At 34.9% G+C, this 71606-nt stretch overlaps 5 protein-coding genes across 14 annotated transcripts in view; 3 read left to right on the top strand and 2 right to left on the bottom strand.

Annotated features, from left to right (window-relative positions):
* The window catches only part of LOC122304899, a gene marked incomplete at both ends in the record, with an annotated part of 4678 nt that extends 192 nt beyond the window's left edge, over positions 1–4486 (top strand). The window contains 3 exons of the mRNA XM_043117163.1: positions 1–408; positions 1502–2746; positions 3287–4486. The exon at positions 1–408 is cut by the window's left edge and continues 192 nt beyond it. Coding sequence (XP_042973097.1) covers positions 1–408; positions 1502–2746; positions 3287–4486 — 2853 coding nt within the window. The remainder of the gene's footprint in view (positions 409–1501; positions 2747–3286) is intronic.
* Positions 4487–10083: 5597 nt separating this feature from the next.
* Positions 10084–16626, top strand: LOC122305070 (sodium/pyruvate cotransporter BASS2, chloroplastic). 6 transcript variants are annotated; one of them, XR_006241024.1, is made up of 14 exons: positions 10084–10431; positions 10675–10783; positions 11124–11247; positions 11387–11428; positions 11513–11626; positions 11709–11771; positions 12084–12211; positions 12686–12767; positions 13845–13896; positions 14061–14158; positions 14384–14542; positions 15405–15494; positions 15625–16036; positions 16316–16626. XR_006241024.1 is itself a non-coding variant. In XM_043117373.1 (13 exons), the coding sequence occupies exons 2-13, from the start codon at positions 10736–10738 to the stop codon at positions 15700–15702; spliced, it is 1056 nt and encodes a 351-aa protein (XP_042973307.1). In that variant the 5' UTR covers positions 10084–10431; positions 10675–10735; the 3' UTR covers positions 15703–16561. The 6 variants fall into 6 exon arrangements, 2 of the variants coding, with proteins under 2 accessions (XP_042973307.1, XP_042973306.1); XR_006241022.1 differs by having other exon boundaries at positions 16289–16626; XR_006241023.1 differs by having other exon boundaries at positions 16223–16626.
* Positions 16627–18719: 2093 nt separating this feature from the next.
* Positions 18720–33315, top strand: LOC122305067 (transcriptional corepressor LEUNIG-like). Of its 5 annotated transcripts, XM_043117367.1 has the most exons (19): positions 18720–18874; positions 19638–19735; positions 19843–19952; positions 20973–21263; positions 21342–21430; positions 21536–21620; positions 21743–21818; positions 23185–23237; positions 24448–24741; positions 24893–25072; positions 25553–25795; positions 26170–26266; positions 26390–26499; positions 26653–26802; positions 27535–27690; positions 27768–27884; positions 32032–32238; positions 32524–32694; positions 33140–33315. In XM_043117367.1, exons 1-18 carry the CDS (start codon positions 18843–18845, stop codon positions 32665–32667), a joined length of 2532 nt encoding a protein of 843 aa, XP_042973301.1. In that variant the 5' UTR covers positions 18720–18842; the 3' UTR covers positions 32668–32694; positions 33140–33315. The 5 variants fall into 5 exon arrangements, with proteins under 5 accessions (XP_042973301.1, XP_042973302.1, XP_042973304.1 ...); XM_043117368.1 differs by lacking the exon at positions 33140–33315 and having other exon boundaries at positions 24451–24741; positions 32524–33061; XM_043117370.1 differs by lacking the exon at positions 33140–33315 and having other exon boundaries at positions 24902–25072; positions 32524–33061.
* Positions 33316–33461: 146 nt separating this feature from the next.
* On the bottom strand, positions 33462–35479 carry LOC122305068 (gibberellin 3-beta-dioxygenase 3). The gene is made up of 2 exons (XM_043117371.1): positions 34932–35479; positions 33462–34073 (listed from the first exon to the last, which is right to left on the bottom strand). The coding sequence occupies exons 1-2, from the start codon at positions 35462–35464 to the stop codon at positions 33476–33478; spliced, it is 1131 nt and encodes a 376-aa protein (XP_042973305.1). The 5' UTR covers positions 35465–35479; the 3' UTR covers positions 33462–33475.
* A 900-nt stretch (positions 35480–36379) lies between these two features.
* LOC122305066 (ABC transporter G family member 32) lies at positions 36380–48815 on the bottom strand. Its single transcript, XM_043117365.1, has 24 exons — positions 48287–48815; positions 47419–47539; positions 47212–47300; positions 47045–47129; positions 46550–46709; positions 46400–46476; positions 46240–46293; positions 44816–44906; positions 44429–44730; positions 44075–44356; positions 43528–43844; positions 43283–43443; positions 43096–43199; positions 41895–42054; positions 41619–41741; positions 41014–41105; positions 40601–40933; positions 40235–40525; positions 39793–39876; positions 39306–39439; positions 38932–39159; positions 37910–38081; positions 37571–37825; positions 36380–36991 (listed from the first exon to the last, which is right to left on the bottom strand). Exons 1-24 carry the CDS (start codon positions 48559–48561, stop codon positions 36719–36721), a joined length of 4263 nt encoding a protein of 1420 aa, XP_042973299.1. The 5' UTR covers positions 48562–48815; the 3' UTR covers positions 36380–36718.
* Between the last annotated feature and the right edge of the window lie 22791 nt (positions 48816–71606).

Raw genomic sequence — 71606 nt, 5'->3', positions numbered from 1 at the left:
AGACTTTATACTTTAAATTTAACTGCTATGAATTTATTATATAATGCTCTTAATGGAAATGAGTTTAATAGAATAATGAATTGCGCTACGGCAAAGGAAATTTGGGATAACTTGGAAGTAACTTATGAAGGAACTTCGCAAGTCAAGGAATCAAAAATTTATATTCTTACTCATGAATATGAAATGTTTAAGATGAATGATGATGAATCTATTTCTAGTATGCACACTCGTTTTACTAACATCATAAACAGCTTGACAGCTCTTGGCAAAGTTTATTCCAAGGTGGAGATAGTAAGAAAAATTCTCAACTCTTTACCAAAACGTTGGGAATCAAAAGTTACAGCGATTCTTGAAGCTAGAGACCTCAAGAAGCTCGAAGTCAATGAACTCATCGGGTCACTTATCACCCATGAGTACACATTGAAAAGAGGAGAAGAAGAAGGAAAGCCAAAGAAGAGCTTAGCACTTAAAGCTGTTCCTCATGAAAGTGAAAGTGATGAAGATGAGGAAAATGACGATAAAGATGAAGAAGTTGCGATGATAACAAGAAGAATTCAGAGGTTCTTGAAGAAAAATAGAACTCCTCCGAGGAAATCTTTCAAAAAGTTTTCCAAGAAAGATTCAGGTAAAAACGACACTTTAATTTGTTATAAATGCAATAAACCTGGTCATATCAAGCCAGATTGTCCTCTGCTAAAGAAAGATCGAAACAAGGGCAAGAAAGCAATGAAAGCTACATGGGATGATGATTCAAGTAGCTCAGATAGTGAAGCAAGCAATGACGAATCAGCAAATCTTTGTCTTATGGCTAAAGATGACATTGAGGTAACAAATCTTGATAATATTGAAAATCCTTCATATGAAGAATTGCAAAATGTTTTAGAAGAGATTTATGAGGAATTTGAAAAATTGGGTATCAAGTATACTGCTTTGAAAAAGAAAAATTCTTCTTTAACAAACGAAATTGAAATTTTAAGAAAAGAAAGTATCATTTTGAAAGATGAAAATCTTGAATTGAATAAGAAGAAAACCAATTTAGAAAATATTGTTGAAAACTTTACGAATGGAAAAAGAAATTTTGAAAAACTTCTTGGTAGTCAAAGATGTGTTTTTGACAAGGCAGGTTTGGGATATATGCCAAAACAAAAATACAAACCTTATAAAAATTTCTTTGATAATCATTCTACCTCAAAGACTAATATTCAAAATTCTTTTCATAAAAATAATTTTGTCAAAAAAGGATATTATTATAATCATTCAAGTTTTTCATATATGTCACATGCTATTTGTAATTTTTGTAATAGAAATGGTCATAATTATCATACTTGTCCTATTAGAAGAAATCATACAATGACTATTAGGGCCATATGGGTACCTAAAAATCTTGTTTCTTCTAATACTAATAAATAAAGGACCCAAAGAACTTGGGTACCAAGAAAAATCATTTTAATTGTTTTTATAGGTATGCATGAAGTCATCCACAAGCAAAAATAAGTGGTTTTTAGATAGTGGATGTTCAAGACACATGACGGGAGACAAGACTAAGTTCTTTGATCTTAGATCTAAAGAAGAAGGACACGTGACATTTGGAGACAACTCGAAAGGGAAGATCGTGGGAATAGGTAAAATTGGTAATGAATCTTCTCTCATAATTGAAGATGTTCTACTTGTTGAATGTTTAAAACATAATCTTTTGAGCATAAGTCAATTATGTGATAAAGGATTTACAGTTACTTTTAAAATGGATAAATGCATTATTTTGAATGATCATGATTGTAATATTTGTTTTATTGCTTTTAGAAACAATAATATTTATACAATTGATTTTGAAGAAATTACCTCACAAGATGCTATTTGCTTGTCAGCTCAAAATGAAACTAGTTGGTTATGGCATAGAAGATTAGGTCATGCCAACATGGAACTTATTTCCAAACTTTCAAAAAATGATCTTGTGAGAGGTTTACCAAAAACATATTTTCTTAAAGACAAAATTTGTGATGCATGTCAATTTGGTAAACAAACAAAAACTTCTTTTAAAACTAAGAAACATATTTCCACTACTAGACCATTGCAACTGATACACATGGATCTTTTTGGACCAAATAGAGTTGCAAGTCTAGGAGGAAAATATTATGCATTTGTTATTGTTGATGATTTCTCTAGATATACTTGGGTCATCTTTCTTGCTCATAAAGATGAGGCACATAATGCCTTTACCAAGTTATGCAAGAGAATTCAAAATGAAAAGGGCTATACTATTTCAAGTATCCGAAGTGATAGGGGAAAAGAGTTTGTTAATAAAAATATTGAAACATTTTGTGATGAAAACGGTTTTATTCATAATTTTTCTGCTCCTCGAACTCCTCAACAAAATGGGGTAGTAGAGAGGAAAAATAGATCTCTTCAAGAGATGGCAAGAACAATGCTCAATGAGAACAACTTGCCTAGTTATTTTTGGGCCGAAGCGGTAAGTACTGCATGTTATGTTATAAATAAAGTTATGTTAAGGTCTAAATTAGATAAAACCCCCTATGAGCTTTGGAATGAGAAAAAGCCCAACATTGGTTACTTTCATGTATTTGGATGCAAATGTTTTATTTTGAATGACAGAGATAATTTAGGCAAGTTTGATGCAAAATCTGATGAAGGTATTTTTCTCGGGTATTCTACTAATAGTAAAGCTTATAGAGTATTCAACAAAAAGACTTTAACTGTACAAGAATCTATGCATGTAGTATTTGATGAATCTAATTCTCCACTCTCCAAGAAATCTATTGATGAAGAAACAGAAGGTATAAATAACACAGAAAGTCTCAATCTCAACAAAGAGAAAGCAATAGAGGAAGTTCAACATGGAGCCATCAGGAAAGATCATCAAAATTTAATACAAGATGCAACCAAACAGTGGAAATTTGTGAAAGATCATCCAGTGGAACAAATTTTGGGAGAACCTTCACAAGGTGTAAGTACTCGATCATCTCTTAGAAATATTTGTAATCATACTGCTTTTCTATCTCAAATTGAACCCAAAAATATTGATGACGCACTTCTTGATGAATCTTGGATTCTAGCTATGCAAGAAGAGTTGAATCAATTTGAAAGAAATGATGTTTGGACACTTGTTCCTAGACCCAAAAATTATACTATTATTGGAACAAAATGGGTTTTTAGAAACAAGAAAGATGAGTCTGGAGTCATTACTAGAAATAAGGCTCGACTTGTAGCCCAAGGTTTTAATCAAGAAGAAGGAATCGATTATGATGAGACATATGCACCTGTCGCAAGATTAGAAGCTATTCGAATGCTACTTGCATATGCTTGTTATAAAGATTTCAAACTTTTTCAAATGGATGTTAAAAGTGCTTTCTTAAATGGTTTTATAAATGAAGAGGTATATGTTGAGCAACCTCCAGGTTTTGAAAATCATAATTCCCCAAATCATGTTTTCAAACTCACAAAAGCACTATATGGACTTAAACAAGCTCCTAGAGCTTGGTACGAGAGACTCAGTGGTTTCTTGATTGAAAAAGGTTTTTCAAGAGGAAAAATCGACACAACTCTTTTCATTAAATATGAAAATGATGATATTCTTTTGATTCAGATTTATGTTGATGATATAATATTCGGTGCTACTAATGAAAATATGTGTCAAGTTTTTGCTAAGACTATGCAGGAAGAATTTGAGATGAGCATGATGGGTGAACTTACATTCTTTCTCGGATTGCAAATTAAGCAAGCAAAAAGTGGGACATTCATCAATCAATCAAAATATATTAAGGAATTACTGAAGAAGTTTGGGATGGAAAATGCTAAGGAAATTGGAACACCAATGAGCCCATCAACTAAACTTGATAAAGATGAATCCGGTAAACCAGTTGACTCGAAGATATATCGAGGTATGATTGGTAGCTTATTATATTTAACAGCCAGTAGACCAGATATTATGTTTAGTGTGTGCTTATGTGCACGTTTTCAATCATCTCCAAAAGAATCACATTTAATTGCAGTTAAGCGCATTCTTAGATATCTTAGTGGTACAATTAACCTAGGGTTATGGTACCCTAAGCACACATCTTTCGATCTAATCAGCTACACAGATGCAGATTATGCTGGCTGTAAAATAGATCGAAAAAGTACTAGTGGAGCATGCCATTTCTTAGGTCATGCATTAGTTTCCTGGTTTAGTAAAAAACAAAATTCTGTTGCACTATCTACTGCTGAGGCAGAATATGTTGCTGCGGGTAGTTGTTGTGCTCAAGTTCTCTACATGAAGCAACAACTTGAAGATTTTAAACTCATGTATAATCACATTCCAATCAAATGTGATAATACAAGTGCTATAAATCTTTCAAAGAACCCAATACAACATTCTAGAACTAAGCATATTGAAATAAGGTATCATTTTCTTCGAGATCATGTGCAAAAAGGTGATATAATGTTAGAGTTCACAAACACACACGATCAGTTAGCAGATATTTTCACAAAACCTTTACCAGAAGACAGATTATATATGATCAGAAGAGAAATAGGTATGATGCATGCTATGAATATCTCTTAAAAGATAGACCAGAGTCAATAAAAATAGAGATAGATTTTTTTTTAATACTTTTACATAAATTTGAGATTCTTAGCCTCATGTTTGAGACGCTCATTCTCTTCATACAATATCATGTCATTCTTATTCATGGGAACCGGCAAGCGGAATGAAGAATCTAATAAAGATTTCAACTGTTTATTCTTCTGCCGAATGATTCCTTCCCTTGTGTGAGACTCTTGAACAATTTGTTGAAGTACAACAATTTGTTCTTTGAGCTTTTCAACTTCGTGATTTTTGGCTTGTAGCCGCTGAGAAAAAGCCACAATAGAGGAAGAGTAGCGAGTCCCAAGACTCACCAAGTCATAAATAGCATCAGAATCTGACTTATTAGTCAGATTATTATTTTCTTGCTGCAACATGGCACCAATGGTAGCTGCAGAAAGAACAGGAGGTTGAGATGCAGAATGCCTCATGGATGGATCTAGAGAAATGTTAGAAGAATGAGCCATTGAGAAAAGAATAGAAGGCTTAAAACGAGAATGCTGAAGGAATGCAGATGAGTTATAGAGATGAGATGAAAACTTGATGCGGATTAGATGAACTTCAGGACTAATTTTATAGAGATAGCATAAAGAATAAGACAAACTATTTTCTCTTCAAATCTTATTTAGTCAAAAGAAATACAAGATATGCTGGACACACATTGTCAAAAGTTTTCTTACTAAGCCAGCGAGATTAACAGTAGATTGTCCCTATTTTTCTAGTAAACGATGAACCTCTGCTGTTATCTGCCGATGTTGACCTTGTATCTGAACCCTTTCTCGTTCCAGCTCTTCTATTCGTGGTTGCAGATCATGAGCATACCAATCTGTAAATTTTTTCAACTCTTGGTTTTCTTGCTTTAGCCTTTTATTCTCACTATCCTTATTAGCAAGCTTCTGTCGTAACTCAGATATTTGCATGTTAAGATGATCAATCTCACTCACCCTCGCCATTAACCTTCGAGACATGATCGTAACAGAGGCAGCATATTGATTACTGAGCATTCTTGATTCTGCAATAATCTCAGAATCAGCCTTACTAGAAAAACGGTTCACTGCTCCTATCATGGTATTGACGGCCTCAGGAGAGAAGATTGATGATTGATGCGTCAAGGGTTCCTGATTCAAGTCTGGAACATTAGTGGAAGAGAATTGCTCAGCCATTCTATCGTTGTGGAAAAACAGAACTCAGGTCAAGAAGTGATTATTTTTTTTGGCATCCGATAGATGAAAATGATCATTTTTTTATAGAAACTCGGAGCCTTCAATCCCGTTTGTCAACAACATCAGGCGATTGTTTAAATCTTTAGCCGTATTAAATTCATAGAGTTAGGCCTCGAGGCTTTGCAGCACTTGTCGGGTCACGGACGGCTCCATTTTTCAACTATCTACAGTGACTATTAAACGCATCGTTTTCTTCAGTCCATTTACTTGTTGCGGATCCTTTTTAATGATGCCAAAAGGGGGAGAAGTGTTAGACTAGAACATTAACATTGTTTAAATTGCTAAACTTGTTATATATGCTTGGAATTATATTTATACTTTTGCTTGAAAAACTAACGCATATTTTCAGGGGGAGCTTAAGTATTAATATAGGTTTCAAGTTCTATCAAATATTTGTCATCATCAAAAAGGGGGAGATTGTTGAACTCAAGGTTTCAAGTTTCATGTGATTATAAATCTACACATGGATTTTGATGATAACAAATGAATTCAAAGAATAAAGAAGTCTCAAGCTCAAGTTGTCTACACAATGGAGTCAAGCACATCAAGGAAACAAGCATGAGCAAGAAGGGAACAAGTTCACATTAAAATTATAGAGTAATGTTGTAAATCTCTTCAAAATTCGAAATTAGGATTAATGCTCAAAATTAATATTTTATCATAAAGCATTAAAATACATTTTCCACATGTGCATGAATATTTTTGAAAATTAAATTTGAAAATTTTGAAAGATGATTGATTGTCATCTTTTGCATGTGCATGCCTTGATTAAAGGATTGAACTTTGAAAATATTAAAGATGATTGATTGTCATCTTTCACATGTGCATGTTTTATTTGAATATTTTCAAAAGTGATTGATGCTTTTTTAGACTTATACAAAAAGTAAAAGATTAGGTTTGGATTTTTTGAAAATGAAAGTGTGCTCATTTTGTCATATGCCAAAAGTAAAAGATTAGGTTTGATTTTTTTTGAAAAAGTGAATGATGTTGTCTTTGACAATTGAGAAAGAAGAACCTTTTATTTGAATTCTTTGAAAAAGTGAATGATGTTATCTTTGACAATTGAAAAAGAAGAACCTTTTATTTGAATTTTTTGAAAAAGTGAATGATGTTGTCTTTGACATGTGAATCTTTTTAAATTTGAATATGAAGTCTCATATGCCTATAAATAGATCATTTGAGAGCTTCACATTCACAACACCAAGAGCATACAACATTCATTCAAAGCTTTCATTCTCTCTTCTCTAAACATTGAGCCTTAATCCTTGTTCATTTTGAGAGATATAGCTTGCGCTGTATTGTTCTTATTTCACTCGTTGAGGAGTGTTTTCTGATAACCTACCCACTATCAGCTTTTGTATCAGAAAAAGGGTGTGTATAACCCTTGTGTGTGTAGAAAGTATTCTACACGGGGAATAGTTGAATCACCACGTGTAAGGTGATTGCAAGTGTAGAGGGTGTTCTACACGGATCCTTTGTAGCGGTGTTGTTCAAAGGTGTAATAGGTTTCTATTTCCACCTGAAGGAGGTTGAATAGTGAATTTGGGAATCCTCAAGGGGTAGCTTGAGGCGAGGACGTAGGCAGTGGGGCCGAACCTCGTTAACATACTGAGTTTGCTTCTCTCTTACCCTTACTCTTTATATTTATTGTTATTTCATACTTTGTTTATATTTTATATTATATATTTGATTTATAATTGTTATTTTTTTTAATACAACTCAATTCACCCCCCCTCTTGTGTTAGTCATCTGGGCAACACTTTCTTTCACTCCTCCCTCACTACTCTGTATATTCCCACTCTCCCCTTTACCATCCTCTGATTCCCCCCTTCCCTTACTACCCTCTCTACCCTCTTCCTCAGTTTCACCTCCACTTTCCTTCTCCTTTCTCCACCAACTCCCCTCCTCCTCTCTTCTGTGCATAGTACTGAAACTTCTCAGTCTTTGTGCCTGCACAGCCCTTAACCATTGCCCATATTGGTTTTCTGTTCCTCCAACCTCCCCTCCTCCTTTGCACCCTTCCTTCTCGTGTTCAATACAACCACAGGTGAAACAGATTCTAGGCATTTTCTCATAGCTGAATGGAATCCAAATTTTCTGCCCTCTTACTATCAAAGTTCTGCCCCTAGCCATCGGTTGGGTGATATCCATATGTATTTGGACACGCAGATAACATCCCCATCCTCTTGCACATCCACCTTCTCCACCTTACCCACTGAGCTCCCTATTTGTTCTCCCCGCTTTTCTGTCATACACGATAGGGGCATGTTGTGGAATCTCACCCAGAAACTTTCTGAGTTGAAATCCACCTGCTTCAAAGGTGTATCTCCAACATACTCCTTCAAAACTAGGAGTTGGTTATCAAATAACCAGGGTCTACCCGCCCACACCCTCATCTTATCATCAACATTGTCAAAAACTAAGGTGAAGATATTCGGACTAACCTCTGTAAATTGTGCTCTCTTGCTAATCCTCCACACCTTTGCAAGAGTAGTTTCCAGAACTTCCTTGCTTATCAGTCTAGGCGAGCAAAACTTCCCCAGTAGAGTTCTTTGTTCCTTGAGTAACAGCTCCCTCGGCATTTCATCATCAATCTCGATGGCAGCTTTCTCCTCATCTAACAATCGCATCTCCTTCCATTTTTCAGCTAGGTCCTCCATCACTTTCCACACGAGAGAATGCTTCTTCCACTGTCGATACAAAGCGTCCCCCTCTCCGCCGTGAACAGCCTTGTTCGTACTGTCCCCTAACCGCTGTACCCCTCCAGAGCCTACTCAGCAAACGCCTGACACCACCTCCTGATTCCCCTGCAGCCGTTATAACCGTCTCACGTACCTCACTCACTCACTCCCTCCACTTCTTTTCCCGAGAGAAAACAAAGGAGACTAGGACTACTCCCAGTTATGTTCGTATCTCTATCTTTATTTTAAACCTTCCTTAAGTGTTTTTTAATATATAGGATAGTATGATTTATAATATATTTAACCCTATAATAAAATAACGTCTTTTCGAACGTACCTAAAATGATGTCATTTCATTATAAACATAATTATATATAATGGGTCGGGCTAGGTTGGGCCTAGCCTAGGCCCTATCCCCCAACTCTTTATAATGTGAGAGCAAATGCCCCTGTATGCCAGTGGCGAGGGCAGAGGGTGGCGGGCTAGATGCGGGGCCTATGTATTAGACCTCATAAATATTTACTACACAACATATTTAAAAAGAGTAATACTAAATACATGATGTACAAGTTCATGCACTTATTTTAGAAAAAAATGAAATTCACCATAAAAAGTATATTTTTTATGTGAATTCTATATTTAATTATTTTCTAATAAGAATATCTGGGACTTGAATATTTTAATATTGTACAAATTATTTTCCATTTGAAGAAAAAATAACTAACCTTTTAACAAATCTTTTAAATGGTATTAAATATAATTTTAAGTGTGCAAGCCCCACACACTCCATTTGAAAAAAAGTGAGATTTATTACTAAAAAAATAATTTTCATATAGTTTTCAAATTTACTCACATTTTTCAACGAAAATGCTCGAGACTTGTGTACCTTAAAATTGCCAATATAATTTCATTTTCAATGTGTTAAATGTTAATGACATATTTTAAGTGTTGGATTCTAATTTATCTTCTTATTACAACAAGTTTTATTAAACTTTAAGAGACTGTTTGGATAGTTAGATGAAATAAGATGATTTTAGATTAAAATTAAAAATTAAAAATTAAATAAAATATTTATTATCATATTATTTTTTAATATTATTATTATTTTAAAATTTAAAAAAATTGAATTGAGATTTAAAAAGTTGAATTATTTATTATATTTTATGTGAAAATTTAAGAAAATTATAATTGTGAGATGAGATTACATGATATCTCTAAACTTCCTCTAAATCGACAACAGTCATTGCTCATGTCCTTTAACGTGACAAACTTATTTGAATTTTGCTACCATACATATCATTTTCTGCTAGAATTAGAAAGCTACGTTTCATGAGATAATGGGAACTTCATTTATAGGCCACGAACACTGGAAAGTTAACAAAAACGACAACTATGGGCCTACAGGCTATGGCCATGAAATCTGCAATAATGCAATTTTGTTTGGGAAAATGTTACGCATCATTTTAAATTATATATTTTAATATTATTTTTTTATTTTATTCTTATTAACTAGTTGAGTTGTTTATTTATTATTTAGATATTACATATTTGTTATTAAAAAATTAAGATAAATATGATATATACAGTGTGAGAGTAATAAGTAGAATTAATGTTTCGTTTTTGCAGAACATCTGGATAACCCGAACCTTCGCGTGTGTGTTTTGGTCCGTCGGTTTCCACGACCGCCACAGATATCCCCTTGCCATTCTTGGACTAAACCCCGATGTCCATTGTGAAAAGTGCAACACTGAAACCTTCACTCGTCCCTTCTCACATCAAAGCCCTGTACCCATTTGATCCCTCTTTTTAATTGAGCCAGGTGTTTTCTTGCTTGCTTCAATGGCGTCCATGTCTAGATTGGTTCTCAAGGACTGTAAGTTTCGGACACACGACGTTTTGTACAAACCAAGCTCTTCTCTTCCTGCTAGGAAGCTTCAATCGTATCTGGGTATGTTTCATTTTTGCTTGTTTAGGATTGTTTGCTTCTGGGGTACTGTTTATTTGATTGTATGGCACGTGTTCTAATGTGTTGAATTTTTTTGTTTCGAAATTTGGTATTTTGGGGAGTACGCAAATAACCTACCTTGGTCTTTTCCTTTATTGTTTATTGTGACATTTAGTTGCTATGAGCAACGAATTCCGAATTCTTCTTCGGGGTTTCTTTCTTTCCCCTACTGATTTGAGATTTTAGATGTAAGAGGGGAGTTTCCTGAAGCTAAGAATGGAAGAAGTTTGTCAGTTCTTAACAAGCCATGGAGTCCAGTAGTTACAATCCCTTCTTCAGTCATTCAAACTTCAAGGTATCTATTAAGATCAATTGAGTGCCTTTGTGTGTTTTGCGCTTAAGTTATATTGCTGTTTACTTAAAGAAAGTGATCATAATGTCATAATTTAAATTTATGACCAATATGAAAATGCCAGAGAAGAACCAATAATTAGTCGATTTGGGAATCAAATTCTTATAATCGTATTCATCCAAAACAAATTAAGCATACGTTTGTATATTGATATATGTTAGTCTTCCTGGAGGAAATGATCATAGGAGGGCATCTTCCGTTCTCTACAAGCTTGCTGGTGCATATACCCATCTGTACACTTGTAGTATATTGTTAAGAATAATTTGTTGGCTCATTTATTTAGGAACTCTCAATTTTTATGCAAGGCTGCAACAAATTTATCTGGAGATGGCCCCAGTAAAACACCCGATGGAATGAGTCAGTATGAGAGAATAATTGAAACTTTGACGACTCTTTTTCCGGTTTGGGTATGTGTTACATTCTGTAAGGACAACCTGGCCAATCTCCGTTTCAATGTTTTTAAGTGGCATACTTATCTTATTGTAATTGCGTTTAAGATTCTTTCTTGAGGAGTACATTCAAAATCTAAACCTATTTATATGACAGGTCATATTGGGCACCGTTGTTGGCATCTACAAGCCGGCTGCTGTAATATTGTGCCCTTTTTCTTTTGCGTTGTTGGATGTCAAGTTAGCTGTTGATTAACCAATTGAATTTTGGATCTTCTTACAGGTAACATGGTTGGAGACCGACCTTTTCACTCTTGGCCTAGGTTTCCTCATGCTTTCAATGGGATTGACACTAACATTCGAGGATTTCAGACGCTGTTTGCAGAATCCATGGACTGTTGAGAATTAAATAATTACTTTGTTAATTTGATATATATTTTTTCTTACCTGGTTTAAATAATCAAGTTTTATTGATGCAGGTTGGTGTAGGATTTCTTGCTCAATACTTGATTAAACCCATGTTGGGCTTCGTCATTGCATTGGTACTTCTTCAAAATTATCAGAACTTGACATCTATATGCTTGTTAAGTTCTATTTGTTTTTAACCTCTCTCATGAGCAGAATCGATATTGAGTTCCTTTTTTGCTAAATAAGAACCTAATAGAGAAAAAGAGAAAAAAAAGAAGGGGGGGGGGGGGGGGGGGTTGGAGGGGTGTGGGATCACCTAATTTATCTTTCAGAGTGGAACTGATTTTGAATTTTGTAATCCGGAAAAGAAAACTCTATTGTATAATGTGTGACAATAACTGTGGGAGAAATTATCACTGTTAACATTTAAACTCTATGATTTCCAGACTCTGAAACTGTCTGCACCTCTTGCAACTGGTCTTATTTTGGTCTCATGCTGCCCTGGAGGTCAGGCATCAAATGTTGCAACTTACATATCAAAAGGAAATGTGGCACTTTCTGTTCTAATGACAACGTAAGCTGAACTTCTTCAAATAATTTTCTCCCCCTGAGAGGGTTGACAAGTTTTTGCTGCTCTTGAATTCTTTTTTTGGTTATGGATGTGCACATTCAGAACACTGGCCACAATATTGAACTGATAAATATATGCACTGTAAAGTTTCCAACATAGTTCTCTAGTTCTCAATAATTTGGTTGTTATATGAGTATTATAATGTTAAATAATTAACTGTTAAGATATAAATTAAACTATAAATTTGATAATTAAACTCACCTCTTCCCATCAACTTAAGCTTTTGGGACAATTTGTAATGTAACACTAACAGCAGTTACTTGGATGAATGGGTTTAAGTTCTTGTGTCATCTAGGAAAAGTAATTATGACTTCTTCCATAATTCTTACATAAAGGAGCATGTTTTTCCAATTCATTTTGTTTCATATTAGTTGAGTATGAGTACTTTAACTTCATAATCATTCTGGACTTCTGTAGATGTTCAACTATTGGAGCTATTGTTATGACACCACTCCTCACTAAGCTTCTTGCTGGTCAGCTTGTTCCAGTTGATGCTGTGGTAAGTTTTTATGTAACTGGTAAACAACTCAATATCTAATCCTTGGATTTGCTGATGTATAAGTGAGGTTGTTGAAAATAAATAAAAAACTGAGGATCTTGAAGAAATAAATATGCTTTATTTCGCCAGTTAGGGCACCTGTTCAGATTGCAAACTGCTGCTAGCACTGTGAGAAACCACCTTTTGGTCTACAATTCCAATATCCTCAGTGCATAACGGTTTGTTGGACCCTTTAGGAGTCCATACATATTCCAGGCTGATTAAAGGGCCATTCATCACATTTGGTAAATGATCTTGAAATTATAAGAGAGAGCTACAATTTGCCCACATGTGGTGCGAGGTAAATTACAATGTTGCCCTTTGTCAACCTGAGCTCCATGCATTCGACTGTTGAAGTTTTTTGTCAACTATGCTAGTGGAAATCATGTGCTTTGAGAAAATATGATGGCACTTTACAGATTTATGGCTTAGGAAAGTAATCCCCCCAAAATCATTTTTATTATTTGATTGGCACCAGGTGTCCAAGAAAACAGTCCTGACTAATCCCGTGGGTGCACAGGCCCTAGGCAAAGAGTTTCCTGCAAGTGCACCTTGGGTAATTCGAGGGGAAATTCTCCCAATCCGATAGCTCATAGAAATTGTTTGCATCCAAAGCTCTTACCACTCGAGCCAACCCCTAGGGGTTTTCCCCAAAATCATATGTTTATAATTGTTGGTTCATAGTAGTGTGCAATAACAAAGTATAACAGACAAAAAGGGCATAAACCTTAGTGGGTAAACTGCCACCTTGAAACCAAAGGTCGACCGAATGAATATATATACATATTTATATATATTGGAACTCTTGAAAAATATATGTTAGATAAGAATACAGACTGAATTGATCCCATTCTACAAAAGGGTAATGTGTAATATTTTGTATAAAAAATATAGCATGTGTCATCCTATTCAGTTTAAGCTGAATTTTAGAAAGATATTCAGGCCATGTTTAATACTTGTGAGAAGGTCTAAGTTTTCTCCATATAACTCACATGCAGAAATTTACCTGTGATTTTGGTGTTCCTACCATCTTTGCAGGGTCTGGCGATCAGCACTTTTCAGGTTGTTTTAGTGCCAACAATTGTTGGAGGTAACTGAAAGGGGTTTAAATTTATGTCCATTGTACTTATTGAAGATTTCTGTCCAGTGGATTTAGTTGCATAGAAAATTAATTTCTCTGCTACAATTCAAAGTTTATCTCAAGGGTCAATGCACCATGGACATACATGATTTAGTTTTTGCTTTCTGTGGCAGTGCTGGCAAATGAATTATTCCCCAAATTCACTTCGAAAATAGTGACTGTGACACCTTTGATTGGAGTTATTCTCACCACACTTCTCTGTGCAAGCCCAGTAAGTTCATGTGCGAGGGTAGTGCTAGGATGGGTGAACTCCTAGGAAGTCCTCATGTTGCACCCCTCCTTTTTTATTTTATTTTATTTTAAAAGCCCAGTAAGTTCTGAAAAAATAAAGCTGTATTTAATTGATCATTTTTACAGCTTCAGTATTTCATTTCAGTATTCTGGTGATAGTTGTTTCATGGATGGAACTTACTTTGATTTTTTTATGATTTTTAAGATTGGACTAGTTTCAGATGTATTGAAAACTCAAGGAGCGCAACTAATACTTCCAGTGGCTGTCCTACATGGTGCTGCATTTGCACTTGGTTATTGGCTTTCAAGAGTATCATTTGGTGAATCCACTTCTCGTACTATTTCTATAGAATGCGGGATGCAGGTATTATACGTATTCTTCATGATTATTTCTTTACCAACAATGCTTATGACCTTTAAAATATTTACAATGATAATCTGTATGAATCCACCCTTGACCATGCATACTCTTCCACCATCGGCCCCACTCCCCAAAAAAATCCTCTCAGTGTCTAGATAAAATAAGTTACACAATTTTGGATATAAAAAGGGTAACTAATTAGAAGGAATCTTTTGATTGATGATGTTTGGCATGTTTTGGCTGGCTGGAATCTGGGACCTGCTACTAAAATGATTTTGAACTATAGATATACATATGCTGAATCTGAAGGTTCTCTCTGTGCCCAATGCAGGTTAAATTGATCAGTTATACATTATATATAAATACTAAATTGTTTCTTCTTGAATAACCTTAGACGATAAAGACCAAGACAATAATTATTGAAGAGCCTTAGATTTAGAGCCCCATTTTTTTGGCAATAATCAAAAGCCCCATTTTTGGGCAATAATCGTGCACCATTATGCTGTCAGTGGGCGATCCTTCTATATATTTTTGTGTGGAGAGAGAGAGAGAGAGAGAGAGAGAGAGAGAGAGAGAGAGAGAGAGAGAGAGAGAGAGAGAGAGAGAGAGCATGTAGGGGGTGGCGGTGGCAAAAACCTTCAATTAAAAGACTAACATGGCTTTACCCTGAAGTTGCTAAAGTATTTCTTCTTGCAGCTGAAGATAGTAGTTTAATGGTGAAATTGATAGATTAAAGTGAGTAGAAAAATATTTCCACATCGCCACTACAATCATATCACACCATTTTACAACTCTTGTGTTGTATAACTGACCATCTAATTTATGTGCTTGGTACTTTTATTTATTCTTTCAAGTTTATCTGCAGAGCTCTGCACTGGGGTTTTTGCTCGCGCAGAAGCATTTTACAAATCCCCTTGTTGCTGTCCCTTCTGCTGTCAGCGTTGTTTGCATGGCTGTAGGAGTCTTTCTTGCACTTGCTCAAACTTACTGTTTTCATTTTCTCCAAGCACGCGTATTCCGTTTTCTTTTTCTTCTTGGAAATTTACTAGTCCCAATCTTATTGATGCACGCTAACTCCCCTGCAGCTTGGTGGGAGTGCTCTTGCAGTCTTTTGGAGGAACAAGCCGATACCTGTTGACGACAAGGATGACTTCAAGGAATGAAAATTCTGTCTCGGGCTTTGTTCTTGAAAAAATCTATTTGCAAGCCTCTCTTTTTTTTTCACACATCTAACACAACACTGAAGTGGATCCCACAATGATAAAAAGTATTGGTATTTTAACTTTTTTATAACTATAGTGGATCCCACAAGTGATGTGCTGATACATCGGGCTTGCAAATAACATAACCTTTTGTTCTTTATGGGTATTGTTTCTCGCTAAATTAAGCCAGTTCGAAGGATTTATTTTTGTGGTCCTCTTAGTTCTTCTCAGGTTCTTTGGAATTCTGTGAAGACATCAATGGAAAATTAAGGGGATGCGAATGTTTGGGTTTCAGGTATTTGTTTCTGCAGAGCATTAAAACAGGAATTTAGAAACTGAACTTTTTGTTTCATTTTGAAAATAACAGATATTTTTAATTCTCTGAGAGACCCATTACTCTTCAAAACTTCCTGTCTTGTTTGTAATTTCATTTGCCAGCTTTACAATTGGTTCCATCTTCATTTTCGTTTGAAAGATGCAGATCGGCAGAGGCCGAATGCTCTTCCCCTCTTGTATGATAGCAAATTTGAATGGAATATTTTTGCAGCAATCATGTTTCCTCAGCAATTTTCAGGTTTTCAGCAATGTTGTGCCTACCTTTGTCCAACAGTGTAGAAGGTGTTTGAGTTACAAAATTGCAGGGAATCATGGTCCAATCTGATGTGTTACTTACTCAAAAAGTTCTGATGTATGTCAGAATTGGATCTCCTCCCGTTCCTGGGAATAACATGACTGACTTGGGCAGCAATCCAATGATTCCAATCCCATGTTTACAACTTTACCATCCCAATTTATGATTTGCATAGTCTTTTTGTCCATATGAGATAGAATGATTTGATTCCAGGTACAGAAGAAAAATATTAAACCATGAACTTTAATATCCAATCTTTTCCTATTTTAAGGCCTTAAATAATTAAATATATATATTTTTATCTTTTGATGAGGATAATCTTGTCATTTCATATCTTAAAAATTTGCATTATTTATCTATTTACTGAACAGTCATTTATTCATAATTCGGTGTAGAGAGTTAGGGAACACACCATCTACCTCATTGATGTGTCATGTTTGATTTGCAAAATTCAAGTCTCTGAATTTTTCTTATAAATTTATCTTGCCACATCAGCAGTGTATTTCTCTTTCTTTATTTGAAAATGCAATGAGCAAAATGCCAAAAACCTTTTTATAAAATACCATCCTATATTTTTAAGTTTTGAGTGTCCGACACATCGTAAAAAACCCCAATACATGTTATTGATGGGAGTTTAAAATTCATAGAAGTAATCAAACGTCGACACTGAATTGCTATGTGAATTGTGATGCTCAATATTCCCTTTAAAAATAGAAAATTATCTTATTAACCTTTTTGGTATAAAAGAAATAATTATAATTTCATTTTTTAAAAATTAATATATGTTTTTGTCAATTTTTTTTTACCTTCTAAAAGTTATTTTCTAAATCACAATAAAGTTGGCATATTTCATCTCATATGATTATTATAATTTTTTGAAAATTTCAAACAAAATATAAAAATAATTTCATTTTTTTAAATTTTAAAATAAGAATAATATTAAAAAATAATACTCTAATAATATTTTATTTGATTTTCATCTTTTCTCATATATGTAACCAAACGTGACCTAATTCTTTAATGTGACTATTTTGAGAGATGGAAAGTAACATTTTAAGGAAGGAAGAAAGGGAGTTACAACTATAACGCTTCTATCACACGCTATCAAAATCACTTTATTTGTAATTTTTTTCTATATATATCTTTCTAATATGTAATTTATTTATTTTCACATGTATCTTAAATTTCTGTTATGTCTTTTGTTTTAGAAAAATAAAATATAGTCTCTTGAACTTTTGTCCATAAAGTATGACCCTCTAATCTGTCTTAGACAAAGTATGGAATTTGTTAACTTTGTTTTGGACAGAGTTGTGCTGTCTTTCAGACGGTAGTCTGTAGAGGTTTGGAGTATGGATCAAACCATATTAGTCATAATTGTGTACTGATGAGTTATTAATATTGTAGTTGGTTTGTAATATATATTTTAGGTCAAAGTTTTAAGGTCCATTATTAATAAATGCTGTATGTTTTATCAAAAAATAAAAAAAGAATATATTAATAATTGGTGTATTAGTTTTTAAGACTTAACATTTTGTTACTTTTTTTTTTTTTTCCCACAAAATCCATTAAGTTGGAGATAGTCTTTGTGATAGTAATTGCTATACAAGTTACCATTTTTTTAATTTAATGATTCAGAAAATAATTTTAAGTGTATAGGTATATTTTTTTAAAAATATTTAAATATATTAAAAAAATATAAAATAAAATAAAAAAAAAAAAAGAAAAAAATGTCCTGAGCATGACTAGCTGTAAAAATTGGAAGGCATAGTATCCCAACCATCGTATGAAATATGTTAGAATTATATTTCTAAATTCTCGTTTTATGGTGGGATTAGTGTATAATATAATTTTACGTAATCAATGCACATTGATTGATTAAATAAAAAGTAATTTTTTTTTTTTTTAATGTCTCACGTCCAAAAATACGTCACTCGCTACAAAAAGTGCTGCTGCAACTGCAAGCCTGAATGTCCCTTTTGTTGAACGAAGTTTCGGCACCAAAACCGGGCAAGAAGTCAAAATGAGTTATAAAAGCAAAGGCTTGAAATTGGTAGCATTAATGTAGCATTGAATTTACGATACGATACATCTCAAAAAAAAAAAAAAAAAAAAAAATTTATGATACGATACGATACAATGCGACAAAATCTTAATCATAGAGGATGGCTGTCGTTTTTTTTTTTTTTTTTTTTTTTTTTAAATAATATTAATAAAAGACATTGAAATATATTATAAATTAAATACAATGTTAATAATTCTTTAATACAATATTGAAATATATTATGTTCTAATCATGCGGCAAACCTCAACATAGCTACAGTCAGTCACGTGTCAAAAAGTTCCAAAACACTATTATAAGCTTCTTCCGAAAGTCCACAACGCATGTTCTTTTGGGAATATAACGCAGAAGAACTCCACTGAAGATTTCTTACTTGCAGTTCCTAATTTTCTCGAGTGAACTATCATAATCATGTCTCAGTCTAAGTGGGAAGCTGATAAAATGTAAGTCTTCTCCTTTTTCCCTTTTCGCCAAGCAATGTAAATTTATGTTCCTGGTAATCGATTTTGTTTTGTTGTATTTGTCTTTAAGTTTCTTGGTTTTGTTTGAATGTTTGTGGCTGTGTTTTTGGTCCTAGAATTTTGATTTTCGGTTTCTGTCTTTCTTTCTTTCTTTCATTTGTACTTTTTGTTTTTCCCTTTCCCTCCCTTTTTTTGCATACAGTTGTCCTAGTTTTTGGCGGTTTAGTGTTCTGTCTTATTTTTCGCATTCGGGTTTGATTTTTTTTTATAAGTAAATAAATAAATTTATGATGAAGTTTGAGTTTTTAATTATGTGTCTATTTATTTAATTTAAGCTTTGGTTTATATTTCAGGTTTTAGACTTCTTTCATTATGGAGAAATTTTCTTTTTAGCTCTTCTTTTGGTAGGATTCTGATTTTGTCGCCTTCCATTAATTTGGTTTCTTTTTTGGTTTTGGTTTCTGGAGGTATTTCTGAATTTTTCCGCTTTTCTTTTCACATTGTCAAGGCCAGTGGTCTTCTTAGGCTTGGTTGAGTGGAAGTTTTTCATCCCTGAATGGATATTTTATTTATTTTTTGGTGTTCTTGGTATGTGCGCAGTTAGTTTCCAAACTTTTCTGAAGTTTTTAATTCTCCGATGGTGGGATTTTTTATTTATTTGTCATTCACAGTCCGTGCCACTGTTATCTTCAAACTATTCTCAAAGGATTTAAATTTTCCGGCGGCATGTTTCCGTGTATGATAGGTTGGATGTGTACATATATGATTATCTTATGAAAAGGAAATTGCATGCTTCCGCAAAAGCATTCCAAGCTGAAGGGAAAGTCTCTGCGGATCCTGTTGGTAAGAATATTTGGAGATTTTCTGGGGAAAGTAAATTTAAATATTAAGGATTCACATAGTAACGTGGTTCCTAGTTAATGTAGGTTTTGTGTTTTAATGTACTTCAGCAATTGATGCACCTGGTGGCTTTCTTTTTGAATGGTGGTCTGTCTTTTGGGACATATTTATCGCTAGGACAGACGAGAAGCACTCAGAAGCAGCTGCATCATACAATGAGGTAGGCTTACTTGGGTAAAATATGTGCTTCATTATATCATCTGCAGTTTTTTGTTGGTAATACTTGTTTATTTCTCTCTCTCCCTTTTTGCTATAAAATACTAGGTGGTTTGCATTCATTGTTTTGTTTATAATATTTAACACCAAATGAACAAACCCTCACTGGCTTTTCTGTGGACATGGGAAGTTTTTATTCTGAGACTTTAATTGACTATCTTGCCTTGGCAGTTACTGCTTTTCTTCTTCTTCTTTAATTTATTTTTTAATTTATAATTTTTTTTTTATATTGGCAGTGGGTATCTGAGAACAAAGTCCCTACTAATCCCGGGGATGCATAGACTCTCGACAAGGAGTTTCCCGTAAGTGCAACTTGGGTAATTCAAGGGGAAGTTCCCCTAGTCTGATGACCCCTAGTCTGATGACCCCTAGTAGCGCTGAGCAAAAATGCAAAAATCCAACTCCGAATTCGGCTCCACTCCGACTCTTAACAAAACGAGTCGGAGTCGGATTTCTTTTTTGATTTTTCAGTTGGAGTCAAAGGTGTTGGTGGACCCATAACTGTCAGACAAGTGGGAGTTGGAGTCGGAGTTCAGATTTGAACTCCGACAAAGTTGGAGTCGGAGTTGGATTTAAGGGAATTTGACTCCGACTAAGTCGGTGCTCACCCCTAGCCCCTAGAAATTGTTTGCACCCAAGAGGATTTGAACCTTAAACTTGGAGGGAGCATACAACCAAGACCAAGGTCTTTACCACTACTTAAAAGCTGAAAATGTTGTGTCCTTGGAGTGTTGTCTCAGAGTAGACTTTTTAAATGAATCTGCTGTGTGGTTTAGAGGATATGTTGTTTGACTAACATATCAAACATTATTTGCTCTTTTTTCATTTTGAATTCATCAAATAAATGTTATATTGCTACATCTTTTTTGGATTCTGCGGGATTTCTATCTGTTCTGTGTATTTTGGGGAGATACTTGGCGAGTTTGATGTTTATCTTGCTTGTTAAACGACTCAATGGGCAAAGACTCGAGAGCTGCAGCAGCAACAGCAACAGCATCAGAAACCTCAGCAGCATCAGCAGATGCAAATGCAACAGCTATTTTTGCAAAGGCATGCTCATCAGCAGCAACAACAGCAGCAGCAGCAACCAAGAGATGGGAACCAGCTTCCAAATGGCAATGCCAACGGTCTTGTAAGCAGTGACACTCTTATGAGGTGGAACCCTGCAACTGCAAATGCCGTGGCAACAAAAATGTATGAGCAAAGACTAAAGCTTCCACTCCAGAGGGATGCCTTGGATGATGGAGCTGTGAAGGTATCAATTTCTGTGAAGGATTCAAAAAAGTTATTCTGATTTTATCATCCCCACGTTTGATAAAACATTATTATGCAGCAAAGGTTGGGTGACAATGTGGGACGGCTTCTGGATCCAAATCATGCCTCAATGCTGAAGGCAGCTGCAGCAGGTGGCCAACATCCTGGGTAATTTTTTAATGTTTTAATTTCTTCCACTATGATTTAGTGCTTTTGTGTACAATGTTTGTGATTAAATCAAATTTGAAAGCAAGTAAACTCTTGCTTTTGCAGGCAAACACTGCATGGTACCCCTGGTAATTCTGGGAATCTTCAGCAAGTTCAAAATCGGAGTCAGCAGCTTCCAGGGCATATGCAGGCAATCATCCTCACGGTCATCATTGTTCTTATGATTATTTTATTTTTAATATTTTGCTTTTCTATGTTACCTTCAGAGCTATTATCTTCTTTTATTTTTATAGTCTTGCATGCTTGAAGCAGGACATAAAAAGTGAGATGAATTCAATGATGAATCCCATAACTGCCGGACCAGATGGAACATTGATTGGAGTTCAGGGTATTGATTGAAGTTTTCCTTTGATTGAACTGAGGAGTCTGTTTCTATTTTCTCATTTTGTTATGCTCATGTATGAGATCTATGCTTTTACAACTGTAAGTTTTTTCCCTTTTAATAAGTGATTAGATGATTGAACCCCCCTGTAAAGATTCTCAAAGGAATACCATTCTCAATTGAGTCTTCAAATCTCGATAGTTGGGAATCACTGATTGGGGAATGCATCTTCTGATATTCGCAGTATTGTTAAAAACGCGGAGCAGTTTAAGTGCATGAAGTGCAAACTTTGGAAGTGAAGCACTTCTGGTACTTGAAGTGAAGTGAATTTACTGAAGTGCACTTTCCTTTGCGCTTTTCGGAAAAGCCTAATTGGCTTTTTCCTTAAATCCCAAAGCACTAGAAAGCGTCTTTATAACTATCTGTTGGTCCTTTTTTCGAAGTAGAAGTAAAATTTGGGACTCTTTTAATAAGAAGAATCTTTGCAAATCCTCAGTCCTCGCCTCTCTCCCCCTCCCCTTCCCTTCCCTTATATCTTCCTCTCTCTCTCTCTCCTGTTTTTCCCCCATTGCTTCTTTAACACTAAAAAACATAACATGATTTTTGTTTGTCTTTTGGATTTTGTTTTTTCAATTATATACTACTTGAAGAATTAGTAACTTTTGTATGCTGTATGTTGATATGACAATTTTCAAATGGCATTTAGTTGTCCAACCATTCAAGTTAATAGGCTAGATATATAACTAAATCTATTATTGACTTTTTGAATTATAATTGATGAATCTTTCAACCTAAATAATATCAGTCAGATGAGTGCATAAATGTTATGATGAGGCTCCAGGTGGGCCTTTAAACTTAAGTGTGCCCAAAACTTTTTTACAACAGTATTAAGCTCAACAAGGGTATAAATATTCAAATTATTTTTACTTCTTTTGATAGGTAAATATTCAAGTTATTTTTACTAAACCTAGTATCATTCTATGGTTATTACACGAACTGGGAGATTGGCAATTATTCTACTATAGGTGATGATTTGGAAGATCAAATTTAAAAAGAAAAAAAAAATAGGGGATTTCTCTTCTACGTATGGCAATTTTAAATTTTAAATGAATATTGATGGTTGCATTCTAATATTTGTCATTTATGTCATTAGTTACAAAGAAACCATTCCTCTTGAATGTAGAAACACATATAAATGGTGAAATCCCCTAAGATTTTCATAAATTCCTTCCATGCTATAATATGTGTTTATTGTTCAGGCAAAAGTGGCACATAAATCCTTTTATTTAATTACTTGTATTTTTTATGATTTAAATGGTGAAATTTTATTCAGTTATTGCCTGCTTTAATAAGTACTCTCATGTTCTTTTAGGAGGATTGAATCAAGGCAGTAACAATTTGACACTAAAAGGATGGCCTTTGACGGTAAGACTTTAACACCCATGCTTTTTTGTACATCCATGTATTTGTTCCTAAGTTGGTTCCTCCACCATTCATCAGCCAAATAATTGTTGCAGTAAGTAGTGCCATAACTTGATTGGTAACTTTGTGACCGTTGCTAGTTTGGCAGTTTTTCTTGGTTGCAGGATTTTACCTTGCCCATGACTTATCTTGGTCTTGTTTCTTTAGAGCTCTTTTTTCAAAGCCAAATCTATTCAAGATAGAATTATTGGGAAGATGGAGCATTGATTTGCTGGCTGGTTGAAAGCCACTGTACTTGTTGAAGGGTGGCTGAAGTAAATTGAAAGAGCACACTATTCAGCTAGCCTAGTTATTATATTCTCTTTTTCCAATACCCATGGGAGGAGTCAACCAACTTGAGAAGTTACAATGATATTTTTGGTGGAAAGGTATAAGGGTGGAGTGTAAGTTCCATCTTGTGAAGTGGTCCAAGGCTTGTTTATCAGTTGTAAAAGGTGCCAGGTGGGTTAGGTGTGAGAAACTTAATTCTATTTAACCGATCTATTTAGGGGAAATGACTCGGGTGTTATGCCTATGAAGGAGAGAGCCTTTGGAGGGTTCTAGTTGGCAGAGATAATGAGAACTTGGGAGGAGGTTGATATTCCCATGAGGTAAATGAGCCCTTGGGGTTTTAGTTTTTGGGAGAACATTAGAAGGGGTTCAGGGGATTTCTCCCGCTTTACTTGATTTGTGATGGGTGACTAGTACATTACACATTTTTGGCATGATGTGTAGTGTGGTGAATCCTCGAAAGGCGTCTTCTCTGAATTATTCAGAATCACCCATGTTAAGGATCCTTTTAGGAGGGAGCTAGGCAGAATGAAGGCAATTTCCCCCCTTTTATTTGATGTCTGACAAGTATTGTCCATGTGTGTTGCCTGAAATGAAACTTCCATTTGTATTTTTTTTGGCGGTACAAAGATTTTATATAATCCTCGAAAGGTGTCTTCTCTGAATTATTCAGAATCACCCGTGTTAAGGATTCTTTTAGGAGGGAGCTAGGCAGAATGAAGGCAATTTCCCCCCTTTTATTTGATGTCTGACAAGTCTTGTCCATGTGTGTTGCCTGAAATGAAACTTCCATTTGTATTTTTTTTGGCGGTACAAAGATTTTATATAAAGGACAGAATAGATTTTCTTTTCTGAACATTTTCACATTTTCTACTGGCTGAAGCAGCTCAGGTCTGGACTTCTTCAGCAGCAGAAATCTTTGATGCAGTCTCCTCATTCTTTGAATCAGCTTCAGCTGCAGCAGCAACTAATGTGTCAGGCACAGCAAAACTTGGCATCTCCATCTGCTAATGATTTGGAATGCAGAAGACTGAGAATGCTTCTTAACAATCGAAATGTGGGCCTTGTAAAGGATGGCCAGTTAGATTCTGTAGGTGATATGGTTCCCAATACTGGATCGTCGGTGCAAGTTGGTTGCCCTGTGTTACCATGGACAGACAAGGAACTGCTACTTAAGGTATCATTTTGTTCCTGTACGCCAAAATTGGTCAATCCTATCATATTTAGCCCTCTTCAAAAGATTTATGGCCTTTAAGCCTCTGGAGTACTATACTTACATTAAAAAAAAGCTTCAGAAGTATTTTCTTATCTAAATTCTAATACTTCAGTTACAGCAGCAACAACTACAAAACAACAATCAACATAAGCAACACTATCTGCAGCATCCACTGTCTAGTCAACAATCTCAGAGTTCAAACCACCACCTCCAGCAGCAAGATAAAATGAATGGTGCTATCAGCATAACAACAGATGGTGTCATTCCAAACAACTTTCAAGGAAATGATCAGGTCTGTGATTTATTGGGTTCAGCATTTGTAGATCATATTAGCTACACATTTCTCTGTTGTCTCTCTCTCTCTCTCTCTCTCTCTCCCCCCCCCCCCCCCCCAATATATATATATCAAAGTGTTTTACAAGTTTATTTCTCGATAGAATCTGCCATGTATTTTATGTAGATCTTAATCACTGAAAATCCTTTTAGAATTTCTTTTCTAATGTGGACTACCACTATCAAATATATGATCCTATTACCAATTATAGCTTATGTGTCATCTTTCACGTGCTTTACTTCTCATCATCTAAGTTCTGTTTGCTTTTAATCCCCCCCCCCCCCAAAAAAAAAAAAAAAAAAAAAAAAATAGTTAGGATCTCTATATTTGATTTGTCAAATGCTTTTCATGACTTGAATCCAAACAGTTAACTTGATCATAGTTGAAAGTTGGTATAACCTGGTTTGGTTTCTGAGTGTCTTTTTTCCCCCATTAAAGGCTCCAAAAAGTGAAATTGGGCGAAAGAGAAAGCAGCCGGCATCATCTTCAGGTCCTGCCAATAGCTCTGGAACCGCAAACACCACAGGACCATCCCCAAGTTCACCTTCATCCCCTTCTACTCACACACCAGGAGATATGATTTCAATGCCAAGTTTGCCCCATAATGGTGGTTCCTCCAAGTCTCTGCTTATGTTTGGTTCTGATGGCATGGGCTCACTTATGTCAGCATCAAATCAGTTGGTGAGTAACCTTCTCATCTTCATTTTCTTTTTCGTGCTAATTCCATTTTGGATGGTTTTCCTGATCTTCTAGTCGACCAGTTGCAAACTTACATGTAGAAATAATGTCTGGTCAATGCCCAAATGCTAGAACGTTATCTGATGTGCCCTCTGTATGAAAGTTACAAAGTGTCTACTTGCAAGGAATTGTCAAAAATCACCCCAGGGATCTCATATGCTCATACTGGATTAGACTTCAAGTTCTTTGATTCTTATTTTCTTAGTGCAACAGTAAGATCTTATGCATAAATATAAGAAACAGAAGTAAAGGAAGGTCGTGGCGCCCCACCCCCACTGCCATTAGCATTAAATTTCACAGTTTATTATCTGTTACAGGCTGATATTGATCATTTTATGGATGATGGATCTTTGGAAGATAATGTTGATTCATTCTTATCTCGTGACGATGGTCAGTGTTCTGATGTCAGCAAAGGTATGACAAACTCTAGTTTTCGTATTGGTGTATACTTCTTTTTGTTTGATTATCTAATGGTAGTTTATATAATTTTTACAAATGGAACCCAAGAATTTACTCTTCTTTTTTGTCTTAATGTAGGCCTCACAATTACGAAAATACGGCTTATCCCTGCAAGCACGAGTAAGGTAGAATGTTGTCACTTCTCATCAGATGGAAAATTGCTTGCTACTGGTGGGCACGATAGAAAGGTAAGCTGTTGCTTTGATTTGATTGCTTTATTTAACATTATCCAAATACTGCAAATAGTTGCACAGGGACACTTCCCTGCTGCATTGGCTGGGTTCTTTTTTATTATGAGAAAACCAACAGAAACCTCTCCACCCAATGATTATGTGGTGCAGGCTGTATTGTGGTGCACAGAATCCTTTGCAATGAAGTCTACACTTGAAGAACATTCTCAATGGATTACTGATGTCCGTTTCAGTCCAAGCATGTCACGGCTTGCTACATGTTCAGCTGACAAAACTGTCAGGGTGTGGAACACCGATAATGTTAGTTTACATATTTCTTGTCTTTTGTTCTTTTCTTAATCTGATATTGTCTTTGAGAGTATGTATATGCCAAAGCCTCGCATGGATTCTTGACCTTGACTAATCTCTTAGGCTCGCTTTCATCTGCACATTTGTTATATTCACACTTTTTTTCGTTTGTTGGGGAGGAGGAGGAGGAAGGGGGGGGGGGGGGGGGGGGGGGGGGGAGAGAGGGGGGTTGGAGTTACATATGCAATGTTTTTGCTTCCTTTTTTTCTGTTTGTAAATATCAAAAACCATATAAAGGGGAGCAGTTTTGCTTCAATTTTATACTCATTGCTGATCAAGTTAATCATAGATGCAAATATATAGGGAAGGAGTACTTTTATTTTGAATGGATTAAGTAGATTGAACTTTGATGTTTATTGAAACACTTCAAATTTGGACTTCTATTTGCTGGTATAGTTGCATCAATGACCAAATTGTTGAGATTGATATTTCTCTATAAATCACCTTTTTGTCTCTTTAATACTCTAAGACAAGCCAACCTCTTCTAGAATAAGTTATTTGGATGGAGTCATAAAAACCAACTTGCTATAGTAAATTTAGTTGAAGCTCATTAAGGTCCTTGATTGATTTGTTACAGTATGCCTTTTCTTTTGAGGTCAGTGATAGAAATAATTTTATTTATGTTATCTAATCCTTTGATATTCCCTCCTTCTCTCTCTCTAATGGTGTATTGAAGCTTTGCAGCCTGGTTATTCACTTCGCACTTTTACGGGGCATTCCACAGCCGTTTTGTCATTGGACTTCCATCCTTCTAAGGAGGACCTTCTCTGCTCTTGTGATAATAATAGTGAGATAAGATATTGGAGTATCAAGAACGGAAGTTGTGCTGGTGTTTTCAAGGTATGCATCTTCAAGTGATATTCTATAAAGAGTTCAATGTTTTTTGCATTTGCTAGTCATATTCTCCATTTTGTCAGGGTGGTGCAACCCAGATGAGATTTCAACCTCGTCTTGGAAGGCTTCTTGCTGCAGCCTCTGGAGATCTTGTAACTGTGCTTGATGTAGAGACTCAAGTTTGCATGCTTAAATTACAGGTTGGTTGTCATCCTTCCCTGATGATATTTTTTACTCATTATAGTTCCAAAACCAAAAGTTCCAAAACCTCTTTTTTGTTGTCAGATTGTTCTCATTTTTTTTTTTTTTGATAAGTAAGAGATAAATATTATTGAATTGAAGGTAATATGCATAGCCTGTGTACACAGAAAGTATACAAAAGAACACCTAAATACATTCTAAGAGCAATTAATTAAAGACAAGAAATCAAGAACATTGTCCCCGTTCAGTACAATAGCGAAAAACCAAAGCAGTAAAGTGTGGAGAAAAAAATTCTTCAGCTCCGCCATTGTGCGTTTTTTATCTTCAAAACAATGTGCATTCCTTTCCAACCAAATACTGTTGACTTTATGCTTTGTTTTAGTCCCACATCGGTGAGATTAAATAAATATGCATAGGTTATGAGTTATAAATAAGGGGCTTAGCCTCTTAGTTTAAGTGCACCAGTTGAAAGCTTATCTAGTAACTTTTGACTTTAGTTAAATTCCTCTATTAACCTTTTGTAAAAGGGGAAGAGGTGTAGAGTTAAAGATTTACTAGTGGGGTAGCTTTGTGGTTGTGGTGAGGAGAAAAATTGTGTGATTGTAACAATTTTTCACATAGTGAATTTTCTTCTCTGGGTCTGGTGGTTTTTCTCCTGTTTTGGAGTTTCCACGTAAATTTCTTGTGTTGTTATTATTTCTTTATTTTTCTTGTTATTCCTGCAAAGGGTAGATCCTAGGGGGGTGAATTTGGGAGGTCCAAATTCCCAACAATTGGTATCAGAGCCACTAGGCTCTTTTTGTGGGGTGGAGCTTTGGTGTGGTAGTGTGGATACGTACAGTCTAAGGAGGTTCTGTCTAGGAGATTGGAAATTTTAAGTGTGTCCATTGTGACCCTCCAATCTTTCCTGAGAACTGACTTAGTGAGGTGCTATTTATTTCTACAGTAAATTCATCAAAACAATGTCAGGAAGTAGGCCTTCAAATCTTGTCAAATTTGAGGTGGAGAAATTTGATGGGAGAATCAATTTTGGCTTGTGGCAAGTACAAGTCAAGGATGTCTTGATTCAATCAGGATTACACAAGGCATTGAAGGGCAGACCAACACCTGAAGTCAGCACTGGTACTAGTGTGACTGGTGAAAGAAGCAGATCTAAAATGAGCGATGAAGATTGGGAAGATCTGGATTTGAGAACAGTAAGTGCAATACGTCTGTGCCTAGCCAAAAATGTTCTTGCAAATGTGCATGGAATATCTACGGCAAAGGAACTCTGGGAAAAACTCGAAGAGTTGTATCAGACGAAGGGCGTCTCAAATCGCGTGTACCTGAAGGAGCAGTTTCATACACTGCGGATGAATGAAGGTACAACTATTTCAGATCATTTAAGTGTTCTCAATGGCATTGTCGCTGAGCTAGAAGCTATTGGAGTTAAAATTGATGATGAGGATCAAGCCTTGAGACTCATCTGGTCTCTTCCACCTTCCTATGAGCACATGAAACCTATTTTGATACATGGGAAGGAGAAAATAATTTTTTCAGAGGTTACCAGTAAAATCTTTTCTGAAGAGAGAAGACTAAGTAGTGGAAGTAATGTTCCACTTGAGAACTTAGCGATGTTAGCAGCTGGAAATGGGAAGATGAAGAACTCCATGAAGAAGAAAGTAGTCTGCTGGGAGTGTGGACAATCTGGGCACGTCAAGAAAAATTGTCCAAGAGCTGGAGCAGGTTCGGCAAGTGGCTCCAAGTCAGTAAATGGAGATACTGGAAATGATGCTAATATTGTGTCTCTCTCCATGGAAGATTTTGCTCTTTAAAAAGAGACATGTACATCCTCATGGCATGCCGCTAATTCCCAAAGTTGCCATGATAGAGGATGTGTTAATGTTAGCGGGTCCACAAGTTTGCACACAGGCATTGGTTTGACATTGATGCAGAGTGTGTGGTGGAAATTCATGTCGATGGCTGATGAACTTCCAGGAGAGCCAAATGTGGAAGTTACACCATAATTTTCAGCAAGGTTGTTTTCGACATGGGCCGAAGTGAAATGCTTGGAATTGGTTTATTCTGAGTGAGTATGCTTTTATGGTGAAGCATGATAGTGGAAGCTATGAAGATCTTCATTGAGGTGAAGCTTGGCTGTGGGACCAGTCAAAGTCGCAAGGTGGAGATTGTTGACTTTATGCTTTGTTTTAGTCCCACATCGGTGAGATTAAATAAATATGCATAGGTTATGAGTTATAAATAAGGGGCTTAGCCTCTTAGTTTAAGTGCACCAGTTGAAAGCTTATCTAATAACTTTTGACTTTAGTTAAATTCCTCTATTAACCTTTTGTAAAAGGGGAAGAGGTGTAGAGTTAAAGATTTACTAGTGGGGTAGCTTTGTGGGTATGGTGAGGAGAAAAATTGTGTGATTGTAACAATTTTTCACATAGTGAATTTTCTTCTCTAGGTCTGGTGGTTTTTCTCCTGTTTTGGAGTTTCCACGTAAATTTCTTATGTTGTTATTATTTCTTTATTTTTCTTGTTATTCCTGCAAAGGGTAGATCCTAGGGGGGTGAATTTGAGAGGTCCAAATTCCCAACAAATACACCACATGATACACAACAGGATCATCTTCCACACTGCGGCCACTTGCTGACAGCCTTGCATCTTCCTCCAGCAACTCGACAAATCCACCACCCTCAGAGGCATAACCCAAGTCACATCAACCTTTTGAAAGATCTCATCCCACAACTCCCTTGTTGCCTCACAATGTAGTATGAGGTAATCCACAGATTCTCCATTTTTTTAACACATATAACACCAATACAAAACTATACATCCCCTCTTCCTTAGATTGTCTATGGTCAAGATCTTCGAGTGGCATTCCATACAAAAAAAAGCTACTTTAGAAGGCACACGAGACCTCCAAATGCTCTTCCAGGGGAACAAAGGATAATCTTGTGTTAACAAAATTTTATAGTACGCCTTAACAGTACATTTCTTGTGATCATTAGACCTCCACTTCAGTCTATCACACTGAGCCATAGGAATCCCCATGGAGTATAGAAGGCTGAAAAAATCTGATACAATTGATAATTCCCAATCATGAAAATCCCTATTAAAAAGAATATTCCACTGATAAGAACCATGAGAAAATATCCTCAATTCTCACGTCTCTGCTGTATATGAATTCCTCTCTCAAGAGTTTTAATTTGGCATTTCTTTGGCAACTGGCTTGCTTGACCTAATTTACATTTTTCCATCGAATCATTAGACTTTCTATGAGTATTAAATTCTTTTCCTAGAGATCTTTTTAACCAGGCTTTGTAGATCCATGCTCCAAATTTTGGAGGTCAAATTTTTGTTCCAGAGGGTTCTGTTCTGTCTCTGTAGTCTGCAGTGTATTAGTTTCTACATTTAATTGGGTGGTTCTTTATTTTTTTTCAAGTGGCTTTGTTGATTTACTTTGTTTCAATTTCTATAAGGTATTATATTTTTGCCAGAAACGGGAAAAATATCTTTTCCAATAAGGGTAATCTTAATAATTTAGGGCTTTTCTTCTGGACCCTCCTATTGATGAAAAGGCCAAAATGATGGATAGAATGTTGTTTGCTTGGTGTTTACTAATGTTCCTTTATGGCACCTTGGTTTTCGGTAGTTTAACCCAGTATATAGTTATTGTTGCACGGTATGCTCCTGGTTCCTTGTTGCATTGGTAACTATACCTGTAAATAGATTGCGTTTGATATTTTGAAATTTGATGATAGATGACGAGATCTTCATGTAGGGTGTGAAGTTATTGAATTTTCTCTTACAAAGAATTTCGAGGCATTCTACTTACAAAAAAAAAAAAAAAAGAATTTCGAGGCATTCTTGTAAGCAAATTGAAAGTGCTGTTTTCTTTTTATTTTTTTCTTTACTGCCTGCTGATGACTTTGGAACAATGATATGGCTAATGCTGCAAATGAATGTTTCTTGAATTATTTCAGGATATGATGTGGAAGACACAAATGAATATCTGTTACTACTTTGTTACTTTTCTTCCTCAATTTATTGCTTCTTTCCATGGAGTTGATGTCCTACATCATTATCTATATAAATACATATGTATATATGACATTTGATGAGTAATATTTTCTTTTATCTTATGTTAACTGATTTTAGGGCCACAAAAACCTTGTCCATTCCGTATGCTGGGATCCTTCTGGTGAGTGCCTGGCATCTGTGAGTGATGACCTGGTTAGAGTTTGGACGGTTGGCTCTGGTAACAAAGGGGAATGCATTCATGAGTTGAGGTCTACTGGCAACAAATTTAATACCTGTGTTTTCCATCCTACTTATCATTCTCTGTTGGTCATCGGATGTTATGAGGTAAGTCATAGTTCACCATTTCATGTACTAATTTAACTATATGAAACATTGTGGATATTCCAATTTGATTGCATAGGATGCGAGTCTCCGATTAGCACCACTTAAAATCTTTGTAACTACTAATGTTTAGATCAGATTGTTACAGCTTAGAAACGACAGTGCTTCATAAAAAGTGTTGGATTATGGTATTTAAGTTAACATGAGAGTTGAAATGAATGGCATGCTTTTGTACAAGCTACTGACACGAAGTTTTTGTTTTCGATATGGAATGCCCTGGATTTCCAGACTCTGGAACTTTGGAACACAAGCGAAAACAAGACGACTTCTGTACATGCGCACGACAAACTAATCTCTGCCTTAGCAGTATCAAGTGTGACAGGTCTGGTAGCTTCAGCTAGTCATGACAAGTGTGTCAAGCTCTGGAAGTGACAGTTGCTTTTCCCCCAGACAAAATTGGTATACCTTCTCGGTTATGTTTATCCTGAGATTCTTTATCCAGAAATACCTTCTCCTCTATGTATGCCTTCTTTAGATGCTTTTGTGGCTTATATTTTGGCACAGTCTACTTAGCTAGGAAAGAAGAATTTAGATCTTTGATCCAACTCCAAGATAGCCGAAGGAAGTAATCTTCTTGTATCAAAACTGACTTTGTTAATGTTACACACAAAATCTGGTTGACAATGTCCGACATAAGTTTTGGTTGACACAGAAAATGTAAATGCTGTTTACAGAATACTCGGCGTTTGTTGACAACTTCAGCAATGTATAGAATGTCCACTTTAAAGTTTACCCTTTTGAAAAGCATTACACATGATTGAGTTCCTGATCTTCTTTCTATGTTTTCATGATTCCGGTTCAAAGTAGCAAAATGGTTTTTGATTATGAGCAATGAAATCTGCAGGATCCCTTCAAGTTTCAACAGTTTTGTTGTTGACAAGAGGTCACTGGGATTGTTCTGTGTCTTCTTGTGCTCATGAACCTTTTGCATTCATAAAATTGCTCGGAGTTATGAATGTAGTATTATACTAATGTAACCCACATCCCATTAATACACAGAATAAACAGAATTCCTGTTTCTTTGCCGTGTTATAAAACTAAAGATTGCTCCATCAGTATGATATAATTGTAAGTGCCCATTTGAAGACGTGAGTTCCCATTCTTGACATGTCACTTTATGGCATTGCAATCATGATCTCTTTGCTGAATGACAGATTTACCCAAAATTTTTGGAATTCATTTATATATTGGAAATACGAACATCATTCCGAATGAACTCAAATGCCTTGTCAAAATGCATTGCCTTGGCATCAAGATATTCCTTCCATGTCACTGGCCGATAGAGAGGAGGGTGTTTGTGGTCAATCAACTTCATCGACGGTGATATTTTCACATCGACCGGAGGGCCATAGAAGTAAGCTATCGAAATGCGATGGCATGACTTGTTGACAAGCACTTGATGCTTCGGACTCTTGAACCGGCCATTGGAGAGTATGTACATCAGGTCTCCAACATTGACAATAAGTGCACCGGCAATGGGATGCACCGGCGCCCACCCGATATTTTCTTTATGGACTTGGAGCCCGTTGGTGCAACTTTGGTACAATAAAGTGAGCAAGGAGGAATCTGTATGAGGAGCCAAGCCCATGGCCTGACTAGGGTCCGGGCAAACCGGGTATGAGTTTAAATGGAGAAGGGCTTGGGAATGTCTGCTCCCCCCGTCTTTGGGCTTGAGCCATTTCACATCTTCACGGGTTAGGCCCAAAGATCGAAGCATTAGCCCTAATATCCTTTCGGTTAGGTCCTTCATTTCCCTCTGATACTCTTCCATTACATTACTGCACGAAAGAACAGCAGCTCCTTAGTGGATGTAGGAATTTTTCCGCACTAAGAATTGAAAAATCTAGTTGTAAACATAACTACACACTAAGATGTATACTATTTTAATGTGATTGGTTAAAAAATAAATTTTATTAAACAGTGTCAATTTAAATTTTGAATATGAATAAATTAGTATTGGTATACAAATTAATATGTGACTTTACTTGTAAATAGTAAAACTCACTAAAAATTAAGGCAGATGTTAGAATTATCAAATACCCAAAAATAAAAAAATGGAGCGAGTTGCCCTCGCTGTATTATGTTTAAGAAAAAAAATATTTATAATTATAGAGTACGCAAATACCATTTAGTCATTTAACAAAAAAAGTGAATAATATAAGATTCGTATGAAAATTTTAATATTTTAATAACAAATCTTATTATTTTTTAAAAAGAGTGACGGCATTTATAGAGAGCCCTTACGAATGGGGCCCAAAAAGACCACCAAATCATTATTGCAGGTGGGCTGGGTTAGTTTGAAGGATGCATGAAGTGAAACACAGTGGCGGGCAGTGCAGTGCATGGGATTCGATCCTTGGTGCATGCAGAAGCACTCTTCTCTGCCCAACCACCATTTTTACACGAGTTCTGCTTCACTGCAGCACGCGTCAAAATCTCAGCTCTGTTCCTCTCCACTCTCTACTTTCTACGTCCATCGCTGAAAGCAACGTCAGTTTACCATAGATAGTAACGAACCCTTTTATTTTAGTAACACAAGATTTAAATGTTAATTTTACAGGGAATATTAGCTAGAGCATGCATTATTATTATTATTATTATTATTATTATTATTATTTCTGCAGTACTCCACGTACCAGAATTTGGTGTGGTCATTTGGCCAAAGCTTGCTGGCATGTTCCACCTGAGACCCCATTATCGAGAAGCCCTCCGACCACATCAGCTTCGGGAAAAACGTGGAAATGCGGGGCAGGCCGTAGCCGGAAAAGTCCTCCGGCGATCGGACGGCGTGGAGTTTTTGGTCCAGTGGAAGAGAGAACAAACGCCGCGTCTGAAACTCCAGTTCTATAAGGAGGTCACTGCGAATGCCATGGTTGGTGACCTGAAACATCCCCCATTGCTCACAGGCATGCCGTGTGAGCGACACTACATTGGGATCGTCAAGGTCTATGACGGGCACGGACTCGAAGGTTAACGGGTCGACGGCCGTAGGGTTGTCCGTTGACAGGGTCCAAGTGTGGGAGTCGGGTAGTTTGATGGCATGAGCCTTGAAGTCTAGTGGGACGATACGGTTGAGTTGGACAGGGTTGCTTTTGAAGGATTCTGAGATTGATGAATTCATCATTCTTTGAGAAGTACCCAAGTTTTGTTTATTGGCAAAACGAGGCATATTTTATAACCTTCTCTTTGTGCTGTGTGTTTGTCCTTTTAGTAATTATATATATCTTGTTTCTCATAAGATAAGATAAAGAGAATTTATCTTTTTAGTAATTATCCTATTATATAAGATGTGATATATTTATTACATGATCTTATATCACATTTTATATAATAAAATGTAAGTAATTGATAATATAGGGTATGTAATTTTTTATATTTTATATATATACATATATATAATATATGATTGAAGTGTTTGTCTTTTATTGAACTTGGGGGAGAGAGCTCTCGAGTACTGATGTCACTTGTGGCTGCAGCCTGCAGGGACTTGCCGCTGGGTTTCAGAATGATCTTTCTAGACACATTGTCCCTAGCTACTGTATGTGGGTGCGCTTCAATTTTGTAAGTAATTGGATTCACATGCAGCTACGTACTTTTATAGTTTCATAACAAAGAAAACAACTTCCGCTATTTATTTCGGCGCCTCCAAACGCACCGCACCGGCGCACTCTGGCCATTTTTGGAATCAAATTAGCTCTTAATTTCAAGCCAAATCTTCGAGTTAATTAATGGCACTTGATGGTAAATTTAGATTTTTAAATCTGATCAAAAGCACATGAATGAATGAGATCATCATAAGAGTGATGATGATGATGATGAGAGATTTCAAGTGTATTGGAATTTCAAGCTTAGATCGTTAGCAAGGACCAAAAATAGGCCTTTCACAAAGGCTGATATAAGCTTATAAAATATATCATCTTAAGTAAAAATCAAGGATTGCTGTAACCACGAGTAATTCTACAAACTAACGTGACTTCATGTAATCCATCAGATCTACTTTTCAATAAAAATAACATTATAAATAGAACGGAGGTTAATTAATCTATACTTTGAGACTACCTAATAATTAGGCTGCCATTGTGAGTGTCACAGAAAGGTAAAAGCTTTGATATTGATATTTCAAACTAAGGAAAATCACAATGCATTACAATAGTGATTCCAACTATTCTGTTGAAAACAAATTCTTATATGCCAATATTAATATCTGACTTTACAACATTTTCCATCAAATTATTTATGATTAATAATATTGAAACATGCAACTAATATTAGTTTACAGTACAATCTCCTGAAGTTCAAATAACATCACATACTAGAAAATCTTGTTGCTATATAGTTATTATCTTGTAACATTCATTTACCAGGAACTGATATACTTAGTCAAGTATATGCATCAATCTGTGAATATAACTTCGACCTCTGATCATCGCCTTTGGAAGTTGAATGATTTTATTGCAAATGCAAAAATGACAGCAAAGAACATGCAGAAACCAACCACCATTATGCCGGCTATAGTCAAGAAATCATGCCTATACCCAAAGACATCCTTGAGTAACTGCCTTATGGGCATCGAGTGCAATCCATCTGATAGTTTCACTACTCTATTATCATCACCATATTGTGAAGTCAGGAGGCCATACAAACTCCAGGCTATAGGGTTTGCCCAATAATACCATCTCCACCATACTGGGATTCTCTGAAAATAAGTGGCCAAGTTGTGAGTCTTATGACATGTATGCCAGAAATAACACAGGAAAGATGTGCGTGCAAGTGTTTTGTGTTTTGTACATGTGAGAGAAAGTGAGAATACTGTACAGAGTAATTCTGATTATTGAATTCTTTGGTGTAGATTGATTTGGAAAAAAAAAAAAAAAAAGGAACTTCCATGTACAATCTCACCCTGTAGCCAAGTTATTCTAGCCATAAAAAGCTCAATTGTAAGTACTAGGGACAAGCTCTATGAATCAGTATTCAAATATGCAAGGGATCTTGGGCCCACAAATCAGCAAATCCAATGATAAAAACAATAAGGTTGTATGTAAAAATTTAGTATAATCCCCTCCTGCCAGACACCAGCCCATGACTCACCATCAGATTATATCTCTAGGAGTTCCTAAGCTGAGAATGATATGTAATAGCTTGAGTGTATAAATGAATACAAAATGTGGATTACCTACAGATCATTGTGTAAATCTGAAATAAACAAGGCAAGCAGGTCTGATTAAGCAAAAATTGATCTAATGCTCTAGAAGCGGGAAATTTATCACTTCATTACCTTGTGAGGGATCATAAAACCGCTGAAAAGGTTCCATAGCATATAAAATGGAGCAGATATGACAGCAGCAACATTATGATTTGGTGTTATGGCAGTTGTCATCATTCCATAAAAGGTGAAGTAGAGCATAGTAAAATACATAAAGAATAAATACAAAATAAACTTCAAGGGAGTCCACTCAAACGAAGCCATTGAGTAGAAAATTGTGCAGTAGATGATTGACTGTGAGAACACATAGGGGAACTCAATAGCAACCTGCACAAAGAGAAACAGTCGCTAACTTCAATAAAATCCAGTGATTTTAACAACTGGAAACAACGAAAAATATCAGAAGGAAACCTGAGCAAATGCAAATGGTAAAGCCGAGTACAACCCTGCGGCTCTCTCTCGATATGAAACAAATCTCTCTATAGAAACAACTGGTTGAACAGCAGTGGCATTAGTAACTCCAATGAACAGAATAGCGACATACATTGATCCCATGGCATTAAATAAATCCTGCTGGTTATCCCTGTCAGAAATGAGAAAAATAGTTGAGAGTCACAGAAGATCTGATGCTGTAGACTGAGACCATAAGATTCTTGAGGGACAGATGAAAAAGAAAAAAATAAAACTAAATACAGAGTATTGAGTGATTTGTAACTAGGAGTGAGTCTGCCAATTGTCCATTAGCCCAATAGGACTGAATCAGGGTGTGAATAGCACTGTCCAGCTTAAAAGCTGTCCAACAAAATCTGATGTCATCTTAGAGTTGGCCCATTTCTGTGCTATTAGATCATAAACTGCCATCAAAACACGACATAACAGGTCTTGGGTCAAAGCTGCCATCAAAATGTCAATTTATGCAGATTTGACCCACATTCTGTTCTTCCTTCCCCTTGTACTTTCAAAACCACATCAAACATTAGGACAGCCATTGATCTAAAAGATTGCATGCAATCAAAGCATCTCAACTTAACGATCAATCTGGCTTTCTCAATTGCTGCTTCAGGGAAGAGCTTTGTAGCAACCACCATCAGATCCGCAGATGAGAAAGACGACCAATTTAGGGAATCTAAAACACTGACACACCTTCACTACAGTAAATGTTCATGGCCTCCATACTAGCAATCTGCCACTGAGAGGACCAGCTAGATACACATCATATTAACGCACCTCATTAGAATTAACCATTTCCGTTAATCCTCCTAACACAGCATCACAATCAGTCAACTTCCAAGTCAAAGGAATTAATGAGCAAATTAGCTGGGAGCATGTTATGAAGTAGATTGTGTGGTACCACAACACGATATCTGAGGATCAAAATACCTAAAATTTTCATGAAATCTAGGGCTAAAAATATTTCAAAAGATAAAGAAAACCTTTTAGCACCAAATCTCCAACATATCGTTCCAAGCATTAATGAGATGATGACAGTATAGAAGCAGCGAACAGCAGTGTATTGTGGGTTTCTCCAATAAGACAGATTTTGCTTCCAAAGACAAGCCAAAAACTGGTGAAAGAATGACTGTGAGTACTTGGTTGGAAAGTTCAATTCTTTGGCAGTATTACTCGGCTTGCTTAGGCTTTCAACCAACTCTCTGTTAAGTCTGAAATGGAAGATGATAGCCAAGTTAAATAAGGAAATGGATAGTCCCTCTAACAACAAAATCAATAACTTAGCAAAAAGACAAACAGAAAAAAAAAAAAAAAAAAAAAAAAATCAATAGCCAGAATCCATTGAAACAGTGCGTACTGAAATAAATTTGATTTTCGGTAAATTTCTGCAAAGTCCACTCCGATACGGTTCTCTTCAGTAGAAGAAGTAACCTCAAGTATCCATGTAGCAGGATTATATCCAGGCCTGATTTTGTCCACTCCTTCAACTGCCTACAGAAGCAAATTTTATGTCATTCAAATGTTTATTTTGATAAGCATTTTATATCATGAAGATGTTTTTTTGATTGGCAACGGTTGCCTAAAATAAAGTTATGACTAATTTTGGGGGTGCACAAGTCCTCAGTAAGGAGTTTCCTGCAAGTGCACCTCGGATAATTCAAGGGAAAATTTCCTAGTCTGATGACTTCTAAAAATTGTTTGCACTCAAGGGTTCGAACTTGAGACCTGGAGGGAGCATACCACCAAGACAAAGACTCTTACCATTTGAGCCAACCCCTGATGGTTATATAATCAAGAATTGAAATTTCAACTAATCACAGAGATAATAATATGCATGGCCAGACCTCAAAATATTTGATGAGCTCGTGAGACTTGGGGCCAAGTGGACCAGCATATATGAGCTGCCCTCCTCGCTTCATACATAAAAGCTGCATTTAAAGTTGAGATTAGGTTAGGATAGACAGAGATCATGGTGATCCAGAAACACATGATTATAAAATATTGCAATTAATCTATCTATATAATGTACTGATGTGACTAAGCAGCGATACACCTTTGTGAGAAAGGGAAAATGAACCGGCAAGAACCTAGGGGAATTTTAGTATCTCGTGCTTCTAATTTATAGGCACAAATATATAGAATATGATGCCTATTGGCAAGAATTTTGATTTCTGAAATTTAATATTTCAGACAATCAGAAAGGAAAAATTTGTAGAAGAAACTCTCTGCCAAAATATAGAAGCATACTGCATCTATGCATTTGTGTGAAATATACATATTAAATACCTCGTCAAAGGATTCAAAAATGTCTATGCTAGGCTGATGGATTGTGCACACTATTGTTCGCCCAGTGTTTACAATATTCCTCACAGTTCTCATCACAATAGCTGCAGACCTTGCATCCAACCCTGATGTGGGCTCATCCATGAACACTATAGAAGGGTTGGCAACTAGTTCAACAGCAATTGTTAATCTTTTTCGTTGTTCTGTTGACAAACCGTCAACTCCAGGAAGACCAATCAATGCCCCACTCAATGGAGTGAGCTCTACAAGTTCCATCACCTCCTCAACAAAGGCCTGCAAATTTCAACCCTCCAGTAAACATAATGTACCAAGACATACAAAAATGATTTTTTTTTTTTTTGTATTTACCGTTTGTGTCTGCAAGTCAATATCTGATGGTAACCGAAGCCAGGCAGAGAACAGAAGTGATTCCAAAACAGTCAAGCAAGGGGAATGAATATCAGTCTGTTCACAGTAACCGGAAATTCTTGCAAAAGTTTCCTGCCTTTTGGGATAGCCAGATATTTGTATGTTCCCTTCTATGACTCCACCAGTTTTTCGACCGGCTAAGACATCCATGAGGGTGGTTTTCCCAGCACCACTGACTCCGACCAATGCTGTAAGGATACCAGGCCTAAATGCTCCAGTGACATCAACCAACAGTTGCAATCTATCTTCTACTATCCCTTGTTGCTTCAATTCCTGAAGTAGTACTTTGATCAGAAAGCTAAGTCAAGATGTTTCTTGAACTTCATGAGGGAAGAATGGAGTTATATACCCACCAGAGGGACATCCACATAGTAATTGATATTGCTGAACGTCATAGAAAGTTGTTGAAATGGGAGAACCATGCCTTTCTGCTTAAAATGCTTTCCTGCCAAGAAGTTGATGACAAACTTAAACATTTGTTTAAAGTTTGGAGTAACCGTGTTGATACTATGCAAATAAGATTAAATAAAGTAGAGAGAAAAAATTGCACATATAGTAAAGGGGGTTCAGCGTGTGCTTGCATCCAAAGAAGAGAGAGACATTGTTCACACTATGTTGAACAAAATTAGACTACAACAGCATGTGTATGTGTGTGAGAGCGAAATGCTTTGTGCATAGAGATGGTGCGTGAACAGTAAAAAAGTTTCAACGTTCCATACGCATCCTCCGTGGATGTATCATTCCTCTCTCTCTCTTCCCATCCCCCCCACCACAATCACCAATATCCCCCTCCCCCCAATTTAAGACCTGGCATAAATTAATTTGGACACCCATGAGGCCACTTCTTATGCTTATGGAGAATACAATAAATTTCTTTTTATGGATACGAGCCACAATAGCTAACAAACTGAAAAAGAAAAATATGAAAGGATGTTAATAGAAAATTTATTTTACTAACCACTAAATGAACCCGAATGCTGCAGGTAATGCCTCAGCTCAACAACCGATGTTTCACCTTTCCTTCTCCTCTCTCTCTCTCGCAGCTCTTCCTTAGACACTACAGCTTGTTGTCTCCCCAAAGCTGTAGTCATGTAAAAGAATAAACTTGATTAGCCTTAACTAACATTCTTAGCCTATATATTAGTATCATAAGGGAGATATTAGCAGACCTCTGTTTTTTTTTTTTTTATACAAGTAAGATTAGTAAACTTCTTAACAGAAAGAAGAGGCTTACGGTTAAGATAAGCTAGAAAGAACGTGAAAAGTGCGTTGAATAAAACTGTGTATCCAATCATAGCACCAACTCCAATCCAATACCAGTATGTCTCTGGAAACATAGCACGCGCCCTTAGTAATGCCTCACCTAGTGGAGAGCTCAGGTTCTTCCCAGCGCTCTACATAATAAGGGAACAGACAACTATAAGTTTTAAATAGAATCAAACTGCTAGAACGCTGACTCAATTGAAAGGATAACTCAATTTAACTGCTCCCATCACAATATAGAAGATTATACTAAACAAAATGGTAAAGGCAAAATTTCTTGCAACGTCTCAGAATCACCTTTCATCCCTGATACAGTTACACTAAAAGATAACAATGCTTTGTATAATCATGAAGTGGTAGAACTCAATCGAAAGGTTAACATATCCAATCCAATCTCGTGTACAACCCAGGGAAAGCCTAAGCCAGATATGGACTTATATTTCGAAATAACTATATAGATAGTAACTGAAACTCATTGAAATCATTATAAAGCCAGTTTCACCTAATAAGAAACCAATGTGAAACTTGAAACTTAATACACTTTTATCATGCTCATTCATCTCTGCCATACTACTCCCACTCAATGTGAGACTTAGGGCCCATTTGGATGCTTAGAATATCTCAGTATATCTGTGAATAGTAGTGAAATGGTTTGAGTTAAGATTTTTTATTGGATTTTGGGAAATGAGAGAAAAATTTTAATAAAAATATTATAAAGTTAAAATTTTGTTTGAATATTATCTTGTAATATTATTTTTATTTTGAAATTTGAAAAAAGTAGTATTTTTTGTTTTGTTTTTTGCTTTGTTTGAGTTTGGAAAAGTTGTAATGATTACATGAAAAAGTAAAATATTTGAAATTGAAAAGTGTTGAGTTTGAGTGATGTTTGTGAAAGAAATATCTGAGAATATTTGAGAATAGTTGTGTTGCCAAACGGACCCTTAGTAAGGTACTACAAGCTCCCCCACTCAAATCATGGGGCATTACATCTCGAGTCTTCATGAATATAACTTTGGGAATATGATTCCTTTCAACTTTCTCTGCATAATGTCATCAGACCAGCAAAATGCCAATGCTGTTTTTTTTTTTTTTCTCCTCTCCTTTTGGTAACTAAACACCAGCAAATGCCAAAGCTATCATGTGAAATGGAACATATGATATTCTGGTATTACCTTGTCCCAAGAATGTCCAAGGAATTCATTATCAGAAGCTGCATTTTGAGCATACATCAAAGGAGAAATCCAGAATCCCCAGATCCACCATTTTGGTATATCATCTGTCACAATGTAACAAGAAAATGAATATGCATAAGAAAAGAAAGACAAAACCACCTAAACATTGAAAGAATTTTTGTTTGACCTCTAGAAATGATAAACCCTCCAAGAGCCATGACAACCAGCATGGCAAATGATCCAAAGGTGTTGGCAACTATCATGTTCCGGCCCAAGGAACCCATAAGACGGAAGAGAGCTATTGACATTTGGTGCAGAAAGAAGTATAACAAGAACTGCCGTAAAAACCTGCACATCAAGAGTTAATACAGCAATCCACCCCAATCAACTGTTATAATACATTTTTGAACTTGATGAAGGCATAACACTTACCGAAAAATTGAAGGATCATATCCAATCACATAGTATGTGACAGCCACCCAGAAGCCAGACTCTATGAGCGAGGTTGGAATACTTAAGATCCAAGAAGGAAGAGTATACACCCAACTTGGATAGAAGTGCAAGTCTCTATGCTTGTAAATCGCTGGAAGTTTGGCCACCAACATTGACACCTCGGTAAAGCCATTAAACAGAATAATAACCATGGAAAAGTACAGTGCCCCAAGATATAAGCCTCCATCATCAATCGTATTATGGTGCATCGTTGTCCGGAAAAAGACACTCATTGTGATCAAGGCAACAAAAAAAAGCTGGAAGACAGAAAATAGTACTTGTAAATCAGCACTCTTTATGTCATGAATAATTGCTTTTTTTCAGAAAATTCACAACTAAGAACAAAATGGTCTGGAAAATAAAATTCTATAAACCTGCTTTGCTGACATTGAAGTTAATGTAACTCTTGTTGACATATCATAAATACAACGAAAAAATGGCAGAATCCTAAAATATGAATTGAGATGTGGTAATAGTTAAGAACTACCTGAATGAATTTGAAGACATAAATAAATGAATTTCGTTTCATGAGTAGCCTCTGCCAGTAAAAGCTGGTCTTGAGAAGTTCAAGCCTCTCTACACCATAGCGATATGTTGCCAAGGCTGCGGGATGATTGTAGCGTTTATCAAAAGGAACACGCAGTACATCAGACAAATTCTTCCCAGCACGATATGAGAGAAAAGCTTCAGCAAACTTTGCTGCAGGTATGTATCGGTAAGGGCAGTCCAGAACAGACCAATACTGCTCTTGGTCTTTCTCTGAGGTAACCTGTACATAAAAATCTGAACAAAGATACCACAATAATAGAGCAGAAAGTAATCTAAAGTTCTCGCTACTTACTTCTTGCAAGAAGTCTGCCACATTCTTTCTCTCTGGGCAACCAAATCCCATAAATGCAAAGAACTCAAGAGCAGCATCACGAGGTCCTTGGTACACAATCTGGCCCTCACATAAGAGTATGACATCATCAAACAACTCATAGGTCTCAGGAGCTGGTTGAAGCAGAGAAATTACAGTGGTGGCATCAAGTGCACAAGTTGAATGCTTGAGATATTTGATGATCTGATATGTAGTAGAACTATCAAGCCCAGTTGATATTTCATCCATGTATAGCACTCTGGCTGGACCAACCAGTAATTCACCTGGAAATCATATATCTGCCCAATAAGCATAAATCAACACACCATTGACTAGTATATCGTTAGCAGAGAAATACATGGTAAAGACCTGTTGTAAGCCGCTTCTTTTGTCCCCCAGAAATACCCTTGAGCATTTCATCTCCCACCAATGTTTCAGCACAGATGTCCAGCCCTAAAATCTTTGTCATAACATATTAGTGATAAGTTGAAGAAGACAGATTCAGCAACAACTTCCTATCCCATTTTTCTAAATCTTTAATTACTATATATACTATAAACTCTTTTCTTATTAAAAAAAAGATTAAAAAGAAACAGTTCCCAGAGCTTAGAACACATAAGCCAATCTACATGACAACTTCAACACATTTGACCTGATGTCATTTCATGGCCTCTTTCCTAAGGGACACGTCTTTGACATCAGAAGTTTTGAAAACCAGTTTGGATCAATCTGTTCGATCTTGTAGAAGAGAGATTATATGATTAAAATAACATTCTTATCTATTTAAGCTTTTGGAATAAATAGTGATTTAATAAAATATCGTAACAAAGTTCTCAACTTCGAACTTTAAATTCACACTTCACCTCATTTCAAATAGATATCTCACTTCTTGGATCCACTTATTTAGTGGAAGCCTACCCACACATGAGCAAGAGTATTAAAATTTAAATTAAATTATTAAGCACATGTCTTCCTTTCAGTTTAAGTTTTTAGGACAAATGATGATATAGCACACTAAAAAAAAAACACCTCCCAATTCAAGAGACAAATTTGACATAGAACAGGTCATTTTAAAAGTTTTAACTGGTTTTGACCCATTTTTTCAAGCTGTGGGCAAAAATGGTGGCCCTAATGCATCTAAAACAACTCAAATCACTTGAAATTAAAAAACCAGTGGCTGAGGGGTCACGACATAATTTTTGGTGTCAACTCGAATTGAAGAGCTCAAAAGGGAATGATTTCCTGAGAACTTTAAAAAGAAACGGGAAAAAGGAAAGAGAAACAACCGGTGGAAAATTCAAGGGTTTGTTTAACAGCCTGGAATCCTATGCTCTACCCATGACACGTGAACAGGACTGCCTTGTGCTAGCACAGAGAAACCTTTCTAGCTGGCTCTATATTGATGAAAAAGGTGGTGTTTGTCTAGATCAACATGAATTTAGATTATAAATGTTCTACCATTTTGGTGCATAGACAACAAGGAGAGCGAAATGATGAAAAGTAGCGGAACCATGATAGGGGAGCATACATGACCATGTAGGTGGATTGCCTATTAATTTTAAACACCATACAAAAGAGGGAAGTATTAATTTAGCAATGTTAATAAACAAAATATGCCTATACGAGTCAAAAACCAAAATTCTTTAAATGGGTATTCTGCATCCAAGGTTTTAAAAGAAGGTGCATAATTAGTCATTCATCAAAATAAAATAATATTAATTATGTTTATAGATTTTAATGTAGTGATATAATCAGTTATATCCACCCCACAGAAACCAGAATTGAGATGATACCTTCATGATGTACTCCACAACAAGGCTTGTGTCCTTTCCCCCCAGAGCTAATGACTAAAGGAAGAAATTTTAACAATTCTTATCAGTAATAAACTATCGAGCCAAAAAATAAATTAAAAAAAAAAATGCTAAACAGACCCACACCTAACAAGTGCAGTACCTTCATGAATATATCAAGATCTTCATCAGGTTTCATCCCAGCAAGCTTTTCCCTTCTTGCAAGTTCCACTAGCATGTCTGAGCAGAAGTATTCATTATGTCGGTATCTAAAAGCATCATCATACACATACCCAAGAAAACCAATGCTTACCATACTTAAATCCAACCCCTTGACAGCGACCTGCAAGTTCAAGAGTTTCCCTTACAGTCATTTCTGCAACATGCCAATCCTGTTGGCTCACATAAGCAGATGTCCTCTGAGGAACAAATTCATTCAGGTTATGTCCATTGTAAGTGATTCTGCCTGACATCTTCAGAAGGATCAAAGTATCAGTGGCAAGTAGCAAATGATGAATCCAACAGGAAATTAGTAGCAAATCTTTGCAATATATTCAGCAGAGAAATTGATTGTAATCGCTTAAATTAGCTCAAAAGGCATAAAAATAGAGGTTGAAAATACATAAAAATGAAAGCTTATCGCTATCAAATTAGAGCTTAACCCTGAGAAACCTACAAGCTCATTCCTGCAGTATCCTAGAAATGACATGAAAAATTACAGTAAATATCACATTAAAACCAAACCGCATGATTACCAAATGTTGAGCACACACAATCTTCAGGGTAGTGCATGAACATATTTCGTTACCTTCAAATGAGTTCCAAGGCGACCAGCAAGAGCCAACAGTAGAGTTGTCTTTCCAGAGCTTGGAGGACCCAATAGCAGTGTCAATCTACAAGATAAGGCAACTGCTTATTAAACACACACTTAAACAGACATTGAACAACTGGGTTCTGATCAAGATCGAAATTCACCGTGAAGGTCTAATAATCCCACTAATATTGTCTAGAATCGTCAACTTGCTTCTCTGTCTTCTGTATATCTGCAACTGCCTTAAAAGTTCCTAAATGATATTTAGAATAGAGTGAAATTTAAAAGACAATCAGAACCGTGAGATGAAAAAATAACCGTAGCATGAACTTGGGTCCTTTTAAAATGGTTATTAATTAAGAAAACTCAACCTCAAACATGTTGAAAACAAAATTGGGAATTGTTGGCAGTGCTCTGCTTCCAACATGGACGAAAGATTCAACTGTCAAATTCTGGAATCGAACCTCAATCTTTGGAAACTTTAAATTTACTCTGTAACACCACATTTGTAAATGAAATAAAACAAAGAAGCAGTTAACCACAGTAGGTTTCCAATCGAAGGATTCAGCTAGGAAGATAATATATAAGTGAAGAAAACAGAGAGAGGAATAACTTCCTGGAGTCAATCGAAGATAATATAAACTAACAATAGGAAAGCCCAATGGCACATCAACAAAGTCTTCGGCGAAATGGAGAAAAAAATCAATCGAAATTCCAGGACAATGCACACGGGGAATGGGACCACAATTGAGAAACGATAAAGGCGAAATAATCCAGATCATATGCGAGAAACTTTTAAAGGTAAAACTTTCTGTACGTCCAGTAGGTTCGAAGGAACTTATAACCCTTGCCTACAACTTTTTCTTGTAAGAAAACTAGACATAGAGAAAAAAAAAATCAAATAAGAGAATAGCCATGCATTGAACTTCAATCCACGGTTCGTTGTTGAGAGACGGAGGAAATGAAATTTCACTTTTTTATTTTTATTTTCTGTGTGTGTCTTCTGATTCAGTTTTCAAAACGCTACAAAGTTGGCTGAGCAAAACCCTCCCAAATTGTTAAATCAAGGTAAGTTGAGTAAAACTCTTAAAGTAACTAACAACTTCAAAATTTATTCGCCTCAGTTTTCCAACATTGTCTCAGCAACGAAGTTTTTTTTTTTTTTAATCCTCAGCAACTAAGTTGAACCAAAGAAAATTCATCCTCACAATCAAGAACTTCAAGTAGACAGAGTATTACGCATCAAATCGGCGCCTCATCCTCTCGAAGAAAAGTTCCGGGTCGTCGTCGACCGAGCTGACTAGCCGGTCCAGCACAAGCTTCTGCTCCTGAGCCTGAAGTTCGGTCACCTCGATCTCCCTGGTATCTCCAACAACGTTCCTAAAGATCCCTCTCCGTACGCGAGCGTAGGTGGGCAGCCTCTCCAGCGCGGCCCACCGTAGCGCCTTCTCATCCTCGCCCTCCTCCCTAAGCGACAACGTCCTGGAAAACGCATTCTCCGCAGAGTTCCACATCCAGATCAAGATCTAACAAAAGCTTAGATCTTTTCGAGCAAAGAGATAAAAGAAGAGAGAGAGAGGGGGAGAGAGAGAGAGGGGGAGAGAGGGAGAGAGGCTTTAGCAATTTGATGAGAGTGTGAATTGCTACCACTACTTCTAAGGTTCAGATGAGTAGTTGAGCTATGCATTAATGTCGGGGTTTCTCTAATAAGGTCTTCGTGTTCGTTGATAGTCTCTCTGTCTCTCGGGTGTGCTGTGTACGTTACTACGTTGGTGCAATACAGTTTGCCTCAGTGAGCCTCATTTAATGGCCGCGGGAAAGACACAGTTGGCCGGTTTACCCGAAAAGAATACTCGCGCACGGCTAAACGACAAAACCACTCGCTACTGTGGAATGCCACGTGTCTAAAAGGGTACTCTGGTCTTTTAGGTTAAAGGATCTAAGACTTCTCAGAATTAATTTAGATTGCATGAAGTGAAATTGGCGTGGATGCGCGCGTGGGTAGGGATTTACGGGCGGCATTTGAATAGAAACGGCTGGGAAGCACAGGGTCTAAAATAAAGTTTCAAAATTTTGTAACTGTGAACGTTTGATGAACGGAAACTTTGTCTCCTTCACCCTATCTCGTCACGTTTGCATGGTATTATTCACGAGTGAATTACTTCGTGTATTTAAAAATAAATAAATTAATATTAAATATAGTTTTAAGGTATGATTATATTTTAAGATATGTCTATACTTTTAAGAAGAAGTGTTGGAGATTTGTATATTTTAATATTGTACATATCATTTTACACGTTGTAGTGTCAATAATTTTTTATTTTCAATTAAATTGTATAGATAACTTTTCGTTGAGCACATACTAAAATCGTTATAAAAAATCATTTTTATATATTTTTTATACAATTTATTAATATAATTAATTGTGTCATTTTTTTAATATAAAATAACTGTTTTGACCAATCATATCAATAAAATACATAAATAACATACAAAAATGACAATATATAGTAGAATTTCTTTCTTTTATATATGTTACAAAGTAAGCTAACCGGTTTGTTTAGAACTTGTGAAAGAGGGTATTCTTTTACGCTTTGTCACGAAAGAAAGAAAAAGATAAAAAATAAAAAAGTTGAAATGAATGGGAAGAGACGCACGTTTTCCTGATTCCTTTTCCCCTTATTATGTTTAAAGGGGAAGATGAACAAATAACGTGAATTTCATCTATATATGGTCAGAAGTGAGTACAACAACTCTTACCATCCCTATCCAGAAGTCTTTTTAATTGGTACAGCAACCAAATTTACAGCTTTTTCTCTCAATACAAGAATGGTTTATTGCACGCAGACATGCATCAATGAACTCAAATTTTAAAAGCTGACAAATCTCAACAACTCCTAATTCGCTGGTTAATTTCACAGACCCACATTTTTATATGTATGGATGTTAGATTGTAAATCACTTTTCTGTTCAAAGACACCTCAAAAGTAATAATTATTTGACATTATTTTCGTTTGCGAGTGGATATAAAAAACCTACCGTACAAAATCAACAACCAAGAATCAAGTCCAAAAATAAGATCAAGAAAAAATATGGCAAGTTAACTCAAACATGTAAAAGGAAAGAGAAAATATATTTACAATTGTGAATTGTATAACTGCTACGTAATCGTTTTGAAAAAATTAAATAAAATAAGAAACTCACATGAAAAAAATAAATTTTTTAATAGTGAATCACACTTTTTTTTAAAGAGATTACACGATATTTATATACTTTACGGTTGTGTGTAAAATTACTCAATCTCCTCAAATTTGGACAGAGTGTATTATGCATAAAGGAAAAAAAGATCTTAAGGATAGCATCTTCTTCAACTTCTAGAATTTTCAATTCACTCCATTGTATTGAGATATAGATGAGGTCATAAGAGATTATACAATCACATAACGTAATAAATTTTGCTCCCAAATGACTCGTAAATGTAAACTTTTACACCGAACCACGTAAAGTCGTGTCTTTTTCTATTTATATTTTATGCGCTTTGTTTATTATATACTTCACCAATAGGTATCCGAACACCATGTCGACGCCTAAACTACCATGTGAGTTGGGGTGACTATATCTTTTATTCTAGCCTGTTGTACAAATTTCCGCATTAACACATACCATATATCTTTACGAGGACTAGCAAAACGGAAAGTTTACACCTTTAATGCTGCCGCGCCATCTATAAGATTTGAGCTTGTGAGATCGGTTAATTAATTTCTGTATTCAATAATAGTTATAATTATATATAAAAATAAATATCGATCCCATCATGATATATACTTATGTGGAAAACATGGAATTCTTGTTCCAATTATTTGTTTTTGAGCAATTCAATGATATATTTAATTTATTAGTAATAATAGAACAAATGAATGACTGATATAATATGATTATTCTCGATGATAAATATCTCATAAGCTTTAGTTTTTATCAATTAATGTCTTCGTGTGTTTTAAAATTCTCAAAATAGCTGACTTGTTACCCCTTTTTTATGATCCATAAGTATATATATACCAAACCAGATGGGTTCATATATTTATTTAATTTTTTATATTACACATAAATATTTTATATGATTTTTTATATTATATATAATTTATATAATTATATGTAAAATAATTTTATATTATATACTAAATTACTAATTAATATAACATTAAATTTCAAAATCCTATTATTCATGTACAATAATAATCTAATAACATAAAATTAATATAACATAAAATTAATCTTATAAATCTTAATACAACATTTGATATAACATTATCGTTAAAAGTTTTAATTTTATAACATAGAATTAATGTAATCTAAAATTTTAATCTTAAACATGAACATTTGATCACATGTTATTAATATAAACTATCTATATTAAGGATAAATACATTTTATAGTATAATAAATTATAATATATATTCTTTTTTATAAATACATTTATATATATTTGATCATATACACTCATATAAAAAGTGTACGTAACTATCATAGTATCACTAACATATATAATCAAATACTATATCACTATATGATACTATTATATATATATATATTAATACTAACACTAATACTATTAGTAATCTATTATATATGAATAATTTTATAAATCATTATATTAATATTAGTAGTTATATTAATACTATATTACTATTTTATTATAATATAGTTATACTAATTATATAATGCACTAATACTATACTAGAATCGAAAAAATAGAACCAGCATCGGTAAAATCAAAAATATTGATTATGAGTATAATTAGTGCAATATCAAACCTCAAAATTGATTCGGTTTTAAAATATATTTAAAATCAAACCAAACCAAACCGATTACATCTCTAATAATTAATGGTACTTGACAATAGCAAAACAATTTAATGTGAGGGTCAGAAAAAGTTTATATAGCCTTTATCAATGTACGTACCGTCGAGGGGAGGAAAAAAAGGAAAAGATGCGAAATAAATGTTCCCAAAACGAGCTGCAAAAATGGGTGTGGGCGATACAAAATGATAGTTCATTTCGAGATTTAACTGAACTATCTCATTCACGCATGATGTATGTGATAGCAAACGGATGTACGGTTAATATTAATCTGATCTTCGAGCTCATGAGCTACTTGAATATGTGTAGGTAGACACATAATTTATTATCGGATTCATTATTATTACTGTAGCTACAGATAGTTTTATTTAAAAATAAAATTTATCGGTTATACAAGATTTAATATAATATATAAGTAAATCTTAATCAAAGAGTAGGGTCGGATGAAGAGCCAAAGCGAGTTAGAAAATTTTTTATTAAAAATCTTTCTAAAACCACAATCGATCCTTATAGAGTCGGATCATCAATTGAGATTGAGCCGTTACAAATAAAAAAACTCCATACAAAAGAAACCCAACAATATACCTCTACGTGGATGATAATATTTTTAAACCACACACTTCTACATGATCAACATGTGATTTGTTGTTTATGTTCTATATTTGTTTATAAACGTGATGGCCCATTTGGCATGGTGGTGAGGACATTAATTGTAATCTTAATGGTGACGGCCCCCCACATGGCTACATTGAAAAAGTAGTGCAGAGCATGCTACTATGCGAGCATTCATTTCTAAGGTCTTATGTATATTAAATCTCCATGTGCTTAGGGTTGGAAGTTTCGCTCCATGCATGGACATTGTTCCAAATTTATCGAATTGTAGTGTACTCAGTCAAGTCGTATATATGCATGCTGAAATATTAGAAATCGGAAAAGGAACGTTCACACGGCTATATATTCGGTGCACTTTGTAAAAAGTAATATTTAAAACAAATTAACCCGGAATTTTATTGACAAAAATATATAAACACAACTTTTATATATATTAAAATGAATTAATCGGGAATTTTTTTTTATTTTTATTTCTTACCATTTTGATGGAATCCAAACATCACTCAACCCTTTGGTAATTTGGTGAATCATGTTTGGATGAAGGTGGACGGACCTCTCAGCTCCTCTTTCTTAAACATTTCATCTAAAAAATTTTCATATTTTCATTTTTAAATATCACTTAAATACAAAACACTTTTCAATTTTAATTTTTTAATTTTTTTATCTGAATATTACAAGTTTTTCAAACTTCTAAACAAAATACTAAAAATTATACAACTTTTTCAAATTTCAAAATAAGAATTATATTAAAAAATTATATGTAAATAATATTTTAATTTTATAATATTTTTATTCATCTTTTTTGTCTCGTTATTCAAAATTTAATTAAATATCTTAATTCAAATTATTTCATTATTATTCATAAACCATTTTACTAACATTTACAAATTAAATTCTCATTTCATTACCCAAGCATCTCCATCTACATCTTTTCTCACGCAATTTTTTTAGCATGCTACTCATAACTATTTTAGAACAAAATATAGATTCTCTACAGTTTTTGTTTAGAAAGATTCTATCAGCAGTCCTATATTATATATTTGTTTTTATTTTTTATCTTTTTATTTTTTTCTTCAAAATAAAATGTGAAGTGTAAAGGTGCTATATAGAAAAACTCTTTTATCCAACTCGTATCTAGATGGAAGAAGAGATAGATATAAAGCAAGACCTTTAATATTTATAATTGCACGAATAAATTAAATTATCAATAAATATTATAAAAGTGTGATTCGTATTTTCAATAGAATGCGAACAATGGTCAAGGAGATCTATTTCTTTGCAAAAATGACAGTGCAATTGACTAAAGAAATCATGACCGAGACACGTGATTGGCCTGCATTTTCTTTCCTCATATTTCTTTTTTCAAGTTTATCTCGGGATATCCTTTTCATAGGTTTGATAAATTGCGAATTAAATGCTACTCACCAACCAAGTGATGGGTTACTACCGCTTATTATTTTTAATACAATAACGTTAGATATAGTTATATATTATATAAGTATTATATAATTTTTTTAAAAATAAAATATATTATTAAAAAATTAATTTTTTATATCGATCTTATATTTATTTACTTTTTAAAAAAAATACATAATTTTTATATATTTTATAATTACAAATATCATTTTTTAATTTCAAAACACGTGTAAAATTAGTGAAAATCGTTGAGTTATTATTAGAAGGGAGAGATTTGGAGACGGTCAAGTATCAGACAGTCTTTTATACCGGTAAATTACCATCGGCCACGTATGACTTTGAGCAATATTGAGTATACATCCTAATGCAGCAGATCACAATTTAATTTCCAAATTCCAATCCCGCGTCCGAAATCTCTCTCTCTCTCTCTCTCTCTCTCTCTCTCCCCCCTCACCCCACCCCTGTCGGTCTCCTTCCCTGTCTCTTTCTCGCTCAGTCTGTGAAAATTTTTCGAACTCACTATGTGATTATCAGACAAGATAAAAGTTCACGATGTATAAAATAAGATTTGGAACATTTTAGATCCCCCTTGAGCATTTGAATCATAAGGGTCCTCTGTAGCCCCTTTAGAATGAGATATTGAAGTTGGTGAAACTGGAGGTGGAACCTCTAAAATAACTTTGGAAGATAATCGGTGTCTATTGTAATTGGGTTTCATACTCTCCAGTTTTACTGCTGAATTAGAATGCCTTTCATTTGAATCATGATTTTCTTCAGTGAAGTCAGAAACTTGAGAAGAACAGTCTCAGATCTTTCATTTTTAAATTTCGAACCATTTCAGTCAAGTTTTGAGGTAGAACCAGATCTAAGTCTCCTTCCAATCACAGGTTTAGAAACCCCCGAAACACTTTCAGAGCAAGGGCTGAAACCATCATCCAAATTCTCATCCTCTGTTTTCTACTTTGAACTTGAAGATGCATGAGATTTCATAGTGCCAAATGTGCCTTGCGAACAAATGCTAAAGGGGAAGAGGAAGAATCGAGAGAAGCTGAAGGGGAAGGGGAAGAGCAGAGAATCGGGGAGAGCAGAGGAGAGGAAAAGAATAACATGTGATTCCGTGATATAGGATCCATTAGAAGACAAATACATCTTATAGATATTGCGGTGTGAAATTATTCTCTTACACCTAACTAGTCACGAGTTTTTCTCTTATTAGAAAGCTAGCTAGCTTGCCAAAATCGTCAAAAAAAAATATTGGGGGTCATCAATTTGCCTTTGATCTACACATGTGAAATCGGACCAATCGTGTTTTTATTTGTTTGAATGCGTATATGGCTCGTACTTAGGCAGGTGCACGTCACTGTCCAAATAGTTGGTTACATACCCATGCCATAAAGTACACGTACGTTGGACTTTGCATACGGGAGACGAGTGTTTTTGGTTTACCTAATGTTCAAATAGAAATGTCCTAATCATAAATAAATTATATAAAATAAAAATTATAAATTAACGTAATTTTATATAATTTGTTGTATTTATTTTATAATAAAAATAATTTTATAATTAAAAAAAATAATTTTATAATATAACACATTATATTAAATCATTTCAATATATAAATTTACTTTTACATAATATTTTATGATTAAAGTATTTCTTATAATAAAAATATGATATCTCTTTCACGGGATTGATATGTTATTGATATATATATTTTATTGTTTACTACACTATTTGTGTATATCACGTAAGCTGTTCGGTAACTCTATCACTGTCTTTTTATATTTTGAAGAGTGATTACTAGTTAATCTTAGGACTAGTTTGGATATTATAGTATTATAAGAATATTTCAGTATTATTTATTATTTTATCATTATTTATTATTATTATTTACTACTATTTAATATTTTATCATTATTTTTTTACTACTATTTATAAAATATCTAAAATTACCTAACTACTTCAAACTCAACCATAAAATACACACATAGTATTCTCAGTCTATCACGTGATGATGTATAATTAAAACATTAATGCTTATGTAAGAGTTGTAACAATACATTATCCACGTGGAAGTACAACATCATCTGCATTACCTAGTAATTATTTAAATTTGGTTGGAAGGAGAAGCAGTGTGAAAGAGTGGTTAGCCAACCCATATAATGGTACAACAACATTTGTCAGCTTAAGTAGGGAAATGAATGAATGAACTATGGTATATCCAGTAAGCATTAATAATTTACGTACGTTTTGGAAGCTTCTTCCAAGCAATAATGGATGTCTGTCTAATAGGTTTGCCATTGCTGCCTCAACTCTCGCCGGCCTGCTCTCTCTCTCTCTCTCTCTCTCTCTGGAGGAAAATAGATAAATCTCTTCTAATTGCCATCCAATATATATAGTTTGAGGAGGTAATTATCAAAGATAAATGCTACAATGGACTCTTTCAACCCGCGCATTTAAAAAAGTCATTTTTATCATTTTATTTAAATACATATATATTTAAGCATTAAAATAAAAAATAAAAATGATAAATCACATGTTGATTATGTGGAAGTCTATATTAAAGTTTTCATATAAAATTTTTCATTATGAAATTTGATATTTTGAGGGTGGTTATAAATTAAAGGATAGTTTGAGGGAGTTGATCGCCAGAATATGTATGTTACAAAACGATAGTTGTGAAAAAACCACTTGTTTCAAAAGATTAAATTAATGAAAAGATGTAAATTTTATTATTTATTTTATATTTTAACATTCACTCTCGTGTATGGATTAGACTCCTTCTTAATAGGTTATTCAACACGTGAAATATTTAATTAAATATGGTAGAGTGTAAAGTTAGGATTCGAACGCAAAACTTCTACTCTGATACTATATAAAAACATCACTTTTTTCAAAAACTTAAAATAATGAGAAGAGATAGATTTTATTATTTATTTATATCTTAACAATATTATATATTTTAGTTAAGAAAAACTCCAAAATATGATTCCAAAATATCATTGTCTTTATTAGAAAAATTCCAAAATATCATTTATGTACAAAACATATATTTCATATTAAAATATTTAATACGTCTCGCATATAATAATAAAGTATTTACTTAGAGATAAAAGCAAAATTTCATCAAAGTTTGTATCTCCAAGTAATACCAATTACCAATCAAAGTGTCGCATGACTTGATATAAAAAAGGATGTCAACAGTTCTTATGTAACATGATAGTATTAGTTATAGTCTTAAATTGTGTAAATTTCATACTTATTCTAAAATAAATATGATTTACTATTAGAAAAATAATTTTTTTATATAAGTTCTACATTTATCAAATTTTTTCAAAAAACATAATTTATATACTCTAAAATTACAAATATCATTTCTCTTAAACAAAAACTTAGTTATATTTACTTTGTTTATGTTGATCATACATGTGAGGGTTGAATTCCAAAACCAAACCATGATTAGATCTCCCCCGCCCCCAATCTTCCAAGAGAGATGATAATTGTCCATTTCCAATAGTGCATGCATGAGGCTCATAAGCCTCCATGTGCGGCAAGGCTAAGGCATTATCATCTTCTTTTTTCACCTCACGTAACCCTTTTGATGTTTTCCCTCTCAAGATTTTTTCCCCTTCCTTTTAGAGACTTTGGTGTTTAAATATGCATCACCTAATTCTCATGCAACACCTAAGGGTGAAAACCAACGTCTTCGATGAGGATTTTGAAAAAAATCAATGCCGACCGACTTCTGAAAAAATAGAGGGACAATTGACCGTAATCAATTGATGGGGAGGAGGAAATCTAACTATCTTGTCCATCTTGAATCTCTAGCTATTCTTGGTTGGCGTTCGGTTCATGTAGAGGCGAGATCCTTCTTAGAGAATAGAGAGAGAGTTACAAAGGAGAGAGAGAGAGAGAGAGAGAGAGAGAGAGAGAGAGAGAGAGAGAAATAGAAAATGGAATCACAGGGAAGAAGAACTCAAGGAGGAAGACGATGTAATAATCAAACAACGCCGTTTGGTTTTAAATCCAATGACGTCGTTCTTCTTTTTTTTTTTTCCTACCTCATAGATAAAATGACACCATTTATTTTATACCTCTTCTAAAACATTTTTAGAAGAGGTATCAAATAAACTGCATTGTTCATATGGTTTGGTGTGCTTGTCTCTTAGCTTCTGCCATAAGTTCATTATGGTATCAAAGCTACCAAAGGATTAACGTCCAGACATATTTTTTCTCTTTTCGATTATATGTTCTTCCATGGCCAACCCAGAAAACACATCTAAACACACAGTGACCAACCCTCCTCCTCCTCCTCCTCCTCCTCCCACCGACAACCCCACCATCATTACGTCATCCTCCCATTTTATCACCATTAAACTTACCCATGAAAACTATTTGTTATGGAAGGCCCAAATCGTTCAATTTTTTAAAGGTCACCGTCTCTTTCACTTCGCTGATGGTACTAATCCTCCACTCCTATTGTTGACAACTTGCCGAATCCAGCTTACAATAACTGGGTCCTGCAAGATTAGTTAATAATTTCTACAATCAACGCGTCTCTGTCCAACACCATTCTTGCTTAAGTTTTGAACTTTTCTACCTCTCACGAGGTTTGGAGTACCCTTCAGACCACTTTTTCAGCTCAATCCTCTGCACATAGCATGTAAACTAAATTTCAATTAGCCAATCTTAAAAAAGGATTTGACTCTATCACTACCCATCTTGACAAGGCCACGTCTCTTGCATCAACCTTGGGTGCTGCAGGCCAACCTTTATCGACATCTGAGTTTGTTGTCTATTTACTAGCTAGTCTTGGCAGTGACTATGAGTCTCTTGTCACTTCTCTAACAACACGCCTTGATTCCCTCTCTACTCCTCAAGTTTTTAGTTACCTCTTCAATCATGAGTCTCATATTACACACTAGACTAACTCTTTGCTTTTAGGAACTTCTCTGGTAGCTAACACTACTGTTCGATAGCCTACTTCTAGTCCAAACTCAAGCCGTGGCAGGGGATACTCTTCTCGTGGCCTAGGCAAAGGCCGTGGTGGCTTTCGTGGAGGCGGCCTTCCTCAATTTTCCAATCGATCCTTTCTTGGACTATTTTGTCAAGTTTGTCAACGACCTGGACACTCAGCACTGGAATGCTATTATCGGTTTAATCATTTGTATCAAGCACCTGCTCCTCAGTCCATTGCTGTCAACTATAGCTTGGTGTCCTCCTCATCTCCGCCTTCAAGTATATGGTTCCTTGATACTGCAGCAACAAACCATTTTACATCAAATTTTGCCAACTTGAATTTGGACGTAGCGTCGTACCATGGCTCCATGTGCTACTATCTACATGCATGCGGGGCCTTCACACACCACCAAGCTCCACCACATACCATAATCTTATGCCTTTTGTGTGGTGTATTTTCAGAAGTACTAGTTGTTGTAATTTTGATTTGCTTGTAGTGCCAAGATCAGAATCTTATTTGCCAAGATATGTCAAGAACTTGTTTAACGATTGTAAACAGAATACAATAAACAAAATAACACTCAAGATTAATGTGGTTCGATCCCTTAGGATCTACATCCACAACAGGAACTATCTGGAGATTTTATTAATGATGAATAACCATAACTTTTGAGAATACAAGATCACACACACTCAGCCTCTCTTTACAAAGCTCTCAGAAAACTCTCCATCGATCTCTCTGTTCTCTGAAGTGAATTTTAAAATTGTTGTATCAACCATTTACCACCAACTCGTACTTATATACAAATGTGTAGGAGCAAGAAGCAGAAAATGCCTCTCTTCATAAGTCTTGTATACTTGTCCTCATGATATTGGCTGCAAGGTCCCTATCTAATTTTACAGGTGTCTTCTTTTAAATGGTTGAAAAACACAAGGGTTACGTATGTTTGTGAACTCTAGTACTGAAAGCTTTGATCAACACGAAACTTGATCATGTGTGTTTGTGAATTCTAGTACTATATCGTCTTTTTGCACATGATTTCGAAGAAAATGATATCTTATTTCAATATGCTTAATTCTAAAATGTTGTATTGGGTTCTTTGAAAGATTTATAGCACTTGTATTATCACATTTGATTGGAATGTGATTATACATAAATTTAAAATCTTCAAGTTGTTGCTTCATGTAAAGAACTTGAGCACAACAACTATCCGCAACAACATATTTTACCTCAGCAGTAGATAGTGCAACAGAATTTTACTTTTTACTAAACTAGGAAACTAGTGCATGACCTAAGAAATAACATGCTCTACTAGTATTTTTTCGATCTATTTTACAACCAGCATAATTTACATTTGTGTAGCTGATTAGATTGAAAGATGTGTGCTTAGGGTACCATAACCCAAGGTTAATTGTACCATTAAGATATCTAAGAATGCGCTTAACTGTAATTAAATGTGATTCTTTTGGAGATGATTGTAAGCATGCACATAAGAACACACTAAACATAATATCTGGTCTACTGGCTGTCAAATATAATAAGCTATCAATCATACCTCGATATATTTTCGAGTCAACTGGCTTATTGGATTCATCTTTATCAAGTTTAGTGGATGTACTCATTGGTGTTCCAATTTCCTTACCATCTTCCATCCAAAATTTTTTCAATAATTCCTTAATATATTTTGATTGATTGATGAATGTCCCACTTTTTACTTACTTAATTTGCAATCCGAAAAAGAATGTAAGTTCTCTCATCATGCTCATTTCAAATTCTTCCTGCATAGTCTTAGCAAAAACTTGACACATTTTCATTAGTAGTACCAAATATTATATCATCAATATAAATCTGAATTAAAAGAATATCATCATTTTCGTATTTAATGAATAGATTTGTATCGATTTTTTCTCTTGAAAAACTTTTTTCAATCAAGAAACCACTAAATCTCTCGTACCAAACTCTATGAGCTTGTTTGGGTCCATAGAGTGTTTTTATGAGTTTGAAAACATGATTTGGAAAAATATGATTTTCAAAACCTAGAGGTTGCTCAACATATACCTCTTCATTTATAAAACCATTTAAGAAAACACTTTTAACATCCATTTAAAAAAATTTGAAATCTTTATAACAGGCATATACAAGTAGCATACGAATAGCTTCTAATCTTGCGACTGGTGCATATGTCTCATCATAATCGATTCATTCTTCTTGATTGAAACCTTGGACTACAAGTCGAGCCTTATTTCTAATAATGACTCCAAACTCATCTTTATTGTTTCTAAAAATCCATTTTGTTCCAATAATAGTATGATTTTTGGATTTAGGAATAAGTGTCCAAAAATCATTTCTTTCAAATTGATTCAACTCTTATTGCATAGCTAGAATTCAAGATTCATCAAGAAGTGCTTCAACAATATTTTTTGGTTCAATCTAAGATAAAAAAGCAGTATGATTGTAAATATTTCTAAGAGATGATCGAGTACTTACACCTCGTGAAGGTTCTCCCAAAATTTGTTCCACTGGATGATCTTTCATAAATTTTCACTATTTAGTTGCATCTTGTATTAAATTTTAATGATCTTTCCTGATATCTCCATGTTAGACTTCCTCTATTGTGTTTTCTTTATTGAGATTGAGACGTTCTGTATTATTTATACCTCCTGTTTCTTTATCAACGGATTTCTTGGAGAGTAGAGAATTAGATTCATCAAAAACTACATGCATAGATTCTTGTACAGTCAAAATCTTTTTATTGAATACTCTATAAGCTTTACTATTAGTAGAATCTTCGAGAAATATACCTTTATCAGATTTTGTATCAAACTTACCTAAATTATCCATGTCATTCAAAATAAAACATTTGCATTCAAATACATGAAAATAATCAATGTTGAGTTTTTTCTCATTTCTAAGCTCATAGGGGGTTTTATCTAATTTAGATCTTAGTATAACTCTATTTATAACTTAACATGCAGTACATATTGTTTCGGTCTAAAAGTAATTAGGCAAGTTGTTCTTATTAAGTATTGTTCTTGCCATTTCTTGAAAAAATCTATTTTTCTTCTCTACTACCCTATTTTTTCTCGAATATTCTACTAATAGTAAAGCTTATAGAGTATTCAAACTTACCTAAATTATCCATGTCATTCAAAATAAAACATTTGCATTCAAATACATGAAAATAATCAATGTTGAGTTTTTTCTCATTTCTAAGCTCATAGGGGGTTTTATCTAATTTAGATCTTAGTATAACTCTATTTATAACATAACATGCAGTACATACTGTTTTGGCCTAAAAGTAATTAGGCAAGTTGTTCTTATTAAGTATTGTTCTTGCCATTTCTTGAAAAAATCTATTTTTCTTCTCTACTATCCTATTTTGTTGAGGAGTTCGAGGAGCAGAAAAATTATGCACAAAACCATTTTCATCACCAAATTTTTCAATATTTTTATTAACAAACTCTTTTCCCTATCATTTCGGATACTTGAAATAGTATAATTCTTTTTATTTTGAATTCTCTTGCATAACTTGGTAAAGGCATTATGTGCCTCATCTTTATGAGTAAGAAAGATGACCTAAATATATCTAGATAAATCATTAACAATAACAAATGCATAATATTTTCCTCCTAAACTTGCAACTTTATTTTATCCAAAAAGATCCATGTGTATCAATTGCAATGGTATAGTAGTGAAAATATATTTCTTGGTTTTAAAAGAAGTTTTTGTTTGTTTACCAAATTGGCATGCATCACAAATTTTATCTTTAAAAAAATTTATTTTTGATAAACCTCTCAAAAGATCATTTTTTGAAAGTTTGAAAATAAGTTCCATGTTGGCATGACCTAGTCTTTTATGCCATAGCCAACTAGTTTCATTTTGAGTTGAAAAACAAATAGAATCTTGTGAGGTAATTTCTTCAAAATCAATTGTATAAATATTGTTGTTTCTAAAAGTAATAAAATAAATATTACAATCATGATCATTCAAAATAATGCACTTATCCATTTTGAAAATAACTGTAAATCCTTTATCACATAATTGATTTATGTTCAAAAGATTATGTTTTAAACCTTCAACAAGTAAAACATCTTCAATTATGAGAGGATATTTATTACCAATTTTACCTATTCCCACGATCTTCCCTTTCAAGTTGTCTCCAAATGTCATGTGTCCTTCTTATTTAGATTCAAGATCAAATAACTTAGTCTTATCTCCCGTCATGTGTCCTGAACATCTACTATCTAAAAACCATTTGTTTTTGTTTGTAGAGAACTTTATGCATACCTATAAAAACAATTAAAATGATTTTTCTTTATACTCAAATTCTTTTGATCATTTATTTATTAGTATTAGAAGAAACAAGATTTTTAGATACCCATATGGCCCTAATAGTCATTGTATGCTTTCTTCTAATAGGACAAGTATGATAATTATGACCATTTCTATTATAAAAATTGCAAATAGCATGTGGCATATATGAAGAACTTGAATGATTATAATAGTATCTTTTTTTCACAAAATTATTTTTATGAAAAGAATTTTGAATATTGGATTTTGATGTAGAATGATTATTAAAGAAGTTTTTATAAGATTTATATTTTTATTTTCACATATATCTCAAGCCTGCCTTGTCAAAAACACATCTTTGACTACCAATAAGTTTTTCAATTTTTTTTTTCCATTCGTAAAGTTTTCAACAATATTTTATAAATCAGTTTTCTTCTTTTTCAATTCAAGATTTTCATCTTTCAAAACGATACTTTTTTTTCTTAAAATATCAATTTCGTTTGTTAAAGAAGAATTTTTCTTTTTCAAAACAGTATAGTTGATATCCAATTTTTCAAGTTTCTCATATATCTCTTATAAAACATTTTATAATTCTTTATATGAAAGATCTTTAATATTATCAAGATTTGTTATCTCAATGTCATCTTTAGTCATAAGACAAAAATTTGCTAATTCTCCATTACTTGCTTCACTATCTGAGCTACTTGAATCATCATCTCATGTAGCTTTCATTACTTTCTTGCCTTTGTTTCGATCTTTTTTTAATAGAGGACAATCAGGCTTGATATGAACAGGTTTATTACATTTATAATAAATTAAAGTGTCATTTTTACTTGAATCATTTTTAGAAAATTTTTTAAAAGATTTTCTCGGAAGAGTTTTATTTTACTTTAAGAACCTTTGAAATCTTCTTGTTATCATTGCAACTTCTTCATTTTTGTTGTCATTTTCCTCATTTTCATCACTTTCACTTTCATGAGGAACAGCTTTAAGTTCCAAACTCTTATTTGGCTTTCCTTATTCTTCTCCTCTTTTCAATATATACTCATAGGTGATAAGTGACCCGATGAGTTCATTCATTTCGAGCTTTTTGAGGTCTCTAAATTCAAGAATTGCTATCACTTTTAATTCTCAGTGGTTTAGTAGAGAATTGAGAATTTTTCTTACTATCTCCACCTTGGAATAAACTTTGTCAAGAGCTGTCAAACTATTTATGATGTTAGTAAAACGAGCGTGCATACTAGAAATATATTCATCATTATTCATCTTAAACATTTCATATTCATAAGTAAGAATATAAATTTTTGATTCCTTGATGATGTGAACCCCGATATACTTGCTTTGAGACCCAACAATAATACTGAAAAAACAATCCTAAGAGAGCCAAACTCAGGTATATGGATTCTCTAGACCCGATGAGAACTCGTTCAAAGAACCTATATTATATCAAAATCTGGACCCGTTGAAAAACTCGTTTCAAGAACCTAAATTATAAAGGAAGAACGCCACAAAGGTTTTGATTTACCTTTGATAAGTTCAGAAGTTCAAGAAGAATAAGAGGAGATAACTCAACTCTCAATGACAATTCTATATAGTCTGCCTCTCAAATGAGGTTACAAGTGGTTTAAATAGACAATCTCCAAAAATCCTAAGTAAACAATGCATCGGGTACTGTAGCGTGAACAACGCCATACGCTGCACTACAGTAACTTCTGAAATCCTAGTGAGATATAAAATTATAACTTTCCAAATAAACCATTGGCCAAAATACAAGGTCTTTCCAAAAATAACCCTAGTCCATTAGAAATAAGACATATGTGGGTCAAGCATCTTTAAGCCCACTTCTTTTAAACTAATAATAAAATACCGTTTAAACAAATTGAAAGCCTTAACAACAATAGACTTTCTTTAAGTCATGTCTTTCATAGCTTGTATCAAATGAATCAAAACTGGTTCTTTTTCCTTCAAGCCCATTTTGAGTGTTGGGCTCTTCCTAACTTCATCCCAAGTGGATTGCACCAATCCTTGCATTGCTTACTTGATCTTCTTGGCTCTTGATCTTATAATTGGTCCATCTGAAATTTGCAAGAGATCTTTAAGGATAGCTCCACCTTGGTTCCCATCATTCCCCCTCTCCTCAAAAGGATTCGACCTCGAATCTTCACCTATATGAAAAGGAGAAAGATCAGCAACATTAAAGGTAGCAGCAACATTATATTCACTTGGAAGATCCACTTTATATGCATTGTCATTAATTTTCTCAAGAATTTGGAAAGGTCCTTCTCCTCGAGGATGAAACTTAGCCTGTCTATGGGTTTGGAATCTTTCTTTGCGCATGTGAACCCAAACCTAATCTCATGGTTCAAAGATGACACGTCGTCGCCCTTTATTGGCTTAGGAAGCAACCCTTTCATTCTTTTGGACAATTTGAAGCCGTACCCTCTCATGAAGTGATTTCACCAACTCTGCATTCTTTTGTCCATCTAAGCTACTCCTGCCATCAATAGGTCAAAGCATCAAATCTAAAAGAGGAAGTGGATTAAAACCATAAACAATTTCAAAAGGAGAGTATGAAGTAGTGGTATGCATGGTCCTATTATATGCAAACTCTATAAATGGCAAACAATCCTCCCAAGTCTTTAAATTCTTATGAACAACAGTGCGTAAAAGCTGAGTTAAAGTCCTATTAACTACTTTAGTCTGACCATCAGCCTGTGGGCTACAAGTAGTGGAAAATAAGAGTTTAGTACCTAATTTCCCCCACAACACCTTCCAAAAGTAGCTAAGAAATTTAACATCCCTATCTGAAACAATGCTCCTAGGCACACCATGGAGTCGCACTATCTCCCTAAAAAACAAGTCAGCTATGCTTGTAGCATCATCTGTTTTATGGGATGGAATGAAATGTGTCATCTTACTAAATCTATCCACAACCACAAAAATAGAATCTCTACCCCTTTTTGTCTTAGACAGCCCCAAAACAAAGTCCATAGATATGTCTACCCATAGCTCACTAGGAACGGGGTAAGGGTTTATATAACCCATGTGGCAAAACCTTAAATCTGGCCTTTCTACATGTGATGCACCTGCTACAAATGCGATTGATGTCTCTTTTCATTTTAGGCCAAAAGAAATGTTCATGCAATATGTCTAAGGTTTTCTTGACACCAAAGTGTCCCATTAATCCCCCACCATGTGCCTCACACACCAATAACTCATGCATAGAACAACTAGGTACACACAATTTATTTTCTTTAAACAAGTAACCATCATGTTTGTAAAACTTATCAAATGCCGCCTTATCACATGCCATATACACATCAGAAAAGTCAACATCATCGACATACATGTCTTTCACATATTCAAAGCCAAGCATTTTAGCACTCATAGAAGTAAGAAGTCTATACCTCCGGGATAAAACATCAGCAACAATATTCTCCTTACCTTATTTGTAACGAATGACATATGGAAAGGTCTCAATGTATTTCATCCATCTAGCATGTCTCTTATTCAACTTACCTTGACCCTTGAGATGCTTCAACGATTCATGATCGGTGTGGATCACAAATTTCCTAGGCCACAAGTAGTGCTGCCAAGTCTCTAATGCACGAACAAGAGTATAAAGTTCTTTGTCATAAGTAGGGTATTTCAGGGATGCCCCACTTAGCTTCTCACTGAAGAAGGCGATCGATCTCCTGTCCTGCATCAAAACCACTCCAATCCCTATTCCTGAGGTATCACATTCAATTTCAAAAGTTTTGTTAAAATCTGGTAATGCTAACACGGGTGCAGAGCACAACCTTTCTTTAATAGTGGCAAATGTATTCTCTTGATTAGCCCCCCAATGAAACCCGACATTCTTTTTAATGACTTCAGTGAGTGGTGTAGCAATGGTGCTAAAATCTTTAACAAAACGCCGCTAAAAGCTAGCTAAATCATAAAAGCTTCTTACCCCAGTGATGCTCTTTGGTGTTGGCCACCCCTTAATGGCCTTGACTTTCTCTTCATCCACTTCAATACCCTTTGTACTAACAACAAAATCAAGAAAAACAACTTCCTCCATGCAAAAAGTACATTGCTTGAAATTAGCATACAACTTTTCACACCTCAACACATTAAACACATATATCAAATGCTCAATATGCTTATTTAAGTCCTTGCTGTACACTAGGATATCATCAAAGTACACAACCACAAATTTGCCTATGAACGCATGTAGGACATGGTTTATTAATCTCATGAAAGTACTGGGCGCATTTGTAAGTCCAAATGGCATAACCAACCATTCATAAAGTCCATACTTAGTCTTAAAAGCAGTTTTCCATTCATCACCCTCTTTCATTCTAATTTGATGGTACCCACTTTTAAGATTAATTTTATTGAAAATACATGAGTCATGCAATTCATCGAGCATATCATCTAATCTAGGAATGGGATGGCGATACTTTACTGTGATATTATTAACCGCCATGCAATCAATGCACATCCGCCATGTCCCATCCTTCTTAGGCATTAGAAGCACTAGTACTGCACATGGGCTCATGCTCTCCCTCACGTACCCCTTGCTCATCAAATCCTCAACTTGCCTCTGAAACTCCTTTGTCTCATCTGGAATACTTCTATAAGCTGGTCGGTTTGGAATAGCAGCCCCGGGCTCAAAATCAATCTGGTGCTCAATGCCTCTAATGGGTGGCAACTCATTAGGCATTTCCTTTGGGAATACATCTTCAAACTCCTGCAACAAAGAAACAGCCAAACTAGGAAGATGTTGGTTAGTTTTATCAAGATTAAGTTAAGACTCTTTATAGACAAGAAAAATCATAGGGCGATCTGCTAAGAAAGCTCTCTTAACCTCACTCTCTCTTGCATAGAAACTCACTTTTGTCTTTCTTTTTCTCTCAGCAGACTCTTTTTCTTTTTCACTCTTTCTTTTTTACTCAATCTTCTCTTCACTCTTTCTTTTTTTATCACTCTCATTTTCACTCTTTTTTTTTTAGCAACCTCACTTTTTAGTTTCAGTTGGTCCTTATAGACCTATCTTGGAGTTAAAGGAGCAAGCTTGGTTGTTTTGCCCTCCTTTACAAAGCTGTACATGTTTTTGAATCCATCATGTATCACTCTCCTATCATACTGCCATGGTCTCCCCAACAATATATGGCCAGCATGCATAGGCACAACATCACAAAGCACTTCATCTTGATATTTCCCAATGGAAAAAGTAACTGACACTTGTCTTTTCACCCTAACCTCCTCACAATTATTCAACCACTGCAACTTGTATGGTCGAGAGTGTTTCAAGATAGGTAAATTCAATTTCTCAACTAATGTAGTGCTGGCAACATTAGTACAACTCCCCCATCAATGATCATACTACATACCTTGCCATTGATGTGACATCTAGTATGGAAAATGTTTTCTCTTTGTTGCTCTGCTTCATCCATCTTAATTTGTGTGTTGAGACCACGTCTGGCAACAAGGGACTCACCTGTTACGGGGTATTTTACTCCATCATCATCACTATCATCCTCTAACTCGGGTATCTCATCACGATCATCCTCACTTGCAGTCATCACCTTCTTATTATCACACATAATCATCACACATTTGTTTGGACATTGAGAAGCGATGTGTCCTGAACTCAAACACTTAAAGCATTTAATATCTCTATTTCTAGAAGGTTGGGATGCCAACTTGGGTTTGTTGCTAGTTCCTTCATCGTTTTCTTTAGGTGTTTCTGTCTTTGCCTTTGTTACAGCTCGATCATCTTTCTCCCACTTTGGTTTCCAAGGAGTGTTAGAAATTGAAGTGTACCTTGATGTCTCTTTCCTCTTTAATTGCCTCTTTACCTTCGTAGCTATGTGTACCATGTCTTCTATTTCTACATAATGTTGCAACTCAACCACATTGGCTATCTCCCTATTCAAGCCACACAAAAATCTAGCCATAGTGGCCTCCCTATCCTCCTCTACATTCGCCCGTATCATAGCCACCTCCATCTCCTTATGGTAGTCCTCCACACTCCTAGACTCCTGTGTAAGATTTTGTAATTTCTGGTAGAGGTCCCTATAGTAGTGGTTAGGTACAAATCTCTGCCTCATGAGAGCTTTCAACTCTCCTCATATCTCGACAGACCTCTCATAATTCCTCCTCCTATTGGTCACTAATTGATCCTACCAAATAATAGCATAATCAGTGAACTCAATTACTGCCAATTTCACTTTCTTCTCCTCTGAATAATTATGACAATCAAAGATCAACTGTATCTTCTTTTTCCACTCTAAATAAGCTTCAGGGTCAGTTCTACCTTGAAAAGATGGTATTTTCATTTTGATGCTCTCAAGGTTCCTATCTACTCCATCACGACCCCGTGGGTTTCCCCTAAATCCTCTTTCACGCCTGACTCATCTATGCCTACCCATCCCAACTTTAGAAATTAGGTCTTCCTCATCCTCACCATCTCCTTCATCTTCATACTCATGTTCTCTTTTAGGTTCACGTCTCCTCCTATCTCTCCCACCATGTAAATTTTTAATTACTTTATCTTGTTGATCCATCCTATCTCTCACTTCTCCTAACATCATGTTCAATCGTTCAAACTGTTGTTGCATGTCCTGCAACATAAAGGAATTATCTGCCATCCCCTTTGGTGATGAGTCACTTTTATGAGACATCGTACTCGCTGCACAAAAAAAACTGTTAGTGGAAAAGATCTCACACTCTCCCTTACGTGTTTACACTCGAATAATAGCACTCCACTCGTGTTTTACTCTTAATTGGCCTTTTCCCAATAATGATATCACACTCTCTTGCCTTTTACCTCAAGAGTTATCCCACTCAAGTTCTTTCAGAACTAATTGAACTAAATCAAAACAATACAATCCAGTCTTATTCTAACTAGTAATTAGGTCTAAGAAACTCTTAACAAGAGAAAATACAGAAAGAATAAAATGACACAAGACTCAAGACAATGATACGAGGGAAAGAGTAATCACAAGACAATACACCAACTATAATGATATATGCAGCCCCTTTGATGATAAGACTCAATAATAAAAAATTCGGATTTCTAAACTTTTTTTTTTAATTTTCTTTTTTTTTTCTTTTCCTTCCCTTTCTTTTCCTTTCTTTTATTTTCTATTCTTTTCTTTTCATTTCATTTCATTTCTTTTCTTTTCTCTTCTCACTAATTTAATCACAAGCATCAATATTCAATTGTAACAATCAAACAACTGAATTCAAACACATAAAAATTGACAGGAAAATAGAAGAGAATCAATGAAATGACACTCCAAGGAATTAACAAACTTAAAGATGTAAGAAACCCCATAAATTTCCAACCTATATATGGTGTAAATTTTGGCAGCTCTCAAACAAGCAACTTAGCCACCCAATGTTGATAAACATGAAACCAAAATGATAGAGTAATCTAGCAGCTCTAGGAAAAATGAATTTCTATATTTTTTTTTTTCAACTCTAGAACAATGAAGTCCTAGAATTCAAGATGTAATAGATAAAAGATAGAATTACACCTGATTGGAAACCTTGCTTTGAGTACCAAATTATGTGAACCCCAATTTGCTTTGAGACCCAACAACAATACTGGAAAAACAATCCCAAGAAAGCCAAACTCAGGTATAAGGATAGAAAATCTAGACCCGATGAGAACTCGTTCAAAGAACCTAGATTATATCAAAATCTAGACCCGTTGAAAAACCCGTCTTAAGAACCTAGATTACAAAAGAAGAACGCCACAAAGGTTTTGATTTACCTTTGATAAGTTCAGAAGTTCAAGAAGAACAAGAGAATATAACTCAACTCTCAATGACAATTCCATATAGTCTGCCTCTCAAATGAGGTTACAAGTGGTTTAAATAGACAATCCCTAAAAACCCTAAGTAAACAATGCGTCAGGTACTGTAGCATGAACAGTGCTATATGTGCACTACAATAACTTCTGAAACCCTAGTGAGACATAAAATTATAACTTTTCAAATAAACCCTTGGCCAAAATACAAGGCCTTTCCAAAAATAACCCTAGTCTAATAGAAATAAGACATATGTGGGCTAAACATCCTTAAGCCCACTTCTTTTAAACTAATAATAAAATACCATTTAAACAAATTGAAAGCCTTAACAACAATAGACTTTCTTTAAGTCATGTCTTCCATAGCTTATATCAAACGAATCAAAACTGATTCTTTTTCCTTCAAGGCCATTTTGAATGTTGGGCTCTTTTTAACTTCATTCCAAGTGGATTGCACCAATTCTTACATTACTTACTTGATCTTCTTGGCTCTTGATCTTATAATTGGTCCATCTGAAATTTGCAAGGAATCTTTAAGGATAGCTCCACCTTGATTCCCATCACTTGACTTGCGAAGTTTCTTCATAAGCAACTTTCAAGTTATCCCAAATTTTTTTT

The sequence above is a fragment of the Carya illinoinensis genome, chromosome 3, assembly GCF_018687715.1.
Source record: "Carya illinoinensis cultivar Pawnee chromosome 3, C.illinoinensisPawnee_v1, whole genome shotgun sequence".
NCBI lineage: Eukaryota > Viridiplantae > Streptophyta > Magnoliopsida > Fagales > Juglandaceae > Carya > Carya illinoinensis.
Note: the sequence above shows the minus strand (reverse complement) of the source record. Positions and strands in the feature narration are given on the sequence as shown.

Bases quoted from the DNA above. Each gene is read 5' to 3' on its own strand.
- LOC122305068 (XM_043117371.1), bottom strand. From the start codon at position 35,464: ATGCCTCGTTTTGCCAATAAACAAAACTTGGGTACTTCTCAAAGAATG. The intron at 34,074-34,931 runs GTACGTGGAGTA...TCTTTCGTGCAG, and splicing joins AATGACCACACCAAATTCTG to TAATGTAATGGAAGAGTATC.
- LOC122305066 (XM_043117365.1), bottom strand. From the start codon at position 48,561: ATGTGGAACTCTGCGGAGAATGCGTTTTCCAGGACGTTGTCGCTTAGG. The intron at 47,301-47,418 runs GTTGAGTTTTCT...AATATCATTTAG, and splicing joins TTGTTTTCAACATGTTTGAG to GAACTTTTAAGGCAGTTGCA. The intron at 39,160-39,305 runs GTACGCACTGTT...CTTCCATTTCAG, and splicing joins CGAAAATCAAATTTATTTCA to ACTTAACAGAGAGTTGGTTG.
- LOC122305070 (XM_043117372.1), top strand. From the start codon at position 10,323: ATGGCGTCCATGTCTAGATTGGTTCTCAAGGACTGTAAGTTTCGGACA. The intron at 12,768-13,844 runs GTAAGTTTTTAT...CCATCTTTGCAG, and splicing joins TTGTTCCAGTTGATGCTGTG to GGTCTGGCGATCAGCACTTT. The intron at 14,543-15,404 runs GTATTATACGTA...GTTTATCTGCAG, and splicing joins CTATAGAATGCGGGATGCAG to AGCTCTGCACTGGGGTTTTT.
- LOC122305067 (XM_043117367.1), top strand. From the start codon at position 18,843: ATGTCTCAGTCTAAGTGGGAAGCTGATAAAAT. The intron at 19,736-19,842 runs GTAAGAATATTT...AATGTACTTCAG, and splicing joins AGTCTCTGCGGATCCTGTTG to CAATTGATGCACCTGGTGGC. The intron at 26,267-26,389 runs GTATGACAAACT...GTCTTAATGTAG, and splicing joins GTGTTCTGATGTCAGCAAAG to GCCTCACAATTACGAAAATA.